At 41.9% G+C, this 72,089-nt stretch overlaps 1 protein-coding gene and 1 pseudogene across 2 annotated transcripts; both read left to right on the plus strand.

Moving 5' to 3' along the window:
• The first annotated feature begins 29,612 nt into the window (after nucleotides 1–29,612).
• Nucleotides 29,613–30,946, plus strand: LOC147904117 (uncharacterized; annotated as a pseudogene).
• Nucleotides 30,947–49,627: 18,681 nt separating this feature from the next.
• Nucleotides 49,628–52,061, plus strand: LOC147904118 (hexose carrier protein HEX6-like). Of its 2 annotated transcripts, XM_087370719.1 has the most exons (5): nucleotides 49,628–49,968; nucleotides 50,072–50,391; nucleotides 50,517–50,942; nucleotides 51,089–51,143; nucleotides 51,451–51,589. In XM_087370719.1, the coding sequence occupies exons 1-4, from the start codon at nucleotides 49,833–49,835 to the stop codon at nucleotides 51,098–51,100; spliced, it is 894 nt and encodes a 297-aa protein (XP_087226845.1). In that variant the 5' UTR covers nucleotides 49,628–49,832; the 3' UTR covers nucleotides 51,101–51,143; nucleotides 51,451–51,589. The 2 variants fall into 2 exon arrangements, with proteins under 2 accessions (XP_087226845.1, XP_087226838.1); XM_087370712.1 differs by having other exon boundaries at nucleotides 50,517–51,143; nucleotides 51,451–52,061.
• Nucleotides 52,062–72,089: the final 20,028 nt, after the last annotated feature.

Below are 72,089 nucleotides of genomic sequence, written 5' to 3' on the forward strand. Positions count from 1 at the left end.
TAGTATGGGGTTGACTTCCTATGTAGTATGATCATAAACTCACTAGTTAGGATTGCTATCGTTTCATTGAGGAAATGAGTTCCTTAGTTGTCACTCTAAGGGACATCCGAACTGCATGATAACTTGTTCATATAATAATTTGGCAGTGGATCTTGCTTTTGCCTTCACGGTGGCTCTCCCTTCCACCCACTTGGTGAAGTAATTTGTGGCCAAGATGATGTATCTGGCCCCGATTCCTTTAGCTACTGGACGTTTGGGTCCAATAAAATTGATGCCCCATTTCTCGAAGGGTTGATTGGTTAAGATTCTAGTCAAGGGCATCATGTCCACCTTATGTAGGATTTGGATATGCTAGCAGGGGTCTCACCATTTGATGAATTCGACTGCATCTCTAAAGAGAGTCGGCCACCAAAGGATAACTTGGAGCACCTTATGTGTTGTAACATCAATAGCAAAATGAACTCCTACAATTCTTGAGTGGGCTTCCTCAAGCACATCGATGTATTCGTGCTCGCACACACATCTTCGCAGGATGTCATCTTTGCCCCTGTAGTATAGTTGGCCTGTAATTAGCTAATACGGTGCTACATCCTTAATGAGTTTGTGGGCTCTATCTTTCTTAAGAGCTTGGCCAAGGGGTAGGCCATTGGCTAGGTAGTGACCAATCTTGATGGCCTATTCAGGTATGATGTCGAGGAAGAATAGAGAAGTGTTAGGGAGGTCATCTTCGACTCTTATTGGGGCTTCACTGTTGGGATTCTCGACAGGTGGTCGGCTAGGACATGGGTTTTCCCTTTATGTATAGCAACTATGAAGAGAAACTCCAAGAGGATTAGCATCCACCTAGTGATGCATCCAGTCATGCATGGCTTATTGACCAATTATACCAATGCTTGGTGGTCCATGAAAAATAAAAACTTGTTAGCTAACAAGTAGTGCCTAAACTTCTTGACTCCATAGACCATGGTTAGAGACCTTTCCTATCAATTGTTGTGTAGTTAACCTCAGCCTCATTTAGTTGGTAGCTTACAAAGTACACTGGGTAGTCTAGGTTATGCTCCCCTAGTTGGGCTAACACACACTCAATAGCAAAGTTGGTATGGATGTGGAATATTAGATTCTAGTCGGGTGCTCTCAACACCAGTGCGGTGGCTAGGGCTAGTTTGAGGGTTTTGAAGAAATTTTGGCATTCCTCGGTCCACTCAAAGGATACTAGCAGTTTGTATAATGGGCGGGCTATGTTTGCATAGAACAAGATGAACCTTCTGAAGTAGCCCGTGTGGCCAGTAAATCATTGGACTCCCTTGGTGTTTGTTGGTGGGTGTGGTAATTCCAAGATGAGTTTGATTTTGTTGTGGTCCATAGAGATTCCATTCTAGGATAGTATGTGGCCAAGGATGATACACCATGTTTAACCTAGAATTGGCACTTAAGAGCATCCAGGGATAAGCAATATAAGTGGCACTTCTTGAGGACGAGCTTGAGGTATTTCAAGTGATCATCCCTCGTCGAGTTCATGCATATGTCATCCAAGAAGACTTCCACAAAGTCTCTTAGATACTCTTTGAATACCATGATCATCATCCATTGGAAGGTGGCAGGGGCATTGGTTAACCTGAATATCATTACTCTAGCCGCATATACACCCCACTTAGTTGTGAAGGCTGTTTTATGTTGATCTTGCGGGTCAATAGACACTTGGTTGTAACCCGAAAATTCATCTAGGAAGCTATAGGCTTCCTTTCTAGCTACCCTTTCTAGGACATGTTCTGTGAATGGCAAGGGGTAGTAGTCACATCTAGTGGTAGCGTTAACCTTTTTCAAATCCATGCATACTCTAATTTTTTCATTTTTCTTCAGGACTATCACGATGGGTGACACCCAATCCATATGCTCAATCTCATAGATGAATCCTGCATCTATGAGTTTCTAGATTTCCTCCCTCATCATGAGTGTGGATTCATAGGGTAGGGGTGTTGATGTACTGACCCGACATCATCTAGCATGGGGATCATGTGTTGCACTACTTCAATAGTAGGCACCCCTTTCATCATATCGGTGTATTTCTAGGCCATGTAGTCCTTGTATTCTCATAGGAGAGCTATTAAAGTGTTCTCCTTGTTGGGGGTGAGATCATCGATGATGAATACGGGTTGGGGGTTCTGCCCTTCCAGAGCTAGGTTTACCTCCTTGATTGGGTCTGGCCCGTCATATCCTTGGGAGCACCCTTCTTCCCAAGATCTCTTGGCCTGCTAGTATAAGATCTTGTGATCCTCGATCGTGTAGGCCTTGTAGTGGGCTCGTACCTGTTGTAGGTCTTCCATTTTCTTCAACCTACTTTTCTATTTCTGTAGGAGAAGTGGTCCTTTTGGCCTTAGCCGAGCTTTTGGATACAGCGAGTTTCAGACCTGAAGGGGCTCTTTCATTGCACTTATAGAGCTGATGGGGGAGGTTATCTTACTCACCCTGGCTCCCCAATCGGAAGAGAACTCATGGTGAGTGGTCGTGGCACCTATGTATGATAGCCAATGGAGATCTGATTTGACCCTTACTATTCCTTTGCTTACCTATCAGGGTTTGGGCATGTTAAACATTCTAAGGGGAACCACCGGGGTCAGGACCCTCAAGCTTTGGGGTGGTGATTTGGAACCCTATTCTCTCTGGGACATCACTGTTGGCTAAGATGTGCATCCGGTTCTAAGAGAATTTTGGCCCAGGGAGGTGTGCATACCAGAATTCATCAGACTCGTTTTCATCCTCTTCCCTATCACAGGGTTGGAGTAGCGGACGTGGTTCGAGTGGTTGTCAGATTCTACGGTGGCAAAAAAGTGTCCTGACAATGGGTGGGCCTTGTAGGTGTGCAAGTGCACTCACATGATTTGTTCCTCATGCCACAAATAGATGTTATCAGTATGCTAGTCATGTACAACCTTGGACATTTGTAAGAAGGGTCTGCCTGGCATAGCCTCATTTCAGCTGCCGAGTGAAATCCATGACTACGAACCTAACGGGGTACATGAATTCGAATACCTTAATGTTAATGCTAGTAAGGACTTCCAAGGGTTTTGTAGTTCCTCCATCAGCCACCTTCACTACCAGATGGGTTTGCTCGAGCGCAAGTTTTCCCCACTTTACCTAGTATTCCTTAGTATAGACACTCACTCCCACCTCCCCATCCAAGATGGCATCAACCTTATGCTATTGATAGATTATGGGGATAGCGGTGTTTGTGTCATCACCCTTGCAGTATTAGCCTAGCTTATTGATGGGAACCCAATCATACTTGCAAAATCAAGATTTAGAGAGAGAAAGACTAAATCTAGGGAGAGAAATACTAAAAGCCTACACTTTTTGAGGTCCCCCCACTTTGTGTAGAGACCCAAAAGATCGCCCCACTTTTTGTAGAGACCCAAAAGATCCCCCCACTTCGTATAGAGACTCAAAGGTCTCCCCACTTTGTGTAGAGACCCAAAAGGTCCCCCCGAAAAGTGGAGGAACTCCTGTCCAAAAGGTCTCCTACAAAAGAGGTCCCACCACGAAGGTACCTACGGATTGTGTAGAGACCAACATGTATAAATATCTTTCAATGGAATGAAGCTCCCACTCTTTGGAGTTCAGTGTTTAAGCTCACTATTGTGCTCGTGTGATTGATCTCCATTGCGTCCATGCTCTCTTACAATATTGTGTTCTAGCATGCCCTTACCCTTTTGGGTAAGTTCTGCCCCTTTTCAGGCAACGATTTGTTGACCTTAGGGCCGGTAGGGCCTGGGGCAAGAGTGATTTGTTCATCCAATTGGATAGGTCATGCCAAAGGATGGGATTCCCTCTTAGTAGGGAGGGGATGGCATTTTTACCTCTGTCGATAGGAACGCAACCAACCCGGCACTATCGTAGGGTTCTTGTGAAGACTCTCCTTCCATGGATAAGAGGTCCTCGAAACTATAAAGGTCTCCTTCTTCCTGTAGGTTTTGCAGCACTGGGTCTTCTTGGAACATTTTCTACATCAGATCTGGAGCTTCTGACTGATCGAAGCTGAAATGTTCCTCTTCTTCCACCTTTTTTGGCACCTTGAGCGAATTTTCCCCTTGGTGACCCATTAGGTGGGCTAGATGGATAGTATCCAACCCTTTGATTGCCTTGAGTCTATGCTAGAACTTTTCTTGGAAGTCCCGTACCAAGTTCTAAGCCTTGATTACATATTTCTTCTCTAGGATCGGGTCAAGATGGGTTTCCTTATAGGAGGGCAGGGGTAGGCCTTGGGCCTACATTGGCTTGTTTACCTCTAAGCTTGGAGGTACCTCAGTGTCACCATGGGTGGAAGCACATTCGGAGGCAAAGGAGGTGGTGAGAGTGGTTGTCTCCTCATCAAATCCATCCTGGATGAGAACCTAGTCAGACCCATCACCTACTCTTATGGCCTAGGTCATCGGATGTTGAGGGATCTTAAGGACTTATGGTAGGGGCCCTTTATCTTTCCTTGCCAGTTTCCTCATTGCCTTGCCTAATGCATTGGCTTGCATCCTTGTGATGACTTTTAGGGGTATTGCAGGGCCACCTGGCCTTGTTCGATACTAAGCAAGTTAAGGCTAGTGCTCTTTGGTAGGGTGATTGGGGTTGTCGGTCTTCTCAAGGGGCAGTCATTGAATAGATGCTTGATCCCACACCCCACATACGAGGGTGTGGGGCTGATTGTGGGTGGAGTGATGGGGGCAAGATCCCTATAGGGGTAGTCCTTCAATAAATGTGGCCCTTGGCACTTGAAGCATGACACTGGAGCGTTCAAAGTACATCTGTAGGGGCATTCACTTGCCCTGTGGGGCCCTGATAGGTATAGCATTGGATCGGGGGACTTTGGGCGACTAAGTTTAGGTCTTTGGCTCTTGAGTTCATGGGAGCAGTCTGGAACACAGGGGCTTGCTGATCCTCTTGCAGGAGGTGGTGACTTAGTGTGCCATTTCCTTCCTCGTAGGGGTAGTAGTCATAGGGGTAGTAGTCAAGGAGTCTGTGATCTAGATCCATCTCCTCCCAGTCATTGGGCACTTCCTCTACCAATAGTTGATTGATCGGAGTTATACGAGGTAGTGGAGATTGAGGAACTAGTATGGATGGTAGTAACGGAGCCGATTGAGTCTTGTACTAGCTTGAGCTAGCCAAAGGGCCACCTTGTGTATTCAGAGGATTAGGCGGTGCCGTTAGGGCTAATGGGGGTCTCATTTGATACATGGGTTGGCGAAGGGACCTCAAAAATCTTGAGAGGTATTGTGGTTTCCCCACCTATGGCAGTGTGTACAGTAGAGTGCCAGCCTTGCCCTCAGGCGGCACAGACACTCATTGGAGGGATGGTTGCCATTGCATACCCCACACCACATGTTGTCTCTCTGTGGAAACAAGTGGGGGTTGCTTGGTGCCTCCTTGGAGGTCCTTGACCTCCACTATTGGCCTAGCTGATTTAGCAAATTGGAGGCAAGCTCACTCATATCCAAGCCCTTGGGCTCGTTGGTCTCCTTCTTGATCGTTTCTTCACTGAAAGACCTAACTGATGGAGCTATTTTTGAGGGATTTGGAGTTTTATCTACATTCACCTTGTCCATCATGTTGTCACTTATGCAGATGGCTACCTTGCTGCATAGATCAAAGGAGGTAGGATTCATCACCATTAGGTGGTCGTGCAACTTCGGGTCTGCCAATCTGATGAGGAAGTGGAGCAACAATCGTTTGTTGCTCATTCACTCGTATAGTTCACAACGGCAATTAAGGTGCTTGATCCTGGCAATGTAATCCCTAAGCGATTCCTTGTCGTTCTGCTTTATGAGAGTGCTCTCAACGGAAGCAAGAACGGAAGAAGGAGAGAGAGAGACAGAGAGCCACACAAGATTTGGTGGGTGCAGAACCACCCTAATCTTCTTTTTCATTCATTTATATATGTGTTTAAGTATTGTACATAACTGGGGTTAAGGCACAGTGACCTTTAACCCCCACAACCTCCCACTTAAAGGACAATGTGCCTTTAAGGGAGAACAACCAATGAGCATACTATCCAATGCCCATCAATACACGACAATACTCAAACCGCTGACTAGGTAGACTCTTCGTCAGCATATCTGCAGGGTTATCATCTGTATGAACCTTGACAAGCTCTATGCGCTTGTCCTCAAGTACCTCCCTGATGAAATGGTACCTGACCTCAATGTGTTTGGTCTTTGCATGAAAGACCGGATTCCGTGCTAGCTGAATAGCACTCATGGAATCACTATGCAATGTCGGTACACCTGTATGAATCCCCAAATCTCCCACTAGCCGATCAAGCCATATAGCCTCCTTGCAACCCTCTGTGGCTGCAACATACTCAGCCTCTGTGGTAGACAAAGCAACGCACTTCTGTGCGCGAGACATCCACGACACTGCACCACCTACAAAGGTGAACACATAACCAGAAGTGGATCTCCTACTATCCACATGCCCTGCATAGTCTGAATCTGTGTACCCAAGTACACGCATGTCTCCTTTACCAAAGCAAATGCACATCTCCTTGGTACCCTTCATGTACCTCATGATGCACTTAACTGCCTCCCAATGCCTCTTTCTTGGATTAGCCATATACCGGCTAACAACTCCCACTGCAAATGCAATGTCTGGTCTAGTAGCTATCATAGCATACATAAGACTCCCAACTGCTGATGAATAAGGAACCTTGGCCATCATGGCCCTTTCCTCATCTGATTTGGGACTATCTGTATGACTCAGTTTCACATATGGAGGCAATGGAGTACTCACTGCCTTCCCCCCCTCCATATTGAAATGCTGCAATACTTTTGTAACATACTCTTTTTGTGAAAGCCAAAGGAGTTTCCTACTCCGATCACGCGTGATGCGCATACCAAGAATATGACCTGCAAATCCCAAATCCTTCATATCAAAGGCCTCAGGCAACTTGGCCTTTAATGCATCTAGCTCATAAGTATTCTTGCTAGCCAATAGCATATCATCCACATATAGTGCCAGGATTATCAGGCTACTATCCTTAGCCCTTTTAGTGTAGAGGCAGTGATCAATTTCACTCCTTCTAAAACCCTGGGACCGAATGAAAGCATCAAACTTCTGATACCATTCTCTAGGTGCTTGCTTAAGACCATAGAGACTCTTCTTCAGCTTGCAAACTAAATGCTCTTTGCCCTTTTCTTCAAAGCCTTCCGGCTGCACCATGTAAATTTCCTCATGCAAATCCCCATGCAAGAAAGCTGTCTTGACATCCATCTGCATAAGCTCCATATCCTCTATTGCCACTAGTCCAAGCATGCATCTAAGTGCGGTCATTTTCACAACCGGAGAGAATATCTCATCAAAGTCCACACCCTTCTCTTGCTTGAACCCTTTAGCAACCAAACGGGCCTTGTACCTAGGCACATCATCACCTGTGACCTTTATTTTGTAGACCCATTTACATGGCAATGCTTTCTTTCCATGTGGCAAAGAAACCAAGTCCCATGTCTTATTCTTCATAAGTGAACTCATCTCTGATTGCATAGCATACTACCACTTGCATTGATCCTCACGCATCATAGCCTCTCTATAGCAAGAAGGCTCCCCGCAATCAGTTAGCATCACATAGTCTACCCCTGGAACAAACCTATCAGGCGGTCTAGACACTCTGGATGATCTTCTCAAGGGCATTTCAGCTTGCTGTCCCACTTGCATATCAGCCACATTTGGCTCATCATTTCCACCAATAGATGATCCATCATCTACCCTTGATTGTATACCTGTGGGAGTACTTGGTGGTACCATTTCTTGCACATTTGGTGCATGGACAGCTTGCTGTCTATCAACATAGGTAGGTGGATTCACATCCTGGAAAGTGATTCTCCTAATTTCCACATCCCTCATGGGTGCCTTATGCATCTTCTTCTCATTGAAGACCACATCATGGCTGCGTATGATCTTCTTTGCTTCTGGATCCCAGAGACGATAGCCCATCTCTCCACTTTCACCATAACCTAGAAAGATGCATTTCCTAGACTTAGGATCTAGCTTCTTTCGAAGCTCTTTTGGCACATGTGCATATGCCTCACACCCAAATATATGCAAATGAGAGTAAGAGGGCTTCTTTCCACTCCATGCCTCTTCAGGAATGCCACCATCCAAACTTTTACTAGGTGATCTATTGATCACATGCACTGTAGTCTTCATTGCCTCAGCCCAAAAACCACCAGAAAGACTTGCATTGGAAAGCATGCATTGCAACCTTTCTTGAATGGTACGGTTTATCTTTTCTGCAACTGGATTTTGCTCTGGAGTACGAGGGGATGTAAGCTCCCTCTTAATCCCACGAGTATCACAGAAATGCTGAAAGTCATGAGAGAGATACTCTCCACCATTGTCAGTCCGTAGGCATTTAAGCATTCTACTTGACTGATTCTCAACCAAGGCCAGCCATTTCTGAAATACATGGAACACATCACTCTTCCGAGCTATAGCATAAGCCCACACTTTCCTAGTTGCATCATCAATGAATGTCACATAGTATTCAGCCCCGCCTAATGACCGTGTAGGCATGGGACCACATACGTCTGAATGCACCAAATCAAGCATTTCAAACTCTTTCTTTCCCCTTCTTTTATGGGCTGATTTAGTCTACTTCCCATAGAGACAATGCTCACAAAATTCAAAATCAGAGAAACTCAAATGCGGTACATAACCCAAACAGCATAAGAGTTTCATTCCATTCTGGCTCATGTGCCCCAACCTGCAATGCCACAAAGAAGTGCTTGGCTGCTCAGTTATTGCAACAACATGATCAAATACCCCTGATACATGTAAGGGATACAAAGCCCCACACTTGGCACCCCTGGCCAAAAGCATAGAGCCCTTCTGAATTTTCCAACTCTGAAAGCCAAAAGTGGTGTGAAAACCAGCATCATCTAGCTGACCCACTGAAATAAGACTCTTGGTTAGCTTAGGCACATGCCTCACATGTTTCAAAACAAATGCAGACCCATTTGCAAAAGAAAACTTTATGTCACCTGCTCCCACCCACTATGTCACATGCATAGTCATTTCCAAGATGCACACAACCTGTCTTTCCACTATCATAAGTGGAGAACCATTCCCTATGGGGAGTAACATGGAATGAAGCACCAGAATCCAAAATCCAATCCTGGGAATATGCATCATCTGAAGTGGTAAGCAACTCTGCAGATAAAGTAGACATGAAGAGAACATCATTGTCACTATCATGTGTGACTGCATTGATCTCCTCGATCTTCACTTTTCCTTTGTCCTCCCTTGGACTCTCTTCCTTTTGATTTGCACCCCAATTTGCATTCTTTTTCTTATCCTTTTGCTCTCTTTTTAGCTTGTAGCAATCCTTTTTCATATGGCCCTTCTTGCCACAGTGGTAACACTCAATGTTTCGTGCCTTGGATTTGCTACGAGACTTCCCTCTTTCTTGGGACTTCCCCCTGAACTGTGATCTGCCCCTTTGCACATTTAAGGCTGCATCCTGCTTGTTGCCATCGATAGACTTCCGTCTAATCTCCTCGGCCAACAAGCTACCCACAACATCATCAAATTTCAGTACTCCACCAGGTGCAGAGTTACTGACAGCTGTACGGAAGGTATCCCATGAGGATGGCAATGAACATAAGAGAAATATTGCCTTAGTCTCTGCATCAAAATTCATTTTCTGAGCCTGAAGCTGTTGGTTGAAAATAATATTGAATTCATTCAAGTGAGAAGCAATGGAGACCCCTTCCTTCATCTGCAGCTCAAACAACCTCTTCATGAGGTAAACTTTATTAGAGGCAGTTTCCTTCTCATAAGTGGCACATAGTTTCTTCCACAAATCTTCCGTAGTCTGCTCATTTACTACTGTGAAATAAACTGACTCTGCAAGATGAAGTCTAATAGTAGACTTTGCTAATGCATCCAACTCATTCCAATCATCCTCAGACATATTTGCAGGCTTAGCTTCAATCAATGCCAAGGGTTTAATTTGCTTCTTTTGAATAAGCACATCCCTTATCTGTTCTTTCCACAAAGAAAAGTTTGTCCCATCAAACTTTTTAATGCTGAAAAACTCCTTTTCAGGCATGGAAGAGGATGCCATGATGCAAATGAAACAAAATCCCAAATGCTAGTCCCTGCAAGAGAGAATCACACCAAATACCAGGTGCACCCAAATATGTATGCCACAATAGACTGAAATATCACAAAAAACTCAAAGCTCAAAGCATCAAAAGATGCATCTGACTCATGTGCATATACTATGCATCCATATGAGCAAATCTGGCCCAAAAGAAAATGCCAATAAGTGCCAAATGACTCAAGCATAAACACCGTCCACTGGCATATGCATCAATTATATCTCATCCAAGAGAGCATAGCACTATCAGTGCATCACCAACAATGTGTCAAAGCTGTCCCTCAGCATAAAATAGCATCCATGTGCAAAGCGTCCATAAAAAATAGCATCCCACAAGGCAATTTGGGCCTATCAGTGCATCCAACAAGGACCGCAATGCATCCAAATGGCCTATAAATCATCCATTGCAACCCAATGCATACCACGAATGAGCGCACACTGCTCAAACTGCAACCAGAGTGATCTGCATAAGGTATGCTCAAGAAATCATAGTCCCACGGTAATGAGCGCTACTGAAAATAGAACTCGAGATGCTTCAAAACATGGGCGCCATTGCATAATCGGACTCAGCAAGAAAATCTGCAAATATCTCTCTTCTGCCAGAATTCCAAAATCCCAACCGATGAGTGAGAAATGGGAGTCAACACTTATCCACTGCCATGTGGCATAAATCTAAGGTTTCAAAACCTTAGAATGAAAAATGCATAACAGAGAGACGAAATCGAATACACAAAGATCTATAACTCTGAAAATCCTCCACCAAATCGTGCAAGAACTGATAGGTAGGGGTTTTTGGGCGTCCGGAATGCAATGGGACAGACGGTTTTGGAAACCGTGGTCTCAATCACTGGGTCCAACACACGGACTGAAAAACGTTTTTGGAAACAGAGCTATCTGTAAACTCCACCGGAGTGCGAATGATGAGCAACATAGAAGTTTTAGGACCTCCTGAGTCCACCGGAACTGACAGATCTGCAAATGGTTGCTCCAAAATGAGTTCCAACACCCGGGCAAAAAACGCAGGAACTGACAGATCTGCAAATGGTTGCTCCAAAATGAGTTCCAACACCCAATGAAATGATCCCAGATTCAAGAATGAAGGTGTTTCCAAGCTTCTGAAGTGAAGTGGACACCAAAAGCAAGCAATAGTTGCCTCTACAAGTCAATATGGAGTCTCTGTCATCGAACGGAACAGGGAAAAGCTCAAAAAACGACTTTTTCTTTGAAAGCTCTTAACAGGCTCTCAAAACCACTTCGCAAAGCCAAAGTGACTTTTCCAAAGGTTCCTACAAGGTCTCTGCACACTCGAATGCAAGTAAAGTCACCCACAAAGCTTCCCACAGAGCTTCTCCTTCCTCCCACAGAGCTGCTGAGCTTCCAAGCATTCACGCACGCTCAGCTAGATCACCCGGGCTCTGATACCAGTTGAGAGTGCTCTCAACGGAAGCAAGAACGGAAGAAGGAGAGAGAGAGACAGAGAGCCACACAAGTTTTGGTGGGTGCAGAACCACCCTAAGCTTCTTTTTCATTCATTTATATATGTGTTTAAGTATTGTACATAACTGGGGTTAAGGCACAGTGACCTTTAACCCCCACACTTTACCTCATACAACTAGTTCATTGGGCTCCATTTATGGCTGCTAGGGACGAACCCCACAATGAAGGCCTTTCTCAACATCTCCCAGTTGACTTTCTTTTCTAGGGTGAGAGCCCTATACCATTGGCCTGCTTTGCCATCCAATCTGAGACCAAACGCATTGGCCATTTCTAGGTCCCTGGGAGCACCAAAGGCTTTATAAATCAAATTGCTCTACATGGGAGACCGTGTCTCCTTCTCCAAGGAATATGGTCATTAACTTGGTGATAGCTATGGGACGGCTCCTCGAGGGATTCGCAATCCTTGTGGGAAACACTAGGGTAGGTGGAGGTGGTGAGCCCCCCCTTCCTAGGGCATTCACCAAGATGGGCATTGCCTCATCAGTTAACACTATTTGAGAAGCTGGTGGGGGTGGTGCCATTGTGGTCCTAATGGCACATAGGGTTGGCCTTAAGCTTGCTAGCCCTGGTGGTGGTATCTATGTAGTTTCTGGTGCTGGCATTGGAACGGATGTGCTAAGGCCTACATTCATCAATGCAATTGATATGGGCGGAAACGGACATACTCCCAGAGGAGGTGGGTCATGGGGCTATTGAGATATCGAGCTCCACTCGTGATATGCCAAGGTGACTGTTGTGCATTTATGTCACCGACTTGTTAGCTGCAGATGCGGTTGGTACACTACCCATGAATAATAGCTAGATGACAGCTATCCTTATCTACTCTAGTTCGTGGCTCAGTTAGTATGCCACCTTAGTTAGTTGAGTTTGGTTTGAGACCCACATATAGGGTTCTTCTATTTCTTTGTACGTGTGTTCTTTTGGCTTTCACAACTAAGAAGAGGAAAACTATTTTCAGTCTCCATCTGTGTGTATTCCCCCATTGTGTATGTGAGAAAGCTGCAAGTGAGACTCCTTCCCTCTCTCCCACTATCTTCACATGGTATCAGAGCCTTGTTCGTGGTAAGGAGCTCAAGAAAGCAAACCAAGTTCGTGGTGTCCTAGTAAGAGGACCAGTGTTGCTTTTCTATTTTGAGTTTGGGAGCAAATCTCTACAGGTAGCACAGCTAGAAGTGCAAGAGTGCACTGTCTCAGATTAAAACACCCTTCGAGGCCATTTCGGGGCCCGTTTTGAAGGTAGAAGTTCTTCGCAGGCACTCAAAAAAAGGCCCTGTTTTTGCTGTGTGACCATTGCTTGGCTGGTCGGTGAAAAGTTACCGCAGAAATTGCATCGTATGCCTGTGTGCAGAGATATTGGCAGTTGTGGAATCATCCTTATTGCCTGTTGATGCAAAATCGTCACTAGGAAGTGACTGTGTGGTCAAATACCACTTTCGTCAGTTTTGCGGATCTGCCCGTGTGAGGCAAAAGCTGTGGTTTTTGCAGTGACAGAATATTTTGCAGTGTTCTGTAATGGGTCTGATTCTCTTTCACAAATTGTCACAGAAAAGCTTGACAAGAATAGCTTCCAGGCATGGAAGTTAAAAATGATGAATTTTCTTATGGGAAAAGGCTATTGGGAGTTCATTACAGGAAATGAAGAAGAACCAGTTCTTCTTAATGTTCCCAATCAACAGGAAATGCAGGCATTTAAAGGATGGCATGAGAGAGCCAGAAAAGTTATGTACTGGCTATCTATCAGTATTTCGGATTCTATGATTGTGCATATTCAGGATGCAAGTACGCCAAAGGAGGCATGGGATACTTTGGCAAAAATGTACAACACAAATACGCAAGCCAGGAAAATGCAGCTCAAACAGGAGTTGCACAATGTGCAGAGAGAAAATTTGAGCATAAATGACTACCACATGAAGGTGAAGAAAATTGCAAAAGCACTTGCTTCCATTGGGTCACCAGTGGAAGATGATAATCTAGTTTCTGTGACCTTGAATGGTCTAGGAAAGGATTATGCACAATTCCAGACATCCATTGCCGTCCGTGAAAAATTTCCTGATTTTGAAGAGTTGTTTGCTCTTCTAATTTTTGAAGAGCAGAGAAATGGGGGTGCATCTTCTTCAGGAGGAACTTCAAAAGAAACTGTCTTCTACTCAAATGCTGGAAGAGGTAGAGGCAAAGGTAGAGGAGGCCGATCTGTAAGCCATGGTAGAAATCAGAATATGCAGCAAACTCAAGAAAACCAGTCCTATGGAGGAGGACATGGTAACTCTAGAGGCAGGGGGAGCCAAAGAGGCCGTGGTGGATGGCAGAGAGGCCAAAATGCAAACAACAATGTTGAATGCTACTACTGTGGTAAAATGGGTCATATGGCTAAGGACTGCTACAAAAAGCAGAATGACATTACGAATGGAAAATTGCAGCAAGGTAATTATGCATCTTCTAGTAGACAGGGTGATGACAGAAATGAGCATCTATTTATGGTGCAGCACATGACCAATTCTGTGACAAGTGCAGAAGAACGAAATGATGTGTGGTATGTTGACTCAGGTGCATCAAACCACATGACAGGTCATGCAGAGTGGATGCAAGATGCAAGGAAAATGGAAAAACCAGGATTTGTGGAGACTGGTGATGATACTGCACATCCTATTGTGCAGATTGGTAAAATTCCTTTGTCTATGCAGGATGGGAAAAAAAAATACCTGTCTGATGTATTTCATGTTCCGAACATCACCAAGAACCTAGTTTCTGTTGGTCAAATGGTTGAGCAGGGCTTGCAGGTCAGATTTAATCCTCATGGATGCTTTGTTGAGGATATGAAAAATAACGGTCGCTTGATAGCAAAGGAAAGAAGAAGGGCATGATGTTTATGTTGGATGCGGACATGCCTGAATTGAGTGCAGCAATGTTTGCACATGAGACTGGTGTAGTTGCAGATATTGATATCTGGCATAAACGCATTGGTCATGTTAATATATAGCGACTTAAATCAATGCAAGCCCAAAATATTGTTGCAGGATTGCCTAAATTCAAGGTTGCAGAAATGCATAAGGTTTGTGAAGCCTGTCAATTGGGAAAACAGGTAAGGAAACCATTTCCTAGGCATGTTCAAGAGAGTAAAAAGCCATTGGAATTAATCCACTTTGATGTGTGGACTACTAAAGTTGCATCTATTGGAGGCTGTCACTATTTTGTCACTTTTATTGATGACTTCAGCAGAAAAGTTTGGGTATATTTTATGAAAAAGAAAAGTGAAGTGTTTGGGCACTTCAAAGCTTTTAAAGCTATGGTTGAAAAAGAAACAGGCCTGCAAATAAAATGCCTAAGGTCAGATGGAGGGGGAGAGTGCCTCTCAAATGAGTTTGCAAGGTTCCTACACGAGTATGGCATAAAGCAGCAATATTCATGCAGTCATACCCCACAGCAAAATGGACTTGTAGAAAGGAAAAACAGGCATATTGGAGAGGTATCTCGGGCCATGCTAAATGAGAAAGATCTACCAGATTATTATTGGGCTGAAGCAGTTGCTACAGTAGTTTACATAATGAACAGGACTCCCACTGCAGCAATACATGGCATGACGCCAGAGGAGATGTATACTGGTAGGAAACTAGACATTTCTCGTTTGAAAATTTTTGGTTGCATTGCCTATGTTCATGTGCCAAATGAGTTGAGGTCCAAGTTGGATCCAAAAGCTGAGAAGTGCATCTTTATTGGTTGTTCTCTGCAGCAGAAAGGGTATAGATGCTATAACCCTTCTACTTGTAAGTTTACAGTGAGCAGAGATGTTGTTTTTCATGAGATGAGCAGCTGGTATAAACTAGTAAATGTGATGATTGATGTAGATGCACAAAATGGTAATGCTGCACAGAATTCACAGTAGCAATCACAAATTATCAGTGGACCTGCAGTGTCCTCTAGCAGTGGTTCACATACTTCGCCATGGACAGGTAGATTGAGATCAGGAGAATCTCCTCAAAGCAATGCAGATAGTGGTACACAGGTATCACGAAAAGGAAAAGAGAAGGTAGATCAGACCATGTTTGATGTGAATGCAGGTCACTCTTATGTGGATGGTGAATTCAGTGGCTCAGAACAGAGCATTGATGATGAGTTGGGTATTCCTTCTGTTGTTACACCTGGAGTAAGGAAGACCAGGGATGTTTTGAGAGCACCTGGAAGTGAGCCTATTTTGTGCAAGTCTACCAGAGCTAGGTATCCTGTGGATAGGCTATATTATGATGGATTTATAGCCATTCACTATGCCTATATGGTCAAAGTGATGCAGGAACCAGAACCCACTTCTTTTGAGTAAGCCATGGGAAATGAAAAATGGGAGAAAGCCATGGATGAAGAAATGGATGCCTTGGAGGCAAATGCTACATGGGAATTGGTGCCTTTGCCTAAAAACAAGAATGCAATTGGCTGTAAGTGGGTTTATAAGATCAAGCACAATGCAGATGGTTCTGTGAATAGATACAAGGCAAGATTAGTTGTCAAGGGGTATGCACAGACAATGGCATTGATTATGAAGAAACATTCAGTCCGGTTGCAAGGATGGCAACTGTAAGAGCAGTCATTGCTATGGCTTCATCAAAGGGATGGTCTTTACATCAGATGGATGTAAAGAATGCCTTCTTGCATGGTGATTTGCAAGAAGAGGTCTTTATGGAGCAGCCAGCAGGTTATGTTCATGCGATTCATCCTGAGTTTGTTTGCAAGTTGAAGAAAGCCTTGTATGGCTTGAAGCAAGCACATAGAGCATGGTCTGACAAGATAGGACAGTATCTTGTCACTATTGGCTTTCAGATTTCCAAGGCAGATTTCTCACTCTATGTGAGAAAAACAGAGAAAGGGATTATGCTGCTTGTCATTTATGTTGATGATTTGATCATCACAGGTGATAGTGATGAAGATATCCTTCATGTGAAAATGCTATTGAAGCAAAAGTTTGAGATGAAGGATTTGGGAGAGCTGCGTTATTTCTTGGGCATTGAGGTGATTACATCACCAAGTGGGATACAGCTCTTGCAGAGGCAGTATGGATTGGACATGCTATCCAAATATGGGATGATAGGCTGTAAGCCTATTTCAGTTCCTTTGGAGCAGAATGTGAAGCTGAGCACAGATGTAGGTGAGCTTCTGGAAGACCCTACTATGTACAGACGCATAGTAGGAAGTTTGATTTATATGACTATTAACAGGCCAGATTTAAGCTATGCTGTTGGATTGGTAAGTCAGTTTATGTAGGCTCCAAGGAAACCGCATTTGGATGCGGCTAGACGCATACTCAGGTATGTGAAGTCCACATTGCAGTATGGACTATTTTATGAGGCTGGGGTTTAGATACAGTTGCATGGATACACTGATGCTGATTGGGAGAAACAGCCTACAATTGCCTTATCGAGCACAGAGGCTGAGTACAGGGGTGCAGCAATGGCTGCATGTGAGGTAGCTTGGTTGCATAAGCTACTTTATGATATGCATCAGTCTACAGATGGGCCAGTTGTCATTTATTATGACAACATGAGCAGTATACACTTGGCAAATAATTGAGTCTATCATGCTAGAACAAAGCACATTGAGGTGCATTATCACTATGTGCAGGAGAAGGTTTTACTAGGTCTTATTGATCTAGTTTATGTGAAAACAGCAGATCAGGTAGCTGACATATTCACGAAGGCATTGGGCATAGAGAAGCTGCACAAGTTCAGAGACCTGCTTGGTGTGCAAGAATTGGGATTGAGCTCGAGGGGGAGTGTTGAGATATTGAGCTCCACTCGTGATATGCCAGGGTGATTGTTGTGCATTTATGTCACCGACTTGTTAGCTGTAGATGCGGTTGGTACACCGCCCATGAATAATAGCTGGATGATAGCTATCCTTATCTACTCTAGTTTGTGGCTCAGTTAGTATGCCACCTTAGTTAGTTGAGTTTGGTTTGAGACCCACATATAGGGTTCTTCTATTTCTTTGTACGTGTGTTCTTTTGGCTTTCACAACTAAGAAGAGGAAAACTATTTTCAGCCTCCACCTGTGTGTATTTCCCCATTGTGTATGTGAGAAAGCCGCAAGTGAGACTCCTTCCCTCTCTCCCACTATCTTCACAGGGGCATGGGCACGATGGTTTCATGCAATGGGCGATAAGGTGGAACTTGTGGAGCCCCATAGTTGATAGAAGTTGGTGGCACATGGGCTATTGGGGGTTCATAAGGCACCCCTCCTTGGAAGCCTCTCGCATCATGCCCTCAAAATTCCCTCATCCATGAATCTTCATCATCCATGCATTCCCATTAGGGATGTCTTGCAAAGGAGGAGGGTCCTAGATCTGCAAGGTGTTGAGATATCGAGCTCCACTCGTGATATGCCAGGGTGACCATTGTGCATTTATGTCACCGACTTGTTAGCTGTAGATGCGGTTGGTAGACCGCCCATGAATGACATCTATCCTTATGTACTCTAGTTCGTGGCTCAGTTAGTATGCCACCTTAGTTAGCTAAGTTTGGTTTGAGACCCACATATAGGGTTCTTCTATTTCTTTGTACTAGAGTTCTTTTGGCTTTCACAACTAAGAAGAGAAAAAACTATTTTCAGCCTCCACCTTTGTGTGTATTCCCCCATTGTGTATGTGAGAAAGTCGCAAGTGAGCTTCCTTTCTTCTCTCCCACTATCTTCACATGGTATTAGAGCCTGGTTCGTGGTAAGGAGCTCAAGAAAGCAAACCAAGTTCGTAGTGTTTTGGTAAGAGGACCAGTGTTACTTTCCTTTTTCGAGTTTGGGAGCAAATCTCTACAGGTAGCACAGCCAAAAGTGCAAGAGTGTACTGTCTCAGATTGAGACGCCCTTCGTGGTGTGGCGAGAGGGCATTTCAGGGCTTGTTTTGAAGGCGGAAGTTCTTCACAGGCACTCAAAAAAAGGCCCTGTTTTTACTGTGCAACCACTGCTCTACAGGTCGGTGAAAAGTTGTCGCAAAAATTGCATTGTATGCCTGTGCGCAGAGATATTGGGAGTTATAGAATCATCCTTATTGCCTGTTCATGCGAAATCATCACTAGGAAGTGACTGTGTGGTCAAATACCACTTTTGTCAGTTTTGCAGATTTGCCTGTGTGAGGCAGAAGCTGTGTTTTTTGCAGTGACAGAATTTTTTGCAGTGTTCTATAATAGTGTCTGATTCTCTTTCACAGATTGTCATTGAAAAGCTTGACAAGAACAACTTCCAAGCATGGAAGTTTAGAATGAGGAATTTCCTTATGGGAAAAGGCTATTGGGAGTTCATTACAGGAAATGAAGAAGAACCAGTTCTTCCTAATGTTCCCAATCAACAGGAAATGTAGGCATTTCAAGGATGGCATGAGAGAGCCAGAAAAGTTATGTGTTGGCCGTCTATCAATATTTCGGATTCTACGATTGTGCATATTCAGGATGCAAGCACGCTAAAGGAGGCATGGGATATTTTGGCAAAAATGTACAGCACAAATATGCAAGCCAGGAAAATGCAGCTCAAGCAGGAGTTGCATAATGTGCAGAGAGAAAATATGAGCATCAATGACTACCACATGAAGGTGAAGAAAATTGCAGATGCACTTGCTTCCATTGGGTCGCCAGTGGAAGATAATGATTTAGTTTCTGTGACCTTGAATGGTCTAGGAAAGGATTATGCATAGTTTCGGACATCCATTGCCGTCCGTGAAAAATTTCATGATTTTGAGGATTTTGTTTGCTCTTCTAATTTCTAAAGAGCAGAGAAACGGTGGTGCATCTTCTTCAGGAGGAAGTTCAAAAGAAACTGTCTTCTACTCAAATGCTAGAAGAGGTAGAGGCAAAAGTAGAGGAGGCCGATCTGGAGGCCATGGTAGAAATCAGAATATGCAGCAAACTCAAGAAAACTAGTCCTATGGAGGAGGATGTGGTAACTCTAGAGGCAGGGGGAGCCAAAGAGGTCGTGGTGGATGGCAGAGAGGTCAAAATGCAAACAGCAATGTTAAATGCTACTATTGTGGTAAAATGGGTCATACGGCTAAAGACTGCTACAAGAAGCAAAATGACATCATGAATGGAAAATTGCAGCAAGGGAATTATGCATCTTCTAGTAGATAGGGTGATGACAGAAATGAGCATCTGTTTATGGTGCAGCACATGACCAATTCTGTGACAAGTGCAGAAGAAAGCAATGATGTGTGGTATGTTGACTCAGGTGCATCAGACCACATGACAAGTCATGCAGAATGGATGCAGGATGCAAGGAAAATGGAAAGACCAGGATTTGTGGAGACTGGTGATGATACTACACATCCTATTGTGCAGATTGGTAAAATTCCTTTGTTTATGCAGGATGGGAAAAAGAAATATCTGTTTGATGTATTTCATGTCCCGAACATCACCAAGAACCTAGTTTCTGTTGGTTAAATGGTTGAGCAATGCTTGCAGGTTAGATTTAATCCTCATGGATGCTTTGTTGAGGATATGAAAAATATCGGTCGCTTGATAGCAAAAGGAAAGAAGAAGGGAAGGATGTTTACATTGGATGCAGACATGCCTGAATTGAGTGCAACAATGTTTGCACATGGCACTAGTGTAGTTGTAGATATTGATATCTGGCATGAATGCATTGGTCATGTTCATGTACAGTGACTTAAATCAATGCAGGCCCAAAATATTGTTGCAGGATTGCCTAAATTCAAGGTTGCAGAAATGCATAAGGTATGTGAAGCCTATCGATTTGGAAAACAGGCAAGGAAACAATTTCCTAGGCATGTTCAAGAGAGTAAGAAGCCATTAGAATTAATCCACTCTGATGTGTGGACTACTAAAGCTACATCTATTGGAGGCTATCATTATTTTGTCACTTTTATTGATGACTACAGCAGAAAAGTTTGGGTGTATTTTATGTAAAAGAAAAGTGACTTGTTTGGGCACTTCAAAGCTTTTAAAGCTATGGTTGAAAAAGAAACAGGCCTACAAATAAAATGCCTAAGGTCAGATGGAGGGGGAGAGTACCTCTCAAATGAGTTTGTAAGGTTCCTGCAGGAGCATGGCATAAAGCAACAATATTCATGCAGTCATACCCCACAGCAAAATGGACTTGTAGAAAGGAAAAACATGCATATTAGAGAGGTATCTTGGGCCATGCTAAATGAAAAAGACCTACTAGATTATTATTGGGCTAAAGCAGTTGCTACAACAGTTTACATAATGAACAGGACTCCCACTGTAGCAATACATGGCACGACGCCAGAGATGTATACTGGTAGGAAACTAGATATTTCTCATTTGAAAATTTCTGGTTGCATTGCCTATGTTCATGTGTCAGATGAGTTGAGGTCCAAGTTGGATCCAAAAGCTGAGAACTGCATCTTTATTGGTTATTCTTTGCAGCAAAAAGGGTATAGATGCTATAACCCTACTACTCGTAAGTTTACAGTGAGCAGAGATGTTTTTGATGAGATGAGCAGCTGGTATAAACCAGTAAATGTGATGATTGATGTAGATGCACAAAATGGTAATGCTGCATAGAATTCACAGCAGCAATCACAAAATATTAGTGGACGTGTAGTGTCCTCTAGCAATGGTTCACATACTTCACCATGGATAGGCAGATTAAGATCAGGAGAATCTCCTCAAAGCAATGCAGATAGTGGTACGCAGGTATCACAAAAAGGAAAAGAGAAGGTAGATCAGCCCATGTTTGATGTGAATGCAGGTCACTCTTATGTGGATGGTGAATCTAGTGGCTCAGAACAGAGCATTGATGATGAGTTGGGTATTCCTTCTATTGTTACACTTGGAGTAAGGAAGACTAGGGATGTTTTGAGAGCACTTGGAAGTGAGCCTATTTTGCACACATCTACCAGAGCTAGTTATCCTGTGGATAGGCTAAAATATGATGGATTTACAGCCATTTACTATGCCTATATGGTCAAAGTGATACAGGAATCAGAACCACTTCTTTTGAGCAAGCCATGAGAAAAGAAAAATGGGAGAAACCCATGGATGAAGAAATGGATGCCTTGGAAGGAAATGCTACATGGGAATTGGTGCCTTTGCCTAAAGACAAGAATGAAATTGGTTGCAAGTGGGTTTATAAGGTGAAGCACAATGCAGATGGTTCTGTGAATAGATACAAGGCAAGATTAGTTGTCAAGGGGTATGCACAGACATATGGCATTGATTATGAAGAAACATTTAGTCTGGTTGCAAGGATGGCAACCGTAAGAGCAGTCATTGCTATGGCTACATCAAAGGGATGGTCTTTACATCAGATGGATGTAAAGAATGCATTCTTGCATGGTGATTTGCAAGAAGAGGTATATATGGAATAGCCACTAGGTTATGTTCATGCTATTCATCTTGAGTTTGTTTGCAGGTTGAATAAAGCCTTGTATGGCTTGAAGCAAGCGCCTAGAGCATGGTCTGACAAGATAGGACATTATCTTGTTATTATTGGCTTTCAGATTTCCAAGGTAGATTTCTCACTTTATGTGAGAAAAACAAAGAAAGGCATTATGCTGCTTGTCATTTATGTTGATGATTTGATCATCACAGGTGATAGTGATGAAGATATCCTTCATGCGAAAATGCTATTGAAGCAGAAGTTTGAGATGAAGGATTTGGGAGAGCTACGTTACTTCTTGGGCATTGAGGTGATTAGATCCACAAGTGGGATATGGCTCTTGTAGAGGCAGTATGGATTGGACATGCTGTCCAAATATGGGATGATAGGCTATAAGCCTATTTCAGTCCCTTTGGGGCAGAATGTGAAGCTGAGCGCAGATGCAGGTGAGCTTCTAGAAGACCCTACTATGTATAGATGCATAGTAGGAAGTTTGATTTATATGACTATTACCAGGCCAGATTTGAGCTATGCTGTTGGGTTTGTAAGTCAATTTATGCAAGCTCCAAGGAAACTGCATTTGGATGCGGCTAGACACATACTGAGGTATGTGAAGTCCACATCGTAGTATGGACCATTTTATGAGACTGGGGTTCAGATATAGTTACATGGATACACTAATGCTGATTGGGCTAGTAGTATTTTTGATGGACGATCTACCAGTGGATATGTGTTCTCTTTTGGGAGTGCTGCAGTCACTTGGAGCAGCAAGAAATAGCCTACAACTATCTTATCGAGCAGAGAGGCTGAGTACAGGGGTGCAGCAATGGCTGCATGTGAGGTAGCTTGGTTGCATAAGCTACTCTATGATATGCATCAGTCTACAAATGGGCCAGTTGTCATTTATTGTGACAACATGAGCAGTATACACTTGGCAAATAACCCAGTCTATCATGCTAGAACAAAGCACATTGAGGTGCATTATCACTATGTGTGGGAGAAGGTTTTACTAGGTCTTATTGATCTAGTTTATGTCAACATAGAGGATCAGGTAGCTGACATATTCACGAAGGCATTGGGCATAGAGAAGCTGCGCAAGTTTAGAGACCTATTTGGTGTGCAGGAATTGGGATTGAGCTTGAGGGGGAGTGTTGAGATATGGAGCTCCACTCGTGATATGCCAGGGTGACCGTTGTGCATTTATGTCACTGACTTGTTAGCTGTAGATGCGGTTGGTGCACTGCCCACGAATAATAGTTGGATGACAGCTATCCTTATGTACTCTGGTTCATGGCTCAGTTAGTATGCCACCTTAGTTAGTTGAGTTTGGTTTAAGACCCACATATAGGGTTCTTCTATTTCTTTATACTAGAGTTCTTTTGGCTTTCACAACTAAGAAGAGGAAAGATTGTTTTCAGCCTCCACCTTTGTGTGTATTCCCCCATTGTGTATGTGGGAAAGTCGCAAGTGAGCTTCCTTCCTTCTCTCCTGTTATCTTCACACGAAGGTGGTTTCCATCTCGGGCTGCATTTTGGGAGCTGGATGTTGCTAGCCTTCCCTTCCTGCAAACATGCCAATGAAGGGATTCTCCATGTTTACCGACACTGTTCAGCCTAAACGTCCGAACATGTTAGAGAACATACCTCTTAGCCTGGATTCTACCGAAGGTGCGAGAGATTTGGGAGAGGCCACACTAGTGAATGGGGCTTTGGAATCCCCCCTTGGACATGAGGGGTGTTGCATTACCATGTCCAAGCTCTCTACCATCTCATCAGAGCTAGATAAATCTTCCTGTCGGGGGAAATTTTTATATTTTGGAGTACCCCAGAGGTATCCCAACAGTCGTAGGGATAGCTCTATGGCAACGATCGTAGGGATAAATTATCACATAGGGAAGCAGGATACCAGTAGAGAAGTGGGTGGTGGGATACCAGTAGTAGAGAAGTGGGCAGCGGGATGGGTGTAACGCGATGGACGATGGGATAGGCGTAATGCACCGGTCGACGGAATAGATCATGTCACATGTTCGGCGAGATAAGACATAGACAGTATCCCCACGGACGTAGGGATAAGTTTAAGACAATGGTCAGAGGGATAATGGGGTCGATGGGATAGCGACTAACCCATTGGTCAATGGAATATTTATGGCAATGGGCATGGGGATAGAAAGATAGCAGTGGTCAGAGGGATAACTGGGTCGGCGGGATAGTTATAGTGATAGGCATGGGGATGAGCTTACCATGCCAGTCAGTGGAATAATTGGATCGGCAGAATAATTATAGTGATGGGCATAGGGATGAGCTTACCATGCCGGTCAGCAAAATAATTGGATCAGCGGGATACGAATATGACCATGGACATGGGGATAACTAAAGACACTGATGGGCGAGATAACGTTATAGCAACAGTCAAAAGGATAACACTATGCTATGGGTCAACAGTTGTCAAGTTAGCGGCATAATTAACTCTAACACGCATTTAATCAAGGTGGCGAGTTAGGCCATGGTCAAAAGTTAAGTCAGCGAGATACAGCTATGGCATCGGGTCAACAAGGTATAATCGGTGGGATACACTTATGGTGCTATTTGGTGGGATAGCTCTAACGCACTGACCCATGGGGATAGAGAAACACTGCATCGTTGACTGGTTTTTGGTGATTTTTGGGGGATTTTGAGTTTTTGTTCTAGGTTTTTTATGCTACTACACTACCTAACTTGAAAGAAAGACAAATTTTGCAAGGCAAAATGCAAGACTTCTTGAGGGGTGAGTTCTACCACACAAAACCTTCAAAATTCAGCAAGAATCATCATTTTTTGTTGTTTTTTGTGTGTTTGAACATCACACACTCCTTAGCGATCTTACAAACTAAATTCCTACCAACTCAAAACACTAAAAAACATCAAAACAAGCTTCAAATGATCAAAACAACTTTCCAATAGAAAATGACAGCTTTCCTTCTTCCAAAACTCTCACTTCTTCACCCTTTCCTCTCCTGCAACTCCACTAACAAAGTGCTTGAAGCCTTGTGCAATGGGGTAGATAACAAAGGAAGATTAGTGCAATGCAAAAGCATACCTCCATGCCTCAGCAGTGGTGCCAAAAATGTGTAGTTCTCGACAGTGACTCACGTGTCATGGGGATGTTGAAGAGATGCTTATGGAGTCTCCACTCCAAGCTACTCCTTGTGAGAGCAATACAAGGCACGAGCCGTCTGCATGTGTCACTCAAGCGGCCTCTGGATTGTTGTAATGTGTTTCCATGATAGAAAGAGGGAAGGGGGAGAGGGGAGAAGAGAGGGGAGAAGGGAGGGGGAAGGAGAAGGGAAGAGGAGAGTGAAGGGGGATGGAGTGGCAAACACAAGGGCACTACAATGGAAACAAGGGAACACCCAAAACACTCTTGGAAGAGAAGAGGGAGCTTGTATTCAAACTTGTGCAAACAACAATGAAGACCAAAGTCAATCCTTTGGCATTTTATACATTTCACCTTTTGAAGGTAGGGCCAACCCTTTCGCTTTTAGCACTCTCCCTCTCTTTACAATAAAAGGCTCTTGGGCCCATAGGGTGCCAAGGCATATTGCTATTCTTTCCATGTCTCCCTACTAGTAGAAATAGCGCTTGTGTTAACCGTATAAGAGCACTTGGGACAAGCCTGTTAGGAGGTGTTCCTAATCGGCTCCCAAATAGCACCTGTGTTAGCCTCGTGCCTCCAAGCTTTAAGCTATTTGGGGCTCAAACTCCATGAGCGTCTCCCATCCTAAAGCCATTTGTGGTTTCAACCCCATGTAAGAGGCTCAAAACCTGGAGTGGCAAGGCTTAACTCCTGCAAGACACATCAGTGCAGCTTGCAGCTAGAATTTACAACCTATGAGCTGGAACATGCAACTTGTGCACATTGCTTGCAATCTTTTTCCTTGGGGTATTTGGGGCTCAAACTCCCTGAGCTTGTATTGCATGAGTACTATACTCCTTCCATGGCTATAACCATTGAAGTAAATCATGAAGCCTTAATCACTAATTACCCTGCATTTGGTGACTGTACTTTGTGGATGTTAACACCTCCTCATGTGCCATTCCTTGTAGAGGTTTTGTGTACTAGTAATATACTTGTCAAAATTATTGCTATATCGTTGGCTCTGCCTAGCCTCAGTCAACTCCATCTTTCTCAAGTCACCGCTTTTCAGATTGTTATGATGCTAACTTCAGGAAAGAATTCATAAAAACTAGACTACTATTGTTATGTAGCCAATTTTTGCTCACCCTGGAGACTTCATTTTGATAATTCTTTATTAGTTGTACATCAAGTTAGTGTATTTATCTCAAACTTGATAGAAACCTATATAGTTTTACTTCAATGGGTGGTAATATTAGCCTAGTATTAGTGCCATTTGATTTAGATATTTAGAGATCAAATAGTCACAACTATCAACATGCCTTCTTTTGATGGACCCTTTAACTCAACGTATGTCATAGCTAAGAAGAAAAAGAAGATGAAGGGGAGAAAAAGAAGTGTTGGTATTATGAGTGTGCCAAGGTATTAGGATTCTCTGACTTTATGTCTATACACATGCACTTGTATAGTTAGATTTGGTAATGTACTCTTCTTGAAAGCTTTTTTTCATGGAAATAAAGACTTGAAATACATATCATCAGAGTTTATCATGTGTCTACACACACAGAGGCAGTCAATAGAGCGAGCGAGCCCAAAAAAGCGAGCAACAATTAGTTGAAGTGGTTGGAAAATAAAGCAAGAAAAGAAAGAATCTAAGTTTTTTATAAAATAATTGTTTGAAGTACAAAGTATTCAAAAAGGCAGTTATGTGTCACAAAATTTATATTCTGATGCGCACAAGTTTTTTAGATGGTGCAAAAAGGCATGATATTCATCTAAATCATGCCTTGTCATTTGATTTGATATGTAACATTATGCCATTTATATTTGATAATCAAAACATGAAGGGATGTTAAAAACTCATCTTTCAAAACAATCAAATGTTGACATCTTGCCAAAATATAGGGATGTGAAAATGTCCTCTTTTGGGCCAAAATAGGGAGTGCGCTCCTTGTTTTGGCCCAAAAGAGGACATTTTCACATCCCTATATCTTTTGATTTACAAAGTCCAAACGGGGTCATGTTACATATCAAATCAAATAGCAAGGCATACTTTAGATGACTATCATGTCTGTGCACCATCTAGTAAAATTTAATGCACCAAAATATGAATTTGTGGTCAATTTGCTGCATTGGTAAGATTAGTGGGAGGTAAGAATAAACCATTAGGGAAGGATATTTTTGCAGTAACAAAGAAACATGGGCTTTGTTCTAAGAGTGAACAGAGGTAAAAAAGCGAAGCATTTACATATGCATGGAATCTAGACTAATCCATGGAAGGAGTCCTTGGAAAGATGATCTCAATTACTCTAGTGGAAAGAGAGAACTTGATTGTAGTAGGGTTGATCTTTGATACAAACAATGACTTGGAAATTAAACAGACAAACTGTCTCATGGATGATGTGAAATTAGTGTTAATGGCTTTAAAGTTATATGCATGTTTAACCTTCTAGCATTGAGGGAACATATGCACTTTTGAATAACTTATTATTTTTTGCTACTAAAATGGGGGATTTATAAATCTTTTATTGTTTTTGATCGCTCGCTTTTTTTGGCTTGCTTGCTTTTTGTCGCTTGCTTTTTGGTAATCCTCAGGCATCTCCACTAGGTTCCTCAATGAGCCTAACTGACCTAGCACCCCTTCCCCCTATTTTGAGGATTCATTCTATATCTTTGTTGAACAATTGAGACTACATCTTTTTTAAGATTTATCTTATGTTGACAAAAAGAAGGATAAACTCCTTTCATATTTGTATAATGCCATGCAAAAATATCCTTGAACTCCAGTAATAGCTCCTTAATTTCTCTTTGAAAGGTCCCTTCAATTCAGTGCTAACACAAACAATCTTTGGGTCTTCCTTGTCACCAAGATTCATGTCTTCAAGCTCATCTTCTTTCACCCTAGAACTCTTGCTCATATGTTCCTCAAAGGCCTTCTCTGCCTAGAGTACTACTTGAATATGCATTTCAGACCTCCCTACACTATTTCTTTGACAGCATAAGAGTCATCTGACTTCTTTTGGGCTACATCTGCCTTTTGGTCAGAACTGTCTGGCTGTTGAACTGCACAATCAAAACTGTATCAGACTCTGACTTCTTATCATTTGTGTACTTCTATAGAATGCCTACCACATCTACTTTAAACAATGGTACCAATGAAGGGTTTCTCCTTAGAAAATAATCCTCTTCATCCTCCTCCAACTCTACCACCATATTCACTCCCTCTGCTTCCATGGGTTGCATATGTGTAGGAAGAGTTCTCTTCGGGGTTAGACTTATCTTATACTTTTGCTTTCCCTTCCTAATAGTAATCCTTTCAGCTCCCCAATCCTGCTTAGATTTTGCCACATGAAGCCAACGTCTACCTAGTAGCGAGCTAGTAGCATAGATTAAGAACTTCCTTTTTCCTCCATTCTCAGTACCACAAAACTTATTGTAAGTGTTAGTCCCCATATATTGGTTTGCTGAACTTTCACTATACCCAATGGTTGGATTCTCCTCTGATCAGCCATTCTGACCTGAAAAGGTGCTGGAACCAATTCATTCTCACAAAAGCACTTATGCAACTCTTCCAAAAGTATGTTAACACCAGATCCCCCATCAATAAGTACTTCTGGAATTATTTGTCTTTTGTACTCCACACCTACTGTAGGCACTTTATAATCAACATCCTCCACCACAAAGGTATAGGTTTCCACGTCTTCTTCATCTTCCATTCTTACTCCCACTTTAGCTATAGAAGGTTTCTCCTTATGAAAATTCAGGCACAGCTGCTCTTTAAAAGCAGGTATTAGTTTAAGCAATTGGTCAAGTGTTATGTGGATCATTGAGTGCAACAATTCTCTAAAAAACTCCTCTTGTCCTCCTTTACTTTTTGTCTTTACTTTAGATTCTTGTACTTCATCCTTGATCAGCAAATCCTACTCCCTTTTAGGTGCATCCTTTTCTTCTTTCTTACCTTCACCTTTTTGTTTTCTACTTTCGACTATATTCAGGTTACTGTCTGATCCAATCCAGCTAATTGTCAAATCCTCCTTTTTTATTATGTCACTCTGAGCAACATCTTCTTGAACTTGTACTTGTTGTTGTTTTGTTTGTTTGATCTCTGCCATTCTGGCATTGCTCTTAGTAGTATCATTATCTTCCTTCAATCGCTCTGCATCTGGTTGCAATTGGGCTGTACTCTGATTGTTCTCCATTGATAGTCGAAAGTGAGTTAGATCCCTGTTTCCTTTACTCAGCTCCTCTTTTTTATCTCTCTTCACTTCATTTGCTTTGTATATAGTCTTTAAGGCTGCATCCCTGACTCCTTGTTGTTCCTCCCAATCCACCAATTATTTAGGATCAATGCTTTTGTGATCACTAACGCATCAATATTTGGTTGAACCATGGACACCTCAGCCTCCCTCCGACACTCTGAACAATCACATTCAACTTTAGGATACTGAATATCATGTTTGCTATGGATCTTTGTAACTATTCTTGTAGTCTCCTCCTAGAAGATCTCTTTGGACTATCTCAGGGTGAATTCAGAATGGGTATGCCTCCTTCATTTCTGTGTTTACACCACATTTCACACTGAGTGCCTTGGCGATGTTCATCCTCAAGCCCACAATAAGTGCATGCTTGGCTATTTTGTCTTTGCTGAGTATTCCAGTTCTAGTTCTATTGTCTTCTAGGTGCTACATTGTTATATCTTGGGTTAGCTTGTGCTCCCACTTGATTAACAATTATTGTTTGGGCAGCTTGTGCTGTTGGTTGCATATGAGGAGGTAACCTCCCCCTATAGCTTGGATTATACCAACACTTTTCTTTATCATGATTATCTTTTCCATAGTACTCACATGGCACCCTCTCTTTCTTTGATTCTACTCCACACAAAGAGGTCAGATTGGGCAGAGGTCATTTGAATGGTGTAGGCCATGGTTTGTGTGATGCTCTAGAAAGCATGACACGTGTTGTTGTCACTATCATGTTGATTTGGATTGATGTACGATGTATTTCGTTCCCTTGATGGTCACAGGGGAGTGGTTCCTACTAGCCCTCGTGACTTCATTCACTCCATATTGTGTGCATGAGATGGCAATACTTTGTACCACTCCCTTGATTGTGTAGAGGGGAGGTGTACGGTGTGTGGTCACTTTGCTAGAGTGCCGCAACTTCTGCTAGATGTCAGTGATGTGGAGATTGTGCGTTGGCAGCAGTACGAGTACATCACGTTGACATTAGATGGTGGTGCACAGTCTAGGAGGTTGCAACTTGTGGAGCAGCAGACTCTACGTGTTGCTTTCATTGATGCTTTTTGAGGGAAGTTATACCACTACATATGGCACTCCCACACTGCGAAGTTGGAGGATTGACAGTTCCATGCTTGCTTGAGCACATTTCCCATAGGGATGGTTGTCTTGGTGGTGGACTTTGCAGAGAATTATACCTTTGCACCACAACACGAGATCCAATCAGAGTATTATTTTTTTAAACACGTGACATGTGAACGAGTATTGTTCTTACTTGTGTTTTCTTGTGCATTTGATTTATTTCTTTCCATCATCCTCATTGTTTTTTATGTGCCATCTTGTAGGTTGCTATATTTGTGCATATTATCTATCATCATGAAGAGGCTCAGTGGATGGCATTGATAGCACCATGGACTCGCGCGTCATTGTGTAGGAGTATCACTTATACATTAGTGATGATCACTTGCATGATGCCCATTTTGTGCAGCATTGTTATAATCTCCATGATACTTTCTTGAGGGATCAAGGTGTGACATGGCAGCAATGCTGGGTTTGGTCTGACGGTTGTGCTGGTTGTAGTTCAAGTCTGCTAGGAAGTTTTATTGGTTCTACAGATGGCACTATGAGATAGGCATTCCAATGATGTGGAGCTACTTTGAGACATGGCATGGTAAAGGAGAGCATGATGGGGTAGGTGCTTGCGTGAAGCATTCTTTGCGATGACACCAGTTGCGTCATAGTGTTGCTCGCTTTGTGGATGGACGCGATGTGGTGCAATGGTGTACCCAACAATTAGGCACTAGTGCATTGTCCTCATATCAGTTGTGTGATGATAGGGTAGTCATACGGTTTTTTTGGTGTGTGGACGTAGGGAGCATTGATTGGTCCAGGCCTTTTGATTGTCATACCATGCTTGGCACTCTTGATTTACATTCTATCAGGAGCACAGGTGACTCAGACCCTGCGATCTTTTCTCGACACTTTGCATGTTTGGGCTCAGCATGCATCGATGATGATTGGGGAGGTTGTTCCATGGTGCCATGGTCCGATCTGCGATGAGTACTTTCCCCCATCCAGCCCTAGGAGGTTGTACGTGACGATCAAGATGCAGGGTTCAGTTCTAGTAGAGATTACGACCAGTTGATAGATCTCTTACATTTTGATGACATCTTCGTGGTCATTGCTCTAGAGGGCAATCCTGAGTGCATGGATTACTATCTGTTGAGATGCTCTATGGTGAAGAGCATGCTCAACCAGGATGTAGTGGATAGGCATAGGATCCATTTCGATGCTCACAGCATGATCGTAGCTGGGTACTACTTTGAGCAGGTACATAGGCATGGTCGCTTCTTTGAGTATCAGGAGTAAATGGCAGATTGTGAGGTGTACATGTATTCCCATCTTGTTGTTGTGATTAGGGTTCAGCTGACCCGTGCTCAAAGCCACAAGATGACATCCACTCCTCGATGGTGCCTTACTCTTGAGGATCACGAGAGCATATTTGTGACTATTGGCATGAGAGCGGATCCTGAGGAGTAGTTTAGGGTATATCATTCTATTGGGGTTGCTAGTTTATTGCATGTCATTGTATTTGAGATCTATAGTCTCATATTGTGAGCACACCATTGTATTTTGCATGGACTTTTTTTTATGCATTTCACTGTATAGGACATGATTGGTTTTATACAGTGTCATGCACATCTTGTATTTGACTCTATTTTATTCATGATCCGCATTGCCTCCTTCATAACATTCATTGTTTTATCATGTGCAAGTGTTGATTATTAGTTATGTTCCAATGGCATATCATGTTTTGGTGATTTAAGTGGTCGTTGTACACGTATCATGCAATAAATGAATAATAAATTGTGTAAAGGATTTGCATGCCCATGTGTCCGATCGGGATCAAAATTTGCGCAGGTCCTAAACCCAATGGGTTCCATGCTCTTGCAAAGTTTGAGTCCCATCCCACACCGTATGTGGGCATAGTGAGGTCAGAGGGCCCATTTTCACCGTATGCACCTTGTCGCATCTTTGAAGGAGCAAAATATGGAATGGGTCATTAGGATTTACATGTCCATGTGTCCGATCGGGCTCAAAATTTGGACAGGTCCTAAACCCAATGGTTTCCATGCTCTTTCAAAGTTTGAATTCCATCCAACACCGGCTATGGGCACGATGAGGTTAGAGGGCCCATTTTCACCCTATGCACCTTGTTGCATCTGTGAAAGAGCAAAATAAGGAATGGGTCATTAGAATTTGCATGTCCATGTGTCCGATCGGGCTCAAAATTTGCACACGTCCTAAACCCTATGGTTTCCATGCTCTTGCAAAGTTTGAGTCCCATCGAACACCGGATGTGGACATGGTGAGGTTAGAGGGCCCATTTTCACCCTACGCACCTCGTTGCATCTGTGAAAGAGCAAAATATGGAATGGGTCATTAGGATTTGCATGTCCTGATGGGATATCTCAAGGTGTATGCCTCAACCACACCTTGGTTTCTATGTGTGAGTGCTAGAGGCACAGTTAGGTGCCCACAAGCACAGTTAGGTGGTGGAGAGCCACATAGGATGATTGAGAGAATCTAGGAGCAGATTGAGGAGATGATTGTGGAGCTCTGAAGTCATCAGTGATGTCAGTGAGCATGTATGAGGTGCCTACTTACGGACCTCACTCTTCTTCATTCCATAATGCAAGTATTCTAAGTTTGTGTCCACTCTTTCCTTTCCTTTTAGTTTATCAACATGGTATCAGAGCCCTTTGATCCCCCTTGAGCCCATTTCTGCCACATCATCATCTTCTTCTTCATCTTCTTCTTCACCATCTCTCCCTCTTCTTCCCAAAGTTTGCTTAAGCTTGTTCTCCTTCGGTTCTCAGCCATTTCCCATGTCCTTCCTGCTGGAGATCCACCTCAAAGGGGTGAACCCCTGGCTAAGAGGAATTGAAGAAAGCCATGCCCGTTTCGTCGCCATTACACGAAAATCATCGACTGTTTCTTCTGCGTTTTCTCTCAGCACACTTCATCTTCCTCTAATTCCTTTCAGGGGTAGATTTTCCATGCCTTGGGCTATCCTGTGCTGAAATCTGAGTAGCAATGGCTGCATATTCAAGGAGAAATCAGTGAAAAACCAGTCGACTTTGAAGGGGCAAGCTATGGAGTTCTGATGCATTTTTGCACCTCTTCTTCCCAGAGGATCTTCTGTGGTATAACAGCTCTCTTTTGCCTTAAAAACCCCCTTTTCCTTTGCTCTAAAGAATAAGCTACAAGCCCTCCAAGTTCAGCCTTTTGGTTTTGACAGTTTTGACAAGTTTTTGAAGAAGATGCTACATAAGATGCTATTCTAGCATTTCTGGTTTTTTGAAACTTTCAATAACATCAGTACAAGTGTGGCTTCAGTTTTGTTTTGAATTGCTAGACCTAGTTTTGACTGGAAAGTATTCTTTTTAGCCACCTCTATGAAGCATGTAAGAAGAAGCATCATTGATTGAATATTGGTCACTAGTCTTTGCTACATCAAGTGCTTATATTTTAGAAGTCTTTCAGTTATTTTTTGCCTTGTAAGAGAGATAGACACTGCCCAATATCTGGGTTAGACCCTCTCATGGCTACCCTACTGAATCTAGAGAAGTTCAATGGAAAGGGCTTCCACACATGGCAGATGAAGGTGAAATTTGCATTGATGAGGGAGAACCTATGGGGACTTGTCAAACCAACTCCAACCGCTTCTTCTACAGCCTCCAATGCTGGAGAATCCTCAACTCTGACACGACCGGCAAGGGATCCCGCTAGAGAAGAAAAAGCATATGGTATCATTGCTCTTGCTTTAGGAGATGATTATATTCACCACATCTCTGACTTAGAGTCTCCTTCAGAAGCTTGGCAGAAGCTTGACATGATTTTTGGTGCTAGCTCTCACATCTCTAAATTATCACTTAAAATCTCTTTCTTTGAATTGAAGATGGCTAGTGGTACTACTTTGGCAGCTCATGTCAACTATATGCGGAGTCTTATGACTCAATTAGCTTTTATCAATTCTCCTATTACTCCAGATGATGCTATGGCAGTGTTACTTAAGAGTATGCCTGAAGATTATGATCACATAGTTACCACTTTGAAAAATCTTCCTAATCCTAATCTTGAAGGTATTATCTCTGCTCTCCAAGAAGAAGAAAGGCATATGGAGCTCAGGAAAGGCAATGACACTGTTTATGCTGTAAAAGTCCAGAAGGGCAAGTATACCCCTTGCAATCACTGTGGAAAGACAAATCACCTTTCAAAGGACTGCTTCAAAATTAATCCATGCAAGCACTGTGGCAAGAACAACCATAATGAGAAGTTTTGCAGAGCCAAAGCAAAGACTGAAAATGCAAATCTACTTTCAATTGATGAGCCTCCACAAGATGAGGCATCCTTTGAAGATTATGCATTTTAAAAACATCTCTATGTATGCTCCAGATCTCTCTTTTTATGTCAAGGTACTCAGCCTGGATAGTCCTCCAAAATGAATGAAATAAACTATTGTGTTTTTGTGTGTTTTGTAAACACTTCTGGTCACCTTATGATGTAGGCCATGTGTATGTTTTGCTCCATGGTACCTCCTGCAGACATTGTGTGCATGTACATGCAGGGGTGATAACCATTGGAAGGTCTTTTTGTATCCCTTTTGTTTACCTTACACCCATGGGAACCCTTGCTAACATGAGAACCTAGCCATAGATTTATCCTTGACCACCATGAGATGGCATGAGAAACTATGAGACTAGAGGTATCCTTGACATAGCCTGAGGCATTCCTTGAGGGGGGGGTTTGATGGGATATCTCAAGGTGTATGCCTCAGGCACACCTTGGTTTCTATGTGTGAGTGCTAGAGGCATAGTTAGGTACCCACAAGCACAGTTAGGTGGTGGAGAGCCACATAGGATGATTGAGAGAATCTAGGAGCAGATTGAGGAGATGATTGTGGAGCTCTGAAGTCATCAGTGATGTTAGTGAGCATGTGTGAGGTGCCTACTTAAGGACCTCACTCTTCTTCATTCCATAATGCAAGTATTCTGAGTTTGTGTCCACTCTTTCCTTTCCTTTCAGTTTACCAACATTTCCATGTGTCTGATCAGGCTCAAAATTTTCACAGGTAATGGTTTCCATGCTCTTGCAAAGTTTGAATCCCATCCGACACTGGATGTGGGATAGCGAGGTGAGAGGTCCCATTTTCACCCTATGCACCTCGTTGCATCTATGAAGGAGCAAAATATGGAATGGGTCATTAGGATTTTCATGTCCATGTGTTCAATCGGGCTCAAAATTTTCACAAGTCCTAAAACCAATGGTTTCCATTCTCTTGCAAAGTTTGAGTGCCATCCAACACCGGGGATGTGGGCATGGCAAGGTCAGAGGGACCATTTTCACCCTATGCACCTCGTTGCATCAGTGAATGAGCAAAATAAGGAATGGGTCATTGGGATTTGCATGTCCATGTGTCAGCTCGAGCTTAAAATTTTCACAAGTCCTAAACCCTATGGTTTCCATTCTCTTGCAAAGTTTGAGTCCCATCCGACACCGGATGTGGGCACGGCGAGGTCAGAGGGCCCATTTTCACTCTATGCACCTCGTTGCATCTATGAAGGAGCAAAATAAGGAATGGGTCATTTGGATTTGCATGTCCATGTATCCGATCGTGCTCAAAATTTGCACAAATCCTAAACCCAATGGTTTCCATGCTCTTGCAAAGTTTGAGTCCCATCCAACATCGGATGTGGGCATGGTGATGTCAAAGGGCCCATTTTCACTCTACGCACCTCGTTGCATCAGTGAAGGAGTAAAATAAGGAATAGGTCATTAGGATTTTCATGTCCATGTGTCCGATTGGGCTCAAAACTTGCATAGGTCCTAAACCCAATGGTTTCCATGGTCTTGCAAAGTTTGATCCTATCTAACACTAGATGTGGGCACGGCGAGGTCAGAGGGCCCATTTTCACTCTATGCATCTTGTTGCATCTGTGAAGGAGCAAAATAAGGAATGGGTCATTAGGATTTTGTTACAAGAATTAAAATTATCCCAATAATTTAATCCTTCAATATTTAGTTTAGTGAGATCCAGCATTTTTGTTGCACAGCTGATGCATGTGCGCTCGCTATTCCGTGGTGATGCATGTGTGCTCCTACATGGTTGGATATACAGCTGTGGCTGTATGAGTGTGTAGCATTGTGTGCACCACTTATGTGATGACGGTATGTGTAGTATATGTCCATCATTTATACGATTTTATTCATGTATAGCATCAGGTGCACCATGAGATGGTATGTGTCACATGTGTGCACCATTCATCTGTGATTTATTGATTTCGTGTTGTTATAATACTGAAAGGTTGATTGATTGTGGTGATTAATTCCAAGGCTATCTTATGCTTGAAATATTTCATTACTATTGATCATGTGAATCCAAGGGAAGAGTAATTGATCGGGTGATGGCATCTGGCAAGCATGATCCGCCATAATTTGGGCACGTAGGTGCAACTCGAGTGACGCAAGGATGAATAAGGCTTATGCCTAATTTTTGATATTACAAAAGCTTATGTACATATTTGAATTTTGGAATATTAGTGGCTTGGCTAAATGTATAAACTAAACTTAGAAAAAGCTTTATTTTTTAAAAAAGCCAGCTATTCTAGAAGGTGGATGGGCTTTATGTACAAGAGCGCAACGAAGTTTGAAGTAGCAGAAGCGAACAGTGCAGAACGGCTTGCAGGGACACCGCATACAAGAGTGCAACGAAGTTCGAAGCAGTGCAAACGAACAGCACAAAATGGCTCGCAGGCAAGAAAATGTGCGATGAAAAAAAAATATCATAGTAAAAGAAGTCGATTGTATGTAGACAGGTCGAAGCTTGTGAAGGCACACCTACGTACAAGAGCACAACGAAGTTCAAACCAGTGGAAGCGAATAGCGTAGAACAGCTCGTAGGCAAAAAAATGTGCGACGAAAAAAAATATCGTAGTAAAAGAAGTTGGTCATATGTAGATAAGTCGAAGCTTGTGAACACACACCCATGCCTTAGCTCCTCCAAGTGTGTGACAAAGGCGATGACCAAGGCATAGTCCTTAGCATACCTAGCACTGAAGGCACCGTTGGCTGTGCGCAAGGAAGCCTTGGGAGATTGCTCTTAAAACTTCTCGGGAGGTCCCCCATCCCGGTATTATTCTAGCTCAAGTCCCCTTAACAATTGATCACTATCCACTAGATCAAGTCACTTTGTTGCTCTATTCATTGAAGTTCTTAGTCATAAAGATATCCTTCAATGCAAAAGTGCAAACAAGGGAGCAACCCAATGGATCTAAGAAGAGGAGAATCTCAAAAGCAAGTGTTCATAAGAGCAGGAGGCAGTCTACAAGTGCTATCAGACATGAGCTTTGCTTTGTACCTTGCAACATGGATTCACTTGTTGGAATCGTATGAGTTTGAGAGCCCACAGAGATACTATTTGACAAATAGCCGCTTTCAAGCTTGGAAACCGAATTGAGATAAGTCTTGTGTTTGTGTGTATTTCCTTTCATAGTGATTTCTTCTTTGCACCGTGCACATACTTAACTATGTCTGGAAGGCGTATTCCATTAGAGATAGGTTATCTTGAAGATCTACATCATGATGAGGATGTGGAAAAGGATCATCATCGATCAAAAAGAAGTTCAACACTGATGACACTTACTGAGGAAGAATGGCGAGAACGCTATCAACATGAGAAGCAACAACGTCAAGAAATTGAAGACGCTCTATGACAAGTGACGACAACTTGGAAGCCACCTATATCAATTGAGGACGAGGAACCTATGCATGCATCAAATTCCCTGGATGCATGGAAACATCATGCACATGACCTTGAGTAGGAACTTGAGTACATGCGCAACATGTGCGACATACATAAAGCCAATGAAGAACGCCCAAATCGAGTGTTAAAAGAGATGACTGAAGTCACAAAGAAGCATATGAAGGACAGAGATGATGAAAAAAGTGTGAGCAGCAAATCATCAGACACCAGTGACAGTGAGTGTGGAAGAAGCAAGACGAGACATCAAAGAAAGAAGAAGCGACATGTGAAGACTTCACTACAACGACATCATGACACTACTCGTTCACATGAGTCTAGCGATGAAGACAATGTGGGAAAGGCATCTTGAAAGCACTCAAGCTTCGTGATAAGAAGAAGTTTGGTAAGATTAATCGCAAAACTTTTTCTTTTCCAAAATATGATGGTAAAAGAGATGGACAAGCTTTACTTGCGTGGATTAGTTCTTTCAATCAATACTTTTTGGGAGAACGGTACGAAGAGTTCAAGAAGGTAAAACTTGCTGCAAGTCACATGACAAGCAGTGCACAATTATGGTCGAGTGTGGTTGCCAAAAGCACTCATGTTCCAAAGTCATGGGAAGCATTCAAAGATAAAATCAAGAAGCACTTCCTACCTACACAGTTTGAAGAGGATACTTGCAGGCAATGGCGAAGATTGAGGTAGTTGGATAATGAGAGTGTGGACGCATACACCGAGAAATATCTTTCCTCTCTACTTCAATTGCAAACCATTGAGAAAGTGTCCCGAAAGGAGCAATCTCGTACCTTTGTTAAGGGTTTATGCCCTACTATTCGTGCTGATGTACGTATGCTTCGACCATCTACAGCTTCTGATGCTATGGATTTGGCATTAGAGTCAAAAAGAAAGCAGGGAAGAAGCTTTGCTACTTGCACCCCTCGAGCAAAGAAGCATACTTCATACTTCAAGTAGGAGTGTGTAGGAGGTAAAGTTGGTAGATATGATGGTAAGTCTAATTGGAAACCTGCTAAGTCACGTATTAATCGAAGAACCAAAGAACTTGTCACATGTTACGAATGCAAAGAGAAGGGACACTACTCTTATGAATGTCCAAAGAATCCCCTTGCTACACAAAAGACAGGTACCCAAGCAAAGAATGCTACCAACAACAACAGAGGCAATGGAGGGAGAACCAATGGATGTACCAACGGTAATAGTTAGTGCAACAACTCCACACAGATCAACTACATTGATGATGGATCCCATGATAAATCTTTCAAGCAAGAGGGCAAGGATGAGGACAATGACACTGAGGATGCCGACTACACCCCTTCAGGTAAGTGTTATTCAAGTAAAAGTGCATCTTATTTTTGTACTTCTTTGTTACATATGACTGCACTATTGCACGAAAAAGAACATAGTGTCTTATTTGATCATGGAAGCACCCATGATTTCATTTCGCAACATTTAGCTGAAAAGTTAGGGCTTGCAACCATGAAAATAAAATATAAAGTCAAATCAGCTTCTCAAGGATCGAATTATAATTGTTTGCAAATGGTTAAGGATCTTGAGGTGACTTTAGGGCCATTAATTGAGAGCCGTGATTTCTTAGTCGCTCCTTTGCGTGAGCAAGATCTCATTCTAAGGATGCCTTGGTGCATCGATCATAATGCCAAACCTGATTATCTTGAATGCACCATTACTATGACTCAAGGCACTAAGACTATGACTCTAGAATGCGATAAGAATCTTCCCTCTTGGCCTATATTGTCACATACCTAAGCTAAAAGAGCTTTGCGCAAATGTGAGAACACATATTTTGTTATGGTCAATAAGATTGAGGCTAGTCCTGAGACTAAGAAAACTAAGCAAGAGCCTTTGGATCCTTTTCTAGCTACTTATGACGACTGCTTTATGGAAGACTTACCCCCTGGCCTACCTCAATCTAGACTTGAGGATCATAAGATTGACCTTATTCCAAGTAGTGCACCACCGTGTAAATCACCATATAGACACAATCCTATTGAGCAGCAAGAGATTCAATCCCAAATAGAAGATCTTTTGGCTAGAGGCCTAATTCGACCTAGTAGCTCACCATTTGGGACACCCGTTCTCCTTGTCAAGAAGAAAAATGGAACTTTCCTAATGTGCATCGATTATCGTGCCTTAAATAAAATCACAATGAAAAATCAATACCCCATTCCAAGAGTTGACGATCTACTCGACAAGTTGAAAGGATCCACAATCTTTAGCAAGAGTGATCTTAAGTCAGGATATCATCAAGTGAGAGTGATCGAGCCTGATATTTTCAAGACTGCTTTTAGAACCCAAATTGGTCACTATGGATTCTTGATATGCCTTTTGGATTGACCAATGCACCTGCCACATTTTGTTGGATGATGAATCATATCTTCCTACCCTATCAAGACTTTGTGGTAGTTTCTCGGTAGTTTTCTTTGATGATATCATGATTTATAGCAAGAGTCGAGAGGAACATGAGAAACACTTGGATCTTGTTTTCTCTCTCTTACATGAGAACCAAATGTATGCCAATCCGAAGAAAAGTTCTTTTTTCCAACCTGAAATTTAATATCTTGGACACATTGTTTCAGCTGAAGGCATTCGAGTAGATCCCAAGAAGGTAGAAGTGATAGTAAATTGGCCACAGCCTAAAGATATCCATGAGTTACGATCTTTTCTAGGTCTGTGTAGTTCTATCACAGATTTGTTAGAAATTTTGCACACAAGGCACATCCATTGACCGAACTACTGCGTAAGACTCGTGCTTTCTCTTGGGGTGAGCAGCACACTTTAGCTTTTCAATGACTTAAGGGTGCAATGGCGCACACACCAGTTTTGACCAGGCCATACTTTACGTTTCGAGTCACGTAAATTAAAACTAGCAGAGCTAAACTATTCCACGTATGATAAAGAATTAGCCGCTGTGGTGCATGCCCTTAAACTCTGGAAACACTATCTTATGGGTTCCGAGATACTCATTAAGACTGATCATCAGAGTCTTAGACATCTCCTTACTCAGCCGGTGATCTCGGATCGGCACATTAAATGGGATGCCTTTATTGATAGCTTTAAACCGATGATCCAATATCACCCAGGCAAAGACAATGTAGTTGCCGATGCACTGAGCCATCAAGCTAGCATAAATAATATCTCAATCATCAAGGGAGACCCTTTCGAGCCTATGAAGGCAGACTATCCTACTAATTAAGACTTTTTAGAAATTTTGCATAAGATTAAGCAAGCTAATAGCACCCCTATGGCCTCATATTCCATTCATAATGACTATCTATTCTACGAAAAGTGCTTGTGTTTCACTGCACCATTTCGACGCTTGGTACTAGAGGAGGTACATCAGCCACCCTACATGGAACATAGAGGTGTTGCTGCTACGCAGACTGTAATTCAAGATTTTTTCTAGCCTAAGCTAAAAGTTGATGTTGCAACTTTTGTTGCACAATGTCTTATTTGTCAAAAAGTCAAGAGCTACAAGGGCAAATATCAAGGTTTACTTATGCCTTTACCGATTCCTGATGGCCCATGGGAGCAGATTTCTATGGACTTTATTAGTGGATTTCCTACAACTAGCTCAGATTTTGATTATGATTTGGACTATCATTGATAGATTTAGCAAGCAGGCTTACTTTATTCCATGTAAGAAGACCTTGACCACAGTTTAGGCTGCTCATTTGTTCATCAAGCACATCTTTATACACCATGGCCTTCCAAAAGTAATCATGTTAGATCGGGATAGTAAAATTTGATGTAACTTCTAGACCGCACTCTTTAACAATCTTGGTATGAAGTTCGCTTTTCATCCCGAGTCTAATGGCCAAATCGACTGAGTAGAATCCGTAGAGGATCCTTCTTTACTCGGGACATAGTCGACATCCTCACTGCTTTCTCCATCTTGTTGTTGTTGGATGTCGGTCTAACTTGAGGCTTTAGACTTGACTCTTGCCTTGGTAAAATAAGTGTGGCCTCTTTGGGTAGGAGTCTCCTCTTCTCCTGTGTTCAACATTCGCTACCCGATCCTCCATGAAGGCAATGATCACCCTCAGTCAGAGCTTCTAATCTTCTTTTATGTACTATCTTTCACATTAGTTGCTTGTAGATTCCTGGTCCTTCAACCATTCCCTTCTAGAATGGAAGAAACTTTTTCCTTATTTATTCGCACCCGGCCATCTTTCTTTCACTATCGTTCTCTTTTATCATTTCCAACAAGATCTTCATCAATACTTGATTTGCACTTTCCGCTTGCCCATTTCCTTGTGGGTTGCAAGCCTGTGTCCGCTTTTTCTTGCTCTCTTTCTTCTTCGTATTGCCGTCGCTTTCGCAAATCTTGCTATCACTTTCTGACACATGCCATCAAGCTTCCTTGATTACTTCCATCTTAAAGGCTTTCCTGAACTCGAACCAACTATTCATGGTGGTTATACCCAGAGCACTTCTACATCAGACTTTAAACAAACAATTTTCCATCAAGTGCCTCGACACAAAATCGGAATACAATCAGATGTAAGTCAGAACTGATCACAATTCAATAATACATTGCAAATAACAGATACAAATCAGAAAGTGTTCTCCATTCATTTATCATTGTTGGATTACAGTAAAAGATAAGACATAGCATCAATGCAATCCTATTCATCTCTGAATTCTATCTAACTATCAAGAGTGACTCATTAGCACGAGTCTAGTAGCTACATGCATACAACTGAATATTGTTTTAGGATGCTGACTATGACAACTAACCCCTACGGGAACTACTTAGGACTAGAGCTAGCTATAGGTGCCTAGCTAACACCTAACATTAACTTTAAGCATTAACTTGATGTCAAAACATCAACTTCAATGTTTTACATCAAGTCTAGGCTTCAGCTTGATGCAAATCATCAAATTAAACCTTCAACTTGATGTTTTACATCAAGTTTAGACATTAATTAGATGTTTTGTACCAATTTAAGCTCCAATTCAATGCAAATCATAGAATTGAGCTTCAACTTGAAGCTCCAATTCTATGAGCTTCGACTTGATGCAAAACATCGAATTAAAGAGTCAAATTGATGTAAAACATCGAATTCAAGCTTTAACTTGATGTTCACCTCTTTAAGATGATGTATTTAAAGAACCACATGACCAATATGTGGATGTTTAAGTTTGACTACTGATCTCCTACTGATCGAATATTTGAGATAGCTCTTTTTTTGAAGTTGTGATTGTATTAAACATGTTTTTGAGCAATTACTATTGATTGTAATGTCTCAAAGCAGCTTTAATACGATATGCTACTTTTGCATGAAACTCTTTTTCTTCATGCATTAGCTCTTTTAAAAGTTCAATTTTAAGTGCTTTAAATATCCATGTAAACTATATAGTATATTTTGGTTCAGGTTAATATATTTAATCATGTGAAAACTTGCAAACATTGTTTCTGTTACATGGTAGTTTATACATAATAATTTGTCATCATGTTTTTAAAATCAAAGCATGATGTAAAAAACAATTAGCTTGTGTCGTATGCAATTTATTTTGTATTGAATACTGGTGTGACATAAGGAGGGTCAAGTATACCTACCATGAATTCAATGAGATCGATATACAACTGCATGTTATAAATTCAATGTTGTTAATGGATACTTTAGTCTTGTTTCTTATGTTTTAGATTTTGGTTCTTATCTTGTAAAAATGCAAAATTTTTTGGTAATTGTGAAAAATTCAAATACTCACTATATAATGTGGAAAACTGATAATATCTCATAAGAAGGGTCAAGTATACCTACCATGAATTCAATGAGATCGATATATGACTTCATGTTATAAATTCAATGTTGTTAATGGATACTTTAGTCTTGTTTCTTATGTTTTAGATTCTGGTTCTTATCTTGTAAAAATTCAAAATTTTTTGGTAATTGTGGAAAATTCAAATACTCACTATATAATGTGGAAAACTAATAATATCTCTTTGTAAATCAAATTATGAAACAAAAATTACAATTGAATATTATGTTCATGACTTGGGGGGCTCACTCATCATATGTAACTCTATCACGTGAGTTCAACAGAAGGATATTTTTTAGTTCTAAAATTTACAGAAATAAATATACATAAGGTACTATTTAAATAGTTTTGGAAAAATTTTATAGATTTGTATAGAAAAGGGGTACATTTTATTAATGAAAATTTTACAGATAAGGGATTTTAGAAATAGGCCTTGAACGCACATGATATAGAGGGTTTATACATAGTGACCCCCTTGATGTTCATGATCGAACTTTGAGTTTGTACATTAAATTTGAGCTTTAACTTGATGTTAAACATCAAATTCAATGTTTTACATCAAGACTATGCTTTAACTTGATGCAAAACATCAAACTAAACCTTCAACTTGATGTTTTCACATCAAGTCCGAGCTTCAATTATAGTTTCGCATCAAGTTAAAGCTTTAAAACTGTGAATCTTTTCTACATGAAGGTGAGGCTTCAAATTAATGCAAAATATCAACCTTTAACTTGATGTTTTACATCAAGTTTAAGCCCCAAATCGATGTTCCCCTACTTGCCTTGCACCTCTGCAACCCTACTCGCCCCCTTTGCCCCTACACCCCCTGTGCCTCTACTCATTGTTGCGCCACTGTGCCTCGTGGTTGTGCTGCTACTCAACCCTGGATGCACCCCTCCACCCCCTAGTTGTACCCCCTGGCTGTGCAAGTAGTTTCATTACAATATAACAATGGAAAATCGGTAATATTTCCTTGTATATCAAATTATGATACAAAAATTAAAATTGAATATTAAGTTCATGCTTGAACTTGACATTAGACATCAACTTTAAGCTTTAACTTGATGTCAAACATCAACTAAAATGTTCTAGGCTTCAACTTGATGCAAATCATAAAATTGAACCTTAAACTTGATGTTTTACATCAAGTTTAGACCTTAATTAGATGTTTTTCATTAGTTGAAGCTCTTAGTCAATGCAAATCATAGAATTGAGCTCCAACTTGATGCAAAACATCAAATTGAAGATTCAACTTGATGTAAAACATCAAATTGAAGCTTTAACTTGATGTTCGCCTTTTCAAGATGATGTATCCAAACCAACCTTTGGATGTTTAAGTTTGACAACTGATCATATATTTGAGATAGTTCCTTTTTTGAAGTTGTGATTCTAATAAACATGTTTTGAAGCAGTTACTAGTGATTGTAATGTCTCAAAGCAGCTTTACAGTATGGTACTTTTGCATGGAACTCTTTTTCTTCATGCTTTAGCTCTTTCAAAAGTTCAATTTTAAGTGCTTTAAATATCCATGTAAACTATATAGTATATTTTGGTTCAAGAAAATATATTGAATCATGTGAAAACTTGCAAACATTGTTTTTGTTACATGGCAGTTTAGACATAATAATTTATCATCATGTTTTTAAAATCAATGCAAGATGTAAAAAGAAGTTAGCTTGTGTATTGAATATTGGTGTGACATAAGGAGGGTCAAGTATATCTACCATGAATTCAATGAGATAGATATACAATTTCATGTTATAAATTCAGTGTTGTTACTGGATACTTTAGTCTTGTTTCTTATGTTTTAGATTCTGGTTCTTATCTTGTAAAAATGCAATTTTTTTTTGTAATTGTGGAAAATTCAAATACTCACTATATAATGTGGAAAATTCAAATACTCACTATATAATGTGGAAAATTGATAATTATATCTCTTTGTAAATCAAATTATGAAACAAAAATTACAATTGAATATTATGTTCATGATCAAACTTTGAGTTTGGACATTAAATTTAAGCTTTAACTTGATGTTAAACATCAAATTCAATGTTTTACATCAAGACTACACTTTAACTTAATGCAAAACATCAAATTAAACCTTCAACTTGATGTTTTCACATCAAGTCTAAGCTTTAATTATAGTTTCGCATCAAGTTAAAGCTTCAAAATTGTGAATTTGTTTCTACATGAAGTCGAGGCTTCAACTTAATGCAAAATATCAACCTTTAACTTGATGTTTTACATCAAGTTCAAGCCCCAATTTGATGTGCCCCTACTCGCCTTGCACCTTTACAACCCTACTTACCCCTTTTGCCCCTACACCTCCTGTGCCTCTATTCGTCGTTGTGCCTCTGTCCCCCCTGGTTGTGCTGCTACTCAACCCTGGATGCACCCCTCCACCCCCTAGTTGTACCCCCTAGCTGCGCAAGTAGTTTGATTACAATATAACAATGGAAAATCAGTAATATTTCCTTGTATATCAAATTATGATACAAAAATTAAAATTGAATATTAAGTTCATGCTTGAACTTGACGTTAGACATCAACTTTAAGCTTTAACTTAATGTCAAACATCAACTAAAATGTTTTGCATCAAGTCTACGCTTCAACTTGATGCAAATCATAAAATTGAACCTTCAACTTGATGTTTTACATCAAGTTTAGACCTTAATTAGATGCTTTGCATCAGTTGAAGCTCCAATTCAATCCAAATCATAGAATTGAGCTTCAACTTGATGCAAAACATCAAATTAAAGATTCAACTTGATGTAAAACATCAAATTGAAGCTTTAACTTGATGTTTGCCTTTTCAAGATGATGTATCCAAAGAACCACATGACCAACCTTTGGATGTTTAAGTTTGACTGCTGATCATATATTTGAGATAGCTCCTTTTTTGAAGTTGTGATTCTAATAAACATGTTTTAAAGCAGTCACTATTGATTGTAATGTCTCAAAGTAGCTTTACAGTATGCTACTTTTGTATGGAACTCTTTTTCTTCATGCTTTAGCTCTTTCAAAAGTTCAATTTTAAGTGCTTTAAACATCCATGTAAACTATATAGTATATTTTGGTTTAGGAAAATATATTGAATCATGTGATAACTTGCAAACATTGTTTTTGTTATATGGCAGTTTATACATAATTATTTATCATCATGTTTTTAAAATCAAAGCACGATGTAAAAAGAAGTTAGCTTGTGTCGTATGCAATTTATTTTTGTATTGAATGCTAGTGTGACATAAGGAGAGTCAAGTATACTTATCATGAATTCAATGAGATAGATATACAACTTCATGTTATAAATTCAGTGTTGTTAATGGATACTTTAGTCTTGTTTCTTATGTTTTAGATTCTGGTTCTTATCTTGTAAAAATGCAAATTTTTTTTGTAATTGTGAATGTTGCCCAAGGCATTTGCAATATGTTGCATATCTCTTGTATGTCAAGAGAAGTACTTTGTTTGTGTCTCGAGCATGAATAAGCCAAGGCATCCTTGATGTGACACAAATTTCACCTCTTATCGAATTTTGGAGGTTCAGTTTAGGGATTCTATGTGGTTGGTGAATATTCTATGAGTAATGAATCACTAAATGATACAACTAAAACAATTTAGTTCAATTTTTACCCTTTACAGTGATGGCCAGCTAATGTAGCATGCGTTGGGTTGCTCTCACTCTCTTTCCTCTTTTTTCAGCTTCTTACTGTCTCAAAATACCAAAACCAAGCACTTTTCACCTAGCTACTAAATGTTGGGCATAATGGAAGAAGTACATGAAAGGCACATGCGAGCAAGAGCATAGTACCTCTAACTCCTTGACAACTGCACCAAAAATGTGAATTCTAGCAGTGACTCACGTATCTTGAGAATCTTGAAGATATGTTGATGGAGCCTCCTACTCCATGCTACTCCTTGTGGGAGCAATGCAAACACATATGGGCCATAAGTGTCATGCAAATGACTTTTGGAGTTGTTGCAATGTGAATCCTCATGAGAAGAAGGGGAGTTAGAAGAGGGAAATGGAAAAGAAGAGGGAGAGGGAGTGGGAAGCATGAACCAAGAGAGGGGAAGGGGGATGAGAGGCATTCACAAAGGCAAAAGCAAGAAGTACATAAACAATACTTTTAAAGAAGAGAGAGCCTTGATTTCTCAAACTTGCAAGTAATAATTGAAGACCAAAGTTTGACTTTTGGCCTTTTCTACAAGTCACCTTTTGAAGGCAGGGCTAACCCTATGCTCTCAACCTCCTCCCACCATTCTATTATCTTATTCCCAGTATTACATTTCTGTTGGGCTACTACGGCTCTAAGGCATCCTACTAATTATGAGCACATTGCGCATATTTACAAGAGCTTGCAAGAATGGGCAAAATGTGACAATGTTAACCCAGGCGGTTAACACTTCTACATTCTTTTGTTGGTGGTGGTGTTGGAATTGGAGAGTCAACCTTCTCCAAGTCTGTGTCATTATAAGCTTGGGATTGCCAATCTAAGAGCACAAATCCCTTAATAAGAGCCTCATGAAGCTACAGATCATGAGCTATAACAGTGTAAGAAGCCCCAAGTGGATATCCCTCTAGCTAGCAAAGACAAAGATCAACTCATGAGACCATGTAAATACCTACAAGAGCCATGCATGAGGAGGCACATGGTAGCTCTTTTGAGAGATTTGTGAAGAGCAAGAAAGCTCCATCAAGAGCTAATATGTAGAGCTCCATGCAACATCAAAAAGCTTATGAGGATCTTGCAAAGGTATTTGGCAATGTGTAAAATTTCCATAGAAGTAAGTCGAGTGCCTAGAAGCACTAGAATAAAGGTGTATAATGGGAATAATTAAACACCCTTGGTCCAATGAGAATGGGATCCCTTTTTCTAAGGATGGGATAATGACATGTGTCCTTGTCCCCACCTCATAAGCATATAGAATGATGTATGCCCCCTCCCACCTAACCCTCCTAGGTCTTTTAAAAATTAATATTACCACATGTGGTGGGATGAGAATAGGATAGGAAAAACATGTAAACTTGGATGGGACTACTTTTCCTATTTCGTTGTTCGTCCTAACAGGTCATTCTTGTGTTGGGCAAATACATCAACGTGTAAATACTAAAGGCAAAATATTATACATTTTTTTGTGTTTGTCCCGATCCCTAGTAGGAAGGTCAAGAAACACTCGGGAGTTGGTCCTTGCATCAATCAAAGGAGTGAAGATAGGGAGGAGCCTCCTAATCTTTGGACGAGCCACCCTTCATGTCCAATCTAATAACGTTTTAGTTTTCAAAAGTCCTATGAAATAGAGTCTTTGGACGAGGGACCTTTCAAGTCCAATCTACTCACTTTTGAGTGTGCGAAAGTCCTATGAGTCACATTTTGTCACCCTAGCATGAATATCAAACTTTCATAGCTAGAAAAACAAGGTCAAGCGATAAGAGACGTGAAGATCTTGTTTTCAGGGCTTGAAGATCATTACATTGCTAACCAAACTCGTTTCTCCGGCAGCTGTCTAACAAGAAAATCTGATCCAAGCAATAGAAATGGTGCTAAAGAGTAGAGCGATCGACAAAGTCACCAGCAGCCGTATACTGGTTGGAAGGTCAATTCCAGCAGACCCAGTTACAGTGTAATTGTTGACTGCGCTGCTTCTCCAAACGGAAGACAAGGCAGGCCGATCTGACGGGCTGCTTTACGTCTCAAATGGGCAGAATGATACGATACACCTGACACGATCGATAGAATGATTGAAAATAATCTTTGATATTGCAAACTCATGGCGGCAGCTGTACTGTACTCTAAGAAGCTCAGAGAGGGAGAGACTGAGAGAGAGAGAGAGTCTCCTACAATCGGTTCTCTGAGCAGATTTCAGCAGGTTCGTGCGCTCGAGCTTGCTGGCTCTAAGCCATCACCGATTCACCATGCCAACTGCTGCCGCCTTCCACCTCACCGCCCACGATTATGCCTACTCTAATCGCACCACTCCCTTCGTCATATTGGCTTGCCTCACTGCAGCTACCGGTGGTCTCATTTTCGGCTACGACCTCGGGATCTCAGGTAACATTCCGGTTTGTTTAATTCCCCGTCATCAGCGCAGAACAGTTTTCAGGGACTCGTCTTTAGATCACGATTACATGGTTTTCTCGGTGAAGCTACGCAGGTGGTGTTACGTCTATGGATGACTTCCTGCTCAAGTTTTTCCCCAAGGTCTATAGACAAAGACATGCCGCCACAACCAACAACTACTGCAAGTTCAACAGTCAAGTGCTTACCATGTTCACGTCCTCACTCTACCTGTCAGCGTTCATTACATCCCTCTTCGCATCCATCATCACCAAAAATTATGGAAGGAAAGCGTCTATTTTGACTGGGGGGTTTTTTTTTGTTATTGGATCAACTCTTAATGCTGCTGCGGAGGATCTGGCAATGCTCATTACAGGGCGGATCATGCTGGGAGTCGGACTTGGTTTCTCAAATCAAGTTGGAATTTCTTACCCCGCCTCTTTCCACGATAGCATAGACAAGTTCTTCATGTAGCCTTCAGGTAAAGTGAAACAATCTCGTATTCTAATGAAGGTTCTTTCGGTGCGTATGCGATATGGCAGGCCGTGCCATTGTATCTTGCGGAGATGGCTCCTCCAAAGTTGCGTGGTGGTCTGACTACCTCCTTCCAAACAGCCGGAGGATTCGGAGCTTTATGTGCATTCCTCGTAAACTACGGAACGCAGAAGATTGTCCCCTGGGGTTGGCGACTTTCTCTCGGCTTGGTTTTCGTTCCTGCCATTTTCTTGACGATCGGGTCCTTATTTTTGCCCGACTCACCTAGCAGCCTTATCCAGCGTGGCTATCTAGCTGAGGGCCGTGAAGTGCTTGTTCAAATTCGTGGAACTCCAGACATTCAGGCTGAATTCGACGATCTCATTGAGGCCGTCGAGCTTTGCAAGGCCGTGAAGAATCCATGGCGTAACATATTGTTGAGAAAGTACCGTCCTCAGCTAGTGATGGCCTTTGCCGTCCCCTTTTTCCAACAGGTCACAGGAATCAACATGGTCGTGTTTTATGCCCCGATGCTCTTTCAAACGCTCGGGTTTGGTGCCAATTCGTCTCTCTATTCTGCAGTAATCCTTGGTGTAGTGTCACTGACGAGCTTTGTCATAGCTAGTCTGGTGGTGGACAGAGTCGGGCGTAGGAAGTTGTTTCAACACGGCGGCTGGCAGATGTTCATTTCCCTGGTATGTTCGTTTCTGCTAGTTTGTGCACGAATCAGGCTTTATGATGTTCGTTTCTGTCCTGCAACTATGCTCTGGTACGTGAGCACGCAATTCTTGTCCTCCCTAGTAAAGTTCTTTAAGGAGTCATCTGGTCATACCGAAAGGAAAACCACCTTCCACTTCTTGGGAGCAACCGCTTGATTGTGTTTGTTTTGAGTATATCTGATGCTACCATAGGTGAACGAATTCGATGACTTTTCAGTGGAAGTGATCCGTTTAACTATGTGAATAATAACCATTGTTCACGAAGTGGCGTCTTGTGCTTCAGGTATTGACTGGGATCCTTGTCCAATGGAAGGTGGGAGCACACAATTCAGTGCCCAAACAGTATGGCATAGTGGCGATGGTACTGATATGTATGTATGTGGTGAGCTTCGGGTGGTCGTGGGGGCCGTTGGGGTGGCTGGTGCCAAGCGAGATCTTCCCGTTAGAGATAAGGCCTGCAGGGCAGAGCATCAACATCTGTGTGGTGATGTTGTGCATATACGCGACGGCGCAAGCGTTTCTGGTGATGTTGTGCCATTTGAAAGCGGGCCTCTTCTTTTTCTTCGCGGGCTGGGTGGTGATCATGACTCTCTTCATGCATTACCTCTTCCCAGAGACCAAGGGTCTTCCCTTAGAACACGTTGCCGATGTATGGAAGACTCACCCCTTCTGGACCAAGTTCTTGAATGATTAGCTAACACATTTTTAGACCTTCTTCATTCTCAAACCTTATCGTTCAAGGTTATGACTAACCTCAAATCAAAACTAACACTTTTCTCTATAGAAACTTGTGGAATATTTCCTAAATCCCGTGAAACACTAGCTTTTCTATGTAGAAACTTTCTGGAATATTTTTGAAATCCCATGTTTTTCACTCTTTTTACAGTTAGTTAAAAAACCCCCCTTGAGCTCGACTCACGTTCTTTATGCACATATATTATCCAATGGTTCCTCTTGAGTTCAAGATCTTTGACTTAAACCCTTATGGCGTAACGAACTACGTCAATCAGACTATGCAGAGCAACACAGGGACGACACGGAGTGAAAGCCAGAAATCCAGATCCGGAAGAGTCTGGTCTCTTCCTTGCATAACCTTCCATTTATCAGATGAAGTACAACAGCTCTACTGGCCACCCGTTTCCAAGATCCAAGACTTGCTACGTTCTTGCTACATCTTCTTGTTACATTAAACGGCTGCTCCATCGTTAACTGGCATGTCTGAGTTAATCATCAAGGCTGAGGTGGCTGTTGTGTTAGCAGAGGCGCCACGTCCTTCACCCCCTGTGTGAAGAATCGTCCGGGAGTAGAAAGGTTTGATGCGTGAAATGTGTGCCGTGGTGCGTGTAGCTTTCTGATTCTGGGTGCAACGTTGGAGTTGGTAAGTGGTCTTACCCATAGATCGTAGGACCTGATATGGGCCAATCCATTTGGCTAAAAACTTACCTTTCTAGTAAACCATGACTAGATCACTTTTTGAAAAACTTGCTGGTTTGTGGCGTCTGTTGTACTGCATGCGCTGCTTTCCTTGGGCTCGGCGAAGATGCTCTATGGCATTTTGGCGCACGAAAGAGAGAGACTGTTGGACATACTCAGCTCACTGACGGGCTTCCGTATGTTTGATTGTGTTGTTGTCGACAAGGCCGATCTCAGGAGGCAAAGTGGGAGGACGTCCGTAGAGGACTTCAAAAGGACTAAAGCGAGTAGATTCCTGTATTGCAGTGTTATAGGTAGCGACAATGTATGGTAAAGAAACATCCCAATTCGTGTGATTGGGATCAATGTACATTGCGAGCATGAGTTTGAATGTCCGATTCAAACGTTCTGTCAGACCATTACAGTCGGGATGGTAGGGACTTGTGAATTGCTGCTTAATATTCAATCGATCAGCCGAAGAACTTCAGATTTGAAGTTTTTACCTTGGTCGGAGAGGATTTTTTCAGGGCAGCCATGAGGAAGAATGAGGTGTTGGAGGAGGAACTCTGCTACCTCAGAGGCCGAGGCTGTGCACAAAGGTTGGGCTATCGCCCATCGAGTGAGGTGAACTCTGCTACCTCAGAGGCCGAGGCTGTGCCCTTTGGCTGAAGCTGGAAAAGGTCCCATCATACTCCCATGATGTCGTAAGCCACCAATTCAAAGGGTCTGGAAGCTGTGATAGATGTCATGTTACCAGAAGGGCTTTGTGGTCGGCGTCTTGAAGGACTGGCAAGTTGGACAGGACTGGAGATAAGGCTCTCCACAACTTTCCAGCCCCCACTACAGTCAAGCAGCTCCAACGCTTCAATGGCATGGCTGGCTTCAGTAAACGTTTCATGCCCGAATTAGCTAAACTATCGGCCCCGCTGCGCAAACTCATGCTGAAGAATGTACCATTTTGCTGGACCTCGACCTGTCAGGATGCCTTCGAAAAAGTCAAAGCAGTTCTCAAAGAAGATGCACTCCGTCGTCACCCCGACCTGTCAAAACCATTTGTGATTCGAACGGACGCCTCCGAAGACGGATTGGGGGCCGTGCTGCTTCAAGAAGATGCTCAAGGTAACCTATGCCCTATCGTCCATCACTTTCTCCTCCAGAGACACGCTGTCCGACCACGGAATTAGAATGCCTAGCAGTTGTACGGGCTATTTCCAAATTGCATTCCTATGTCCATGGAAGTGAATTTGAGATCCAAACGGATCATGCCGCCTTAACGAGCATCCTCAACAAACGACATCTCAATGGTCGACTATCTCGATGGGTCTTCCTTCTCCAGGATTACACCTTCAAGATCTCTTATCGTCCCGGCAAATTAAATGAAGTTGCGGATGCCCTTTCTCGTGTTCCAATGCAAGCAGCTCAAACTGATTCACTTCCAATAGCGTCTCGCACTCCTCTCCCCATCCCTCATTCTCCTCCACAGCTGCCTACTCTAGAAGAGCTCAAGCAGTTACAAGCTGCAGATCCTGAGATTCAGGCAATTCAGCAAAAGCTGAATTCACCCAAACCTCCTCCATATTTTCGCAACATTGATGGGTTGTACTACCACAAAGCCCCGTTCCAGCCTCGACTGTATGTCCTCTCGGCATCTCGGCACCTGTACCTCCACGCTTTTCATGATGGAATATTTGGCGGCCACTTAGGCTTCCTCAAGGTTCTATCTAAGATCCAAACACGCTTCTTCTGGCCGACATTGAGGCATAGCCTTGACTTTTTCTGGATCCGGTTGGACACCTTCGCTAGACACAATGAAGCCCAGATATTTGAGACTCGTTTGTGCCCACTTACACTTCTGTGGGTTAAGCTTCAGGTTGAACTTCTGCAAAAGGTGAAGAACCTGCGACAAAACTATGGTCTTCCCAGGAAGCTGTATGGATCAAAACATCATCTAAGTAAACTAACGCCTTGCCTTGGATGATCAGATCATGTAAAACAAAATTCATGATTCGTTGAAACGTTCTGGGTGCATTTTTAAACCCTAACGGCATCACCTTGAACTGATAAAGACCAAATGGAGTGCGGAATGCTGTTTTGGGACGGTCTTTTCTTTGACGGGGATTTGCCAATAATCGGATTTCAAGTCAAGGGTCGTAAAGAATTTGGAACTGGCGAAAGAATGAAAAAATCCAGAATGTCGTCAATGCGAGGTAGAGGGTACTCATCCCGTATGGTGACCCTATTCAGAGGTCGATAGTCGACACAAAAACGATAAGAGTTATCCTCGTTCTTCACTAGATGCGGCTCAGAGACTCACGGGCTTTTGGAATGTTCGATGATGTGGGTACGGAGCATTTCTTTGACCTGGTCTTGAAGCACTTGGATTTCTCTGAGAGATCGGCGTCGAGGAGCGGCCGAGATCCTGCCGTCGGTATGTCGTGAATGATATTGGCTGAGGTAGTTGTCGGCACAGGACCAGCAAACACAGAGGGAAACGGGGAGAGCATTCGTTTTACTTCAGCTTGTCGGTAGATATGTTCTTGAATGAGAGTGGAGCACATATGAGAATGGGCGAGTAAAGCCACGGAACGTGAGATGAATTCTTGAGAAAAAAACACTTACGCCAAAAATCAATAGTCGCTTCGTGCTCCAGCAACCAATCACATCCCAACGTGATTGGGAAAATTTGGTGAGGAAGAACGGCTCATAGGAACATTGACCACAGGGTCATTGAAATGCAGTTGCAAGAGTGCTCTTGAGGATGAATCAGCCATCGTGAGTGTTACGTCAGCCATAATCTCGGGAGTGTGGTGAAGTGGGAAGCGAGAGGGCTTGACAGTGCAACGGTGGACATGTGAATTAATGCCTAGCATTATAGAAGGATGCCAAGAGGGGGCAAAAGATTAAGGTCCTTTGAAAGGACACTTGGCATAAAAGGGGTCCACATGTCATGCACTGGGTTCAAGGGAGATTTCTAGAGACAGGTCCCATAAAGGAAGAAAACTAAGGGAACTCAAGGGGAGTTCATGTACGAAAGAGAAAGGAGCTCTCTAGGAATCGTGGCTAGGAGGAATGAGCAGAGAGAGAGCCCTCTTGTTCAGGAATTGTAATATTGGCCAATATCAGAGCTTCGTACGTTTCGTGTGGGTTGGCTCGAGAAGCTTTAGTCGTGAGTCATGAAGGTCTTGAGGAGATTGAGCGAAATCATGGAGGACCTTATGAAGGCGGCTATTGAAGTTGGTGACTTGGGTAAATAGTGCAGCAACAGCTCGGGATGATGAACTCTAGTGGTCTCTGGGAAACCGTGCGCACTTGAATCTACTACTAGTAGGCTACTACCTAAAGAACCAGAGGAGTAAGACGACAGTTGTAGCTCAATTCTGTTGTGGTTATTATTGCACACTGAGCTCTACGCCCCTTCATTGATATAAAGATAAGCAGTTGGCTCCTGTCGGGCCTCTTGATACAAGGAAAGCGACTCGCCCATTTAGCTTTAGTAAGTGGAAAGGAGGAAGGATCCGCAAATCGGTGCAACAACAAGCGCAGCAGGCCTGAGCGATGGCGTAGAGATCAGGAACTTGGAACGTTGTCTTGGCTGAAGTTTGACAGTTGCGGACTATCACGTATGCAACTCGTTGGAACTTGGCCCTCAAATATGTATATCTCTAGACTCTAGGCTTGAGGCTTTGTTAGAGTCGCAGTACATGCGCAGCGGCTTGGAAGTTGGTACAGGTCTTCGCCTTCTGAGGATTTGGATTATGTTCATAGAAGTGCTACAAAGAAACACAGAGGCCGTTGCCACGCCATACAAAGGTTTTAAAACCTTTTTCTTAAAAAAAAAAAAACCACGTCATTCAAGGTCTCCCATAGCCTTTTTAACCCCTCTCATCCTCTATATCTCTAAAGAAAATCCTAAGGCCCATATCATTCCCTTAGCCTCACCGAAATTAAAGAAGAAGATCGAAGCAAGGATTTTGAGATCGAAGAAAGCACAAGAGGTCGGAGTTAAAAGAAGATTTTGGGGATGGAGTTCAAGGAAAGCGCAGGTAAGATCAACAATCAAAGAAAGCAAGACGACTTTCAAGACGAATCTAATGCCTCGAACAAATACTAGGAAAGCGGGCATCACATTTTTCTCTCTGATATAAAGCGCTTTGCTTTATAATTTCTGGAAAATATACGTCTTTATAATGACCACTCCAAAAAGGGATGGTATGATTAGAGAGGCTGAGGAAAGGGCTAGAAAGGGAAAAGCAATAGTTGGAGATGAAACACATGAGGAGGTACAAATTGAAACGCAAGAGGATAATGTGAAAATGGAGGATATTGATTATGGTGATTATGGAATTCCGTATGCGAAATTCACTAAACTTGAAACTCGAACGTAAAATATAGAAACACAGTTAAGGGTTATCAATGAAACATTAAAAACCCTAGCTGAAGCTATAACTAAGATAGCCGATTCTCAATCGGTATCTATTACTAAAAAATCACCGATTTTTCCTAATCAAGTTGAGAGGGCTACCTCTCGACTTAGAGAAACATCGAACATTCTTAAGGATTTAAAACCGCTAATTTTCAATGGGGAAGAAAAGGAGCGTAATAAAGATTCGATTGGGGAAGAAAAGGAGCGTAATAAAGATTCGATTAATATGTTCTTACAAAAGTGGCAAGACTTCCATCGACTTAAGAATACACCTCCTAAAAATCAAGTCGTGGAAGCAAGTCTTTCCCTTGGAAATAAAGCCTATAAATGGTGGATGAGCCTTAGGAAGAGTGATAGAATTCCTAGATATTGGATTGAGTTTGAACAAGCCTTCCTAAAAGAGTTTTTACTTAAAAATGAATTAGAAAGAGCGTGGGAGGCTTGGGACAATTGCATTATGGGTAAAAACACTCTAGTCCAATACAGAGCGAATTATAGGGAGGCAGTCCTTAAGCTGGAAGGAATTGATGAATTCCAAAAGATAAGGGGTTTCATGAGAGGTCTCAAAGACACTTATAAGGTTGAGGTGAAAAGAAATTCTCTTAAAACCTTTGAGAAAGCCATTAAGTATGCCTAAATATATGATGATACGATGGGGAAATTCAAAGTTGGAACTTCAGAGCAAACGGGTTTTGTTCCAAAGTTCAATAAATTTTCCAATTTGAAAAGGAAGGGGCACTTTAAGAAGGAGGTTCCTCAGGCACCTCCTAAGAAACCTGAAACATAAAATTATCCTCTCTTAAAGAAAGAGGATTATGAAAAGGCCAGGTAAGAAAACCTTTGCTTCAAATGTTTGGGCAAAGACCATGCTGCTTGGAACTACCCTAAAAATAAAGCAACGGGAGCTAAAGCCCCAAATAGACCTCCACAAAGACAAGTGCATGTGGTGCAAGTGTTGCTGCTTAAATGGTACTGAAAAATACACTGAGGTAGAGGTCTATCATGAGGATAGCACCCACATGTGTTGTCTATCATCGGCAATGTGGCAGCCTACCTTTTGTCCTCATGATTTAATGAGGATGCATGGAAAAATTAAGGGGCAAAGAGTAAGAGTGATGGTCAATGATAGTGTAACACATAATTTCTTAAACTACTCGTTAGTTAAGAAATTAAAATTGCCTGAGAGTCCCAGTGTCCATAAATATGTGGTCTCTTTAGCGAAGGGCAGTGATAAAAAAGTTTGGGACACCATGATATATGGTGTAGAGGTGGATATTCAAGGCTATCAGGATGCCTTGGATTTCCAAATCATGCATCTCGATCGAACAGATGTAGTGCTTGGTTGAGAATGGCTGTATAGTCTTGGGCATAGCTTACAAAGGAGTTATCTTAATAACTCCATTATGTTTGAAAAAGAGGGTAGAGTCTTTCAAATTTAAGGAGAACATGATGTGCCTAACTCTTCTCTTATTTGTTCGATGGAATTGGAACGACTACTACACCAGGTATATCTTTGTGAACTTACTTTTATTGGTGATTTTATGTCTTCTTCATCGGGAAGAAGTAATGTTGTTTTTTATAATGTTAAAAACTATAAATCTTCTTTCAACGATTTAATGTTTGAATTTAAAGATGTTTTTCCATCTGATTTACTTGATGGTTTACCTCTTGAGAGAGAAGTAGATCATAAAATAGATTTAATTCTTGGATCTACCCCTGTTTGTAAACCCCCATATAGGCTTATTCAAACGAAGGAACATGAGGTCGAAAGACAGTTAATGGAATATCTTAGGAAGGGCCAAATCCAAACAAGTAGCTCACCTTGGTCTGCACCAGTTTTACTAGCAAAGAAAAAGGATGGTACTATACATTTATGCATAGATTACCGAGCACTAAATAAAATCACCATAAAAAACAAGTATCCTATGTCTCGCATCGATGAGCTCTTTGATCAACTGCAAGGGGCAAAATACTTTACTAAAATTGATTTAAGATCAAGATATCACCAAGTACGAATTAGGGAAGAGAATGTCCCTAAGACATCATTTTGTACTAGGTATGGGCATTATCAATTTGAAGTAATGCCATTTGGATTAAAAAATGCTCCAGCAACTTTCATGACACTTATGAACAGTGTCTTAAGGCCATATCTAGGAAAATTTACTGTAGTATTTTTAGATGATATCCTTATTTATAGTAAAACCAAGAAAAAGCATTTGGAACATTTGCAGAAAGTGTTCCAGCTGCTTAGAGATAATTCACTCTTTGCTAAAGAATCAAAATGTGAATTCTTTGCAAAAGACGTGAAATACTTGGGACATATAATATCCCAAGAAGGGGTACTTATGGACCTTGATAAAGTAAGGGCCATATTGGAATGGCCACATCCTACAAATCTAGAAGAATTACAGATATTCTTAGGTTTGTCAGGATTCTATAGGAGATTCATCCAAGATTATGCTAAGATTGCTGTTCTGATGATAGACCAGCTTAAGGAGAAGGGGAGCACCTTCATATGGGATGAACCTCAAAAGAGAAGTTTTGAAAAATTAAAGGTAGCTATAGCGGTAGCTCCTATCTTAAAAGTAGTGAATCCTAATGAACCATTCGTGGTTGAGACAGATGCCAGTGATTTTGCTGTTGGGGCGGTACTTATACAAAAAGGTCGACCAGTGGCTTTTGAAAGCAAAAAGTTAGATCGTGCCCAATGAAATTACTCGGCATATGAGAAGGAACTATATGCTATAGTCTATGCTTTAAAACAGTGGAGGCACTATTTATATGGTGCAAAATTTGAGATTGATCATCTTTGATCAGAAGAGCATTAAGTGGATTTGTAATCAGCCAGAGCTTAAAGGTAGAATAGCTAGATGGGCTGAGTTAATGCAAGAGTTTGATATACAATTGACATATAGGAAAGGGAAGTTTAATGTGGTAGCAGACTCTCTTAGCCGAATGCCAATTGTTAATGAATTGAGTTTTACTCAATTTTAGAATGATTTCCTAGAGTCCTTAAAGGGGAAATGTGAGTTTCATCATCACTTCTCTGAAATATGGAAAGCAATAAAAAATAGGTAGAAAGTTGGAGTTTAAAGTAAATGAGAAAGTCTACCTTAAGGTACCTGAATCTTCAGAATCTTTAAAGACAGGCAAATGTCCAAAGTTGTCTCCTAGGTATTGTGGACCATTCACAATACTTAAAAGGATTGGAGAACTTGCTTACAAATTAGCCTTACCTAAGGGATGTAGAGTACATCCAGTTTTTCATGTTAGTAGGCTAAAAAGAAAATTAGGAGATGATGATAATCTCATTGAAAATGAAGTCCTAGTTGAACTCATTGAACCTGCATCTTTACCACATGAACCAGAAAGAATTTTAGATAAACAAGAAAAAAGAACGCGACATACTATATGGCAAGAATGTCTGCTTAAGTGGAAAGATAGATCTGAAGAGAGTTCAACATGGGAAAGGGTAAGCATTCTCCAGAGGAGGTTTCCCAATTTTGTTTTCGAGGACGTAAACCATTCCTAAGGGGAAGGGAATGTTACGTCAGCCATAATCCCGGGAGTGTGGTGAAGTGGGAAGCCAGAGGGCTTGACAGTGCAACGATGGACATGCGAATTAATGCCTAGCATTATAGAAGGATGCCAAGAGGGGTCAAAAGATGAAGGTCCTTTGAAAGGACACTTGTCATAAAAGGTGTCCACATGTCATGCATTGGGTTTAGGGGAGATTTCTAGAGACAGGCTCCATAAAGGAAGAAAACTAAGGGAACTCAAGGGGAGTTCACGCACGAAAGAGGAACGAAGTCTCTGGGAATCGTGGCTGGGAGGAATGAGCAGAGAGAGAGCCCTCTTGTTCAGGAATTGTAATAGTGAGACTATCCCCAAATGTAACTTGTTTGGGTAGAAGGGAATATAGTGGGATAGCATGTCGGAGATGAACGAGTGGTGAGACGATGTCAGAGAGCTCCCCGAATCCACGACGACCATGATCGACTTGTTCCAAAACTTGGCTTCCACGATGAAGGCAATCGGAGGGACTTTGGGTTAATCTGAAGTCGTGTCCTCCTTCACAGCTCCAGATGGTCTTTTCCCGAGACTAGAGACACAAAAACTGATGGATCCATAGCTTGGGTTGCCTGGATCGGATGAAGAAGTCGGTAAAATTTCTGAACATGGCCATATTTGTTCTCTATTTGTTGCAGTAGAAACATTGCGGGCGGCCTTGATGATCTCGATCTGGAAGCTATGTCTTGTTAGAAGAGGGCGAAGGGCGAGGAGGACGAGAATTGCATTGGAAAGATTGTGCATTTTGGAGATGGTCAATCTCCATTTGGGTAGCCATTGATGGCAGTGAAAGGAGGGGAGGGAGTGGAGGGAGGGAGTTTGGCGCTATTCTTGGACTTTGAAAACTCAATCTGTTGGGCAATCAACACTGCCTCATTGAGAGTGGAAGGACCTTGATCTTGGGTCCCTTGGGAGACATTTGAGTTCAGGTGAGGCCATAGAAAAAATAGTTTGAGATCTTCTATCATGTTAGAGTCAATTCTCATCAGGAGATGTGTGAGTTTGACGCCAAATTGAGAAACCGATTCGCCAGGCAGTTGTTTGAGGTCTTGCAACTGTGTCAAGGCATCCTTTGTGGGGGTTAAAGGTCACTGTGCCTTAACCCCAGTTATGTACAATACTCAAACACATATATAAATGAATGAAAAAGAAGATTAGGGTGGTTCTGCACCCACCAAAACTTGTGTGGCTCTCTGTCTCTCTCTCTTGCTCTCTCTCCCTCTTCCGTTCTTGCTTCCGTTGAGAGCACTCTCAACTGGTATCAGAGCTCGGGTGATCTAGCTGAGCGTGCGTGAATGCTTGGAAGCTCAGCAGCTCTGTGGGAGGAAGGAGAAGCTTTGTGGGAAGCTTTGTGGGTGACTTTACTTGCATCGGAGTGTACAGAGACCTTGGAGGAACCTTTGGAAAAGTCACTTTGGCTTTACGAAGTGGTTTTGAGAGCCTGTTAAGAGCTTTCAAAGAAAAAGTCGTTTTTTGAGCTTTTCCCTGTTCCGTTCGATGACAGAGACTCCGTATTGACTTGTGGAGACAACTATTGCTTGCTTTTGGTGTCCACATTACTTCAGGAGCTTGGAAACACCTTCATTCTTGAATCTGAGATCATTTCAGTGGATTTCTGACTCACTGTGTCAATTCCTGCGTTTTTTGCCCAGGTGTTGGAACTCAAGTTTGGAGCAACCATTTGCAGATCTGTCAGTTCCGGTGGACTCAGGAGGTCCTAAAACTTCTATGTTGCTCATCATTCGCACTCCGGTGGAGTTTACAGATAGCTCTGTTTCCAAAAACGTTTTTCAGTCCGTGTGTTGGACCCAGTGATTGAGACCACGGTTTCCAAAACCGTCTGTCCCATTGCGTGATAGTGCTATGCTCTCTTGGATGAGACATTATTGATGCATATGCCAGTGGACAGTGTTTATGCTTGAGTCATTTGGCACTTATTGGCATTTTCTTTTGGGCCAGATTTGCTCATATGGATGCATAGTATATGCACATGAGTCAGATGCTTTGAGTTTTGAGTTTTGGTGATATTTCACTCTATTGTGGCATACACATTTGGGTGCACCTAGTATTTGGTGTGATTCTCTCTTGCAGGCACTAGCATTTGGGATTTTGCTTTATTTGCATCATGGCATCCTCTTCCATGCCTGAAAAGGAGTTTTTCAGCATTAAAAAGTTTGATGGGACAAACTTTTCTTTGTGGAAAGAACAGATAAGGGATGTGCTTATTCAAAAGAAGCAGATTAAACCCTTGGCAGGGATTGAAGCTAAGCCTGCAAATATGTCTGAGGATGATTGGAATGAGTTGGATGCATTAGCAAAGTCTACTATTAGACTTCATCTTACAGAGTCAGTTTATTTCACAGTAGTAAATGAGCAGACTACAGAAGATTTGTGGAAGAAATTGTGTGCCACTTATGAAAAGGAAACTGCCTCTAATAAAGTTTACCTCATGAAGAGGCTGTTTGAGCTGCAGATGAAGGAAGGGGTCTCCATTGCTTCTCACTTGAATGAATTCAATATTATTTTCAGCCAGCTTCAGGCTCAGAAAATGAATTTTGATGCGGAGACTAAGGCAATATTTCTCTTATGTTCATTGCCATCCTCATGGGATACCTTCCGTACAGCTGTCAGTAACTCTGCACCTGGTGGAGTACTGAAATTTGATGATGTTGTGGGTAGCTTGTTGGCCGAGGAGATTAGACAGAAGTCTATGGATGGCAACAAGCAGGATGCAGCCTTAAATGTGCAAAGGGGCAGATCACAGTTCAGGGGGAAGTCCCAAGAAAGAGGGAAGTCTCGTAGCAAATCCAGGGCACAGAACATTGAGTGTTACCATTGTGGCAAGAAGGGCCATATGAAAAAGGATTGCTACAAGCTGAAAAGAGAGCAAAAGGATAAGAAAAAGAATGCAAATTGGGGTGCAAATCAAAAGGAAGAGAGTCCAAGGGAGGACAAAGGAAAAGTGAAGATCGAGGAAATCAATGCAGTCACACGTGATAGTGACAATGATGTTCTCTTCATGTCTAGTTTATCTGCAGAGTTGCTTACCACTTCAGATGATGCATATTCCCAGGATTGGATTTTGGATTCTGGTGCTTCATTCCGTGTTACTCCCCATAGGGAATGGTTCTCCACTTATGATAGTGGAAAGACAGGTTGTGTGCATCTTGGAAATGACTATGCATGTGACATAGTGGGAGCAGGTGACATAAAGTTTTCTTTTGCAAATGGGTCTGCATTTGTTTTGAAACATGTGAGACATGTGCCTAAGCTGACCAAGAGTCTTATTTCAGTGGGTCAGCTAGATGATGCTGGTTTTCACACCACTTTTGGCTTTCAGAGTTGGAAAATTCAGAAGGGCTCTATGCTTTTGGCCAGGGGTGCCAAGTGTGGGACTTTGTATCCCTTACATGTATCAGGGGTATTTGATCATGTTGTTGCAATAACCGAGCAGCCAAGCACTTCTTTGTGGCATTGCAGGTTGGGGCACATGAGCCAGAATGGAATGAAACTCTTATGCCGTTTGGGTTATGTACCGCATTTGAGTTTCTCTGATTTTGAATTTTGTGAGCACTGTCTCTATGGGAAGCAGACTAAATCAGCCCATAAAAGAAGGGGAAAGAAAGAGTTTGAAATGCTTGATTTGGTGCATTCAGACGTATGTGGTCCCATGCCTACACGGTCATTAGGCGGGGCTGAATACTATGTGACATTCATTGATGATGCAACTAGGAAAGTGTGGGCTTATGCTATAGCTCGGAAGAGTGATGTGTTCCAGGTATTTCAGAAATGGCTGGCCTTGGTTGAGAATCAGTCAGCTATAACGCTTAAATGCCTACGGACTGACAATGGTGGAGAGTATCTCTCTCATGACTTTCAGCATTTCTGTGATACACGTGGGATTAAGAGGGAGCTCACATCCCCTCGTACTCCAGAGCAAAATCCAGTTGCAGAAAAGATGAATCGTACCATTCAAGAAAGGTTGCAATGCATGCTTTCCAATGCAAGTCTTTCTGGTGGTTTTTGGGCTGAGGCAATGAAGACTGCAGTGCATGTGATCAATAGATCACCTAGTAAGAGTTTGGATGGTGGTATTCCTGAAGAGGCATGGAGTGGCAAGAAGCCCTCTTACTCTCATTTACGTATATTTGGGTGTGAGGCATATGCACATGTGCCAAAAGAGCTTCGAAAGAAGCTAGATCCTAAGTCTAGGAAATGCATCTTTCTAGGTTATGGTGAAAGTGGAGAGATGGGCTATCGTCTCTGGGATCCAGAAGCAAAGAAGATCATACGCAGCCATGATGTGGTCTTCAATGAGAAGAAGATGCATAAGGCACCCATGAGGGATGTGGAAATGAGGAGAATCACTTTCCAGGATGTGAATCCACCTGCCTATGTTGATAGACAGCAAGCTGTCCATGCACCAAATGTGCAAGAAATGGTACAACCAAGTACTCCCACATGTATACAATCAAGGGTAGATGATGGATCATCTATTGGTGGAAATGATGAGCCAAATGTGGCTGATATGCAAGTGGGACAGCAAGCTGAAATGCCCTTGAGAAGATCATCTAGAGTGTCTAGACCGCCTGATAGGTTTGTTCCAGGGGTAGACTATGTGATGCTTACTGATTGCGGGGAGCCTTCTTGCTACAAAGAGGCTATGATGCGTGAGGATCAACGCAAGTGGGAGTATGCTATGCAATCAGAGATGAGTTCACTTATGAAGAATAAGACTTGGGACTTGGTTTCTTTGCCACATGGAAAGAAAGCATTGCCATGTAAATGGGTCTACAAAATGAAGGTCACAGGTGATGATGTGCCTAGATACAAGGCCCGTTTGGTTGCTAAAGGGTTCAAGCAAGAGAAGGGTGTGGACTTTGATGAGATATTCTCTCCGGTTGTGAAGATGACCACACTTAGATGCATGCTTGGACTAGTGGCAGTAGAGGTTATGGAGCTTATGCAAATGGATGTCAAGACAGCTTTCTTGCATGGGGATTTGCATGAGGACATCTACATGGTGCAGCCGGAAGGCTTTGAAGAAAAGGGCAAAGAGCATTTAGTTTGCAAGCTGAAAAAGAGTCTCTATGGTCTTAAGCAAGCACCTAGAGAATGGTATCAGAAGTTTGATGCTTTCATTCGGTCCCAGGGTTTTAGAAGGAGTGAAATTGATCACTGCCTCTACACTAAAAGGGCTAAGGATAGTAGCCTGATAATCCTGGCACTATATGTGGATGATATGCTATTGGCTAGCAAGAATACTTATGAGCTAGATGCATTAAAGGCCAAATTGCATGAGGCCTTTGATATGAAGGATTTGGGATTTGCAGGTCATATTCTTGGTATGCGCATCACGCGTGATCGGAGTAGGAAACTCCTTTGGCTTTCACAAAAAGAGTATGTTACAAAAGTATTACAGCGTTTCAATATGGAGGGGGGGAAGGCAGTGAGTACTCCATTGCCTCCATATGTGAAACTGAGTCATACAGATAGTCCCAAATCAGATGAGGAGAGGGCCATGATGGCCAAGGTTCCTTATGCATCAGCAGTTGGGAGTCTTATGTATGCTATGATAGCTACTAGACCAGACATTGCATTTGCAGTGGGAGTTGTTAGCCGGTATATGGCTAATCCAGGAAAGAGGCATTGGGAGGCAGTTAAGTGCATCATGAGGTACATGAAGGGTACCAAGGAGATGTGCATTTGCTTTGGTAAAGGAGACATGCGTGTACTTGGGTACACAGATTCAGACTATGCAGGGCATGTGGATAGTAGGAGATCCACTTCTGGTTATGTGTTCACCTTTGCAGGTGGTGCAGTGTCGTGGATGTCTCGTGCACAGAAGTGCGTGGCTTTGTCTACCACAGAGGCTGAGTATGTTGCAGCCACAGAGGGTTGCAAGGAGGCTATATGGCTTGATCGGCTAGTGGGAGATTTGGGGATTCATACAGGTGTACCGACATTGCATAGTGATTCCATGAGTGCTATTCAGCTAGCACGGAATCCAGTCTTTCATGCAAAGACCAAACACATTGAGGTCGGGTACCATTTCATCAGGGAGGTACTTGAGGACAAGCGCATAGAGCTTGTCAAGGTTCATACAGATGATAACCCTGCAGATATGCTGACGAAGAGTCTACCTAGTCAGCGGTTTGAGTATTGTCGTGTATTGATGGGCATTGGATAGTATGCTCACTGGTTGTTCTCCCTTAAAGGCACATTGTCCTTTAAGTGGGAGGTTGTGGGGGTTAAAGGTCACTGTGCCTTAACCCCAGTTATGTACAATACTCAAACACATATATAAATGAATGAAAAAGAAGATTAGGGTGGTTCTGCACCCACCAAAACTTGTGTGGCTCTCTGTCTCTCTCTCTCGCTCTCTCTCCCTCTTCCGTTCTTGCTTCCGTTGAGAGCACTCTCATCCTTGACTGTGTCAGTGCTTCCGAACACAATTCTCAGGGCATGAAGGAGATGTGGCCAGGATCATTTGACATTTTCATCAAGTTGGTTACCATGCAGCCGCTAATACTTGCAAGGAGGGCTTGATCTCCTCTACTTTTTGTGCTTCGGACCAATGATGGTACTCGGCCAAGTGCGAGAAGTGGTCTAGCTAGAGATAAACATCGTCTTTAGCAACTTTCGAGAATGGCTTAGGATGGACTTTGGAATCGTGACCTTGATTAGCGCTTTGTCTTGCCGATAGATGTGCCATCAGATTCGCGACGTGCATATTGGATTGCACTAATTCTGTCAACAGTGTCGCGATCATCTCTGGAGTCACATTTGGCTGTTGAGGGGCCTGCTCTTCTCCAGCAATGTGCTCGTGATGCTCTGGCTCCATGCTGCCCGACGTCTCTACCAAGAAAGACATAATGCACTACGTCAATCAGACTATGAAGAGCAACACAGGGATGACATGGAGTGAAAGCCAAAAATCTAGATCCCAAAGAGTTTGGTCTCTTCCTTGCATAACCTTCCATTTATTAGATGAAGTACAACGGCTCTATTGGCCACCTGTTTCCAAGATCCAAGACTTGCTACGTTCTTGCTACATCTTCTTGTTACATTAAACGACTGTTCCATCATTAACTGGCATGTCTGGGTTAATCATCAAGGCTAAGGTGGCTGTTGTGTTAGCAGAGGCACCATGATGTGTACCTTTTTGCCCCTTTATAGCACTTTTCCCTATAGAAACTTATGAAAGTTTTTCTAAATTCCATGAAACACTAGTTTTTAAAAGTCTTTTTCCAATTTAAAAACCTCCTTCACGTGCTTTATGCACTTATTGTTGAAGTCGATCCTTGAGTGGAAAAGCTATAAAATAACTAAAGTGAAATAAAAATGATTGAAGATTGGAAGTACTGAATTCTCCCATATTACCCTCATTCATAATTTAATGTTTATAGGGGTCCCTAACGTCTTAAAAATAAAATTCATGTATTCGGTGTGGAGTGGGAGTGTGAGTGCGGTAAAAGGCACTATGAGTGAAAATTCTAGAAGAGCTCTAGAAGGGCACATGTTAGGGGGACAAAATGTTTCCAAAACTTTAATGTTAATAAGCTCCTAACATTCCCAAAAAAAAAAACTTGTATTCATTGTGGTGTGGTAAAAGGCGCTTTGAGCCATAGTCTTGCTTAATATCGATGTGATTTAAAGTAATAAAATACCAAGTTAAAATATTACATTGACCAATATGACAAACTAATTTTCAATTCAAAGTCTCTAAGTATTCATCATCAACAAATCAAGGATCATTTTCGTTCTATTTGGTCGTTTGATCACGCTTCTCACCACTACCCTTTCCATTGCTACTGCTTAGCCTAGTAGATCACTACAAACACAATCTACATTGTAAATAGATCTAAACAACCAAAAAAGTAAACAAAAATCACTACAAACTATCAACCACATTTAAAAATGCAAGGAGTGTCCTCGAATCATATTAGATCATATTATTAAGAACACCATGATCTATACCTATCTTCTTAAACAATATGTATCATAATTGAATTTCACATAAGAAGCTATTGAATGCTATTCATCCTAAAGCATGGCAAGTGACTTCTACATAAATAATAGCAGAATTTGTACTTCATATTATAATAGATATCCCTTTAATTTGGGAAATATCACATGAGTGCATATATACATGAATCATATGGGTGTTTGAAAGGCTCAATAGTAAACTCATTACCATCCTAATCAACAAGATCCAATCGAGCTCTCTTGGCACTAGCAACCTACACAAGGGGCTCCCAACACTACCCTCAATCAAAGTATTATTATCAAATTAAGAGAAGCATGCATCCCATTTGTCAAGCATTCTCTGATGAGAGGTACAATACCACATCCCATCTCCATTCATAGTATTATTATCAAAAGAGAAGTGTGCATGCCCATTTGTCAAGAATTCTATGATGAGAGGTGCAATAACACATCCCATCTCCATTCATAGGCCACCTAGAGGATACAAAAGGATCAAATTACATTCAATGAAACTAGTGGATCCCTTGCTTTTTATTGAAAATGCATGGTGGATGATGCTCCAGGTTCCTTCTATACCTCAAGCCTGATAATGAGTCCACTAGTTACTCATTTGTTGTATATTTAGCTTCTCAAAGATAAGTTCAATATATACAGTAAATATTGGAGGTGTATGGCCTAAATGCATCATAAAACCAAGTATATTTGATCTCTTACATCACACAATGATTCAAATGAGCTTTCTAAACAACATATCTTCTCCTTCTTATTTAGGTAACCATGTAGAATTTTATCTAGAACAACACACAATGATCCACTCCAATAATTGCATGCAAACGGAGATTCCATCTATTTTGGGACCATTTTGCACCACATATTAATACTTGGTCTCTACCACCCCTCAATATTTATGATGAGATATGGATATGAACTTGGAATAGTGTAGATGAGCTTGAGTACTACAATTTTGGTTCTTACATCATCTCGATCAGAGGTCTGTAGAAAAAGTTATGGCCTCTACAAGCGAGATTTTGTTCCTTCTAGGACCATTCTGCACCGCGTATTAATACGCGGTTTCTACCAAGCCTCAAGCTTAATGTTGAAATATGAACTTCTAGTGGCATAGATGAGCTTGATTACTACAATTTTGGTTTTTAAATCATCTCGATTGGAGGTCTGTAGCATGAGTTATGGCCTCTATAAGCAGAGATTCCGAGCCTTCTAGGACCATCTTTGCACAACAGATTAATATGCTATCTCTACCACCCATCAAGTTCCATGTTGAAATTTGACCTTGAAGTGGTGTAGAGGATAAGGTGTACATGACTATGGATTCTAAGTAAATTTTTAAAAAATTGGATATCCTTAAAATAATACAAAATAATTCCCTCTAGTTTTTAATTTTATTTATGATGCAAAAGGCAAAGGAAAAATGTATTTTCAGAGTCATGCGAAGTGGGGTAAAAAGAGAAGAGGTTATGAGAAAAACATAAAGAATTGAGGTCTTTTGGTGCCACTACCATTTGTTCTAAATGAGGAATAGGTGTAAAGAAATAGAGATTCCACTCCTAGAGGCAAGAGGTAATAAAGAAAGGTAGCTACAATAGGCAATAGGAGGCCAGGAGGCAAGAGAGGCACCAACAACTTTCAATAAAGATTTTAGAGCAAAGGAGGAGGAAAGTTAGACTTTGGTTATCTTGATTGAGCTTCAATTAAATTTATGAATTGATAATGTCTCATATAATGGATGGTTTGCTCGTTTTTCATCGCTCGGTTCAATTACTTTGCTCGGTTATTTCCGCTCGCTTTTTGGTAATCCTCCTCCTCATGTCTAAACCCGCTTGGAATTTTCTACATAAATTATGATTCTTTTGTAGTTGATTCAGAGGTTGCTGGCTACGAATTTTTGTAGTCAGAGGAGCCATTATGATACTATAGGATACTATAGCAAGAAAGGAAAAAATATCATTATCCTACATAGAGCCCACAAGGATCTAATATTATCCTCTTGGTTAGAGGTAATTTTCTTTAACTACCAAAGAATTCAAGGACAAATATTGGAAAATTTTCTAATTCATAAAGTACAACATTCTAAAATGAGTAGTATATGTTTAGCATAATGATAGCAAGAAATTTGATAGTACCTTGGCATATAGATTATAGTTGCTAGAGCATTGGAATATTCATAAGGCCTTTCATGTTAGTCTTATAAAGAAATATTAAGGATTGGAGCCTATAATGGAAGATTCACTAGAAGTGGATGAGCTAAAAGAGTTCCTTCAACCAGAGGAGATTGTGTGCCATACGGTATGGAAGGGATCTTAGGGCAAGGCATTTAATTGATACCTTTTAAAGTTCAAGAATTATTTGGCATTGAATGCTATTAGCCGGAAAAGAAATCAGGACTAGAGGCTAGAGGCTAAGCATGGCGACGCTCAAGGGCCATAGAGGAAAGGAGAACGTGAGGGCGAAGCATTATCATGGGAGGGGAAAAGGAATTAGAAGGGGAGGGAATGAAGAGGGAGACTATGACACAAGGGGAAAGGGAGAGGGGGAAGAGAAGCATGTACATGATGGGAGGAGGAATGTAAAGATGGAGACATCAAGGGAAGAGGACCATGCTTTATTTTGAAAGGAAGGGAAGGGAGAAATCAAAGTACTAGCTAGGTGGCTTTACAAGAATGAGCATGTCCCATCAAGGAATAGCCCCCTCCTTTTATAGTCAAGAGAGGGGGTCTCTCCCAATAAATGCATCGGAAAAGTCTCCCATGTGGGCTAGGCGGTTACGCACTCTCAATTGTGTGCGACAACCCTTTGCCTCATTTTTCCACATAAATCAAGCCCCATATCTCAAGTCTATGATACTCCCTTGATCTCTTCCCAATTTTATAATACGTTCAAACCTCTAGGAGGACAAGTGGAGGGTTGGCACAAGGAATCTTGCCACCTCATCCTACTTTCCCCATTATTTAACTTGCATCCTTGGACTATCTATACCTCCCCCACATGGGCCTATCCTATATGAATGTAATAACCCAATATAATATCCATCTCCACCTATTTTATATTACTTCTCCCATAGACTTTGGGCCATATCTCACTAAATGCAGCCTAGGTGGAGGGGTGGCACATGGAGGAGCCATGCCACCTTACATTTTATAATATTACTACCATGGATTATGTACAACACACCTTATGGGTCCTCTTACGTGGAAGAGTGGCACATGGTCATGCCCTACCACCTCAACCCTGGGCCCTATGCACACCATATTTTATTATACTATTGCCACACATAGAAACACACACACATATTAATGCCTTTTTCCTTAGACAAATTTATCCATAACAGTTCCCCCCCCAGGCAGGGAATGCACAGCATTTCTATGCCTGGGTCCATCACGCACAAAGAAAGGCTTGAGGTAACGCTTGTTGATCACCTTCTTGCCATATGGTTCATGCAGCTTCTGAACTTGTACAGACCCATTGCTACGTTCCTTGATGACTTTGTATGGACCGGTCCATAGTGGCAG

This window comes from Dipteris shenzhenensis, chromosome 3 (genome assembly GCF_047967505.1).
Source record: "Dipteris shenzhenensis isolate YYH24624 ecotype China chromosome 3, Dip_SZ_1.0, whole genome shotgun sequence".
Taxonomy (NCBI): Eukaryota; Viridiplantae; Streptophyta; class Polypodiopsida; order Gleicheniales; family Dipteridaceae; genus Dipteris; species Dipteris shenzhenensis.

Excerpts from the sequence above, each read along its gene's own strand:
- LOC147904118 (XM_087370712.1), top strand. The coding sequence starts at position 49,833 with ATGCCAACTGCTGCCGCCTTCCACCTCACCGCCCACGATTATGCCTAC. Across the intron at positions 49,969-50,071 it reads CTACGACCTCGGGATCTCAG|GTGGTGTTACGTCTATGGAT; the intron begins GTAACATTCCGG and ends GAAGCTACGCAG. Across the intron at positions 51,144-51,450 it reads GGCAGATGTTCATTTCCCTG|GTATTGACTGGGATCCTTGT; the intron begins GTATGTTCGTTT and ends CTTGTGCTTCAG.